This window comes from Physcomitrium patens, chromosome 16 (genome assembly GCF_059467195.1).
Source record: "Physcomitrium patens ecotype Gransden chromosome 16, ASM5946719v1, whole genome shotgun sequence".
Taxonomy (NCBI): domain Eukaryota; kingdom Viridiplantae; phylum Streptophyta; class Bryopsida; order Funariales; family Funariaceae; genus Physcomitrium; species Physcomitrium patens.
The window spans coordinates 14,587,372-14,657,706 of NC_143425.1; the positions used below are offsets into that span (position 1 = coordinate 14,587,372).

The following is a 70,335-nucleotide window of genomic DNA, read 5'->3' on the forward strand; positions in this document are numbered from 1 at the left end:
AGCTGCATCTCCTTCTTTTGGTACAAGATAAGAACGTCTAGATAAGGCATCTAACAAACCTTGTTGTTTTCTTGGCCGATAAGTGATGATGAACTCGAATCTTGATAAAGACATGCTCCAACGAGCTTGGCGACGATTTAATACACGTTTTGACATAAAATATTTGACGTTCTTGTGATCCATATACATGGTGACTAGACTGAAAGCGCCTTCTAGATAATGATGCCATTCTTGAAAAGAATCCAGAATTGCAAGAAGTTCTTTGTCATGGATCTCATAATTGATTTCTGTTGCTGAGAATTTTCTTGAATGAAAGGCTACTGCATGAAGTTTGTCATCTGTTCCCATTTTTGATAAAACCACACCCAGAGCAAAGTCCGATGCATCTGTTCCCTTAAAGAATGCTTTGAAAAAATCAACACAATACAAGATTGGTGTAGAAACAAACGCTATCTTCAAAGATTCAAAAGCAACTTCCGCTTCTTGATTTTATTGGAGTTTGTCTTTACAAGTCAAACGTGTAAGTGGAGCTGCAACTCGAGAGAAGTCTTTAATGAAGATCCGATAGTAGTTGGCAAATCTCAAAAAATATTGGACATCTCTTACCGTTTTTGGGATCTTTCAATCTATAATAGTTTGAACTTTCTTAGGATCCATCATAAGTCCATCATTTGAAATGATGTAACCTAAGAAATCGACTTGAGTAGTGTAGAATACACACTTTTCTATTTTGGCATAGAGTCCTGCATCTCTTAACTTTTGTAACACACAACGAACATGAAGTTTATGTTCTTCTGGATTCTTAGAATAGATCAAGATGTCGTCTAGATAACAGACCACAAAATCGTCCAAAAACTCTCGAAAAACATCATTCATTAGATGTTGAAAAGCTGCCGATGCATTTGTAAGTCTAAAAAGTATGACGTTGTATTCAAAATGTCCATACCTAGTTCGAAACGCAGTCTTCTATTCATCTCCTTCTTAGATGCGTACTAGATTGTATGCTCTCCGAAGATCTATTTTTGTATAGATCTTAGCTTGATTCAGTTGATCAAGAAGTCCAGATATTAAAGGTAGTGGATACTTGTTCTTAATAGTAATCTTATTGAATCCTCGATAATCAACACACATTCGCAATGATCCATCTTTTTTCTTCACAAATAGAATTGGAGCTCTTGCCGGAGATTTAGAATGGCGTATAAAATTCTTGGCTAGATTTTCTTTAATATACTCCTTGAGTTCAGTCAACTCATTTTGTGATAAACTGTAGATTGGTCCAAATGGCAATTGTGCTCCTTCTTGAAGGTCAATTGAACAATCATAGGGACAATGTTTCGGAAGTGTATCCGCATTCTTTTTTTCAAATACATCTTGAAATTCTTCATATTGGCTTGGAATGCTACTTGAAGTCTTTTCACTAGTAGAAACAGGTGTGGCATAAATAATATATGGTGATTCTTTCATAGCAGCATGCAAGAAAGCTTTAGCACCTATAAATACGCGTTTAATTGAACTGAACTTATGACTCTCTACTTGATTAACTACACTGTTAGTTATACTTTTAGAAAAAGTAAGAGTTCGGGAAATCCAATCTATTTGAGGGTTATATTTTTCTAACCACCATAAACCTAAAATGACTGGATTAGAAAGAGATCTAATGATATTAAATACTACAAAACTATTATGACCATTGATTATTACTTCAATAGGAAGGATTTCGTGAGTAATATCTCCAGAAGACAATGGACGACCATCTATGACTTCTACATGAACAGGTTTAGTTTTCTTTACTAAAGATATGCTATGTTTTTTAGTAAATTCTTCATCTAAAAAATATGCTGAGGCTCTTGAATCTAACAAGGCAGAGACTTTGTAATGTTTAGATCCTAAAATAATGTTTAATGTAAAACAAGGAGAGGGCTCTGAGGAGAGAATAGGACCTTTACTAGATGTTGTGCAAGGTTCCAGCTGCATAGTCCCTATTGTAGCTGGACAAACTCGTTTTCTGACATATTATCTTCTTTCACAGCCATACTCCTCATTTTGTGATTGCGTCGTTTCTTTGGACAATGTTGAGCAGTGTACTTTGGTTCTCCACAATATAAAAATAATCCTTCTTGACGACGACGAGTCTTTTCTTGCTCAATAAGAGGTTTGAAACGTACTGCATCAATTTACATATCCTCTACTTCTGAATGTATGTGTTGAAGAGGTGTTGGTGTTGCCATTCAATTATAGTAACGTTGAGGTCCACTTGTACGATTCTTAGATCGAAATTCAAAAAGGCGATTGTCGCACTTCATAAGAAAGTCAATTGCTTGACTCAATGTTTGAGGATCAGGTAAGTTGAGCATTAATTTTTTTACCTCATATTGTAATCCGTAGAGAAATTGACTAATAAGTGCAGCATCATTCCACTTGATATCAGTTGCAAGTTGTCGAAATTATGAAGCATATAACGTTACTGATCGATTGCCTTGTCGTAAAATACGGATTTTTTTGGTTGCAACATGAATTACATCATGTTCTCTATACATGGATTGAAACTCCACCAAAAAAGCCTCTAGATTATCCAATATTGGATCTCGTCGTTCAAGAAAAGATGAAAACCACGATAGTGCTGAACTTGAAAGAAGCGTACCAATGAATCTAACTTGCGATCTTAGAGTTGGGTAGCTTTGGGGTTGAAGTTCAATCACAAGTTGCACTTGATTGATAAATCCTCGAAACTTGGATCTGGTGCCATCAAACTTCTCGGGTAGGGTAATTCTTGGTTCTTTAACATTTGAAGGGCGTTCCACCATAGGATAAAGGACGTGGTTTGGTGCAGATGTTGAAGCAACTCTAATCATTTCTATATCTTCACTTCTTGTCAATCTTGTTGCTCCTTGTGGTGGTAAATTGAGTTGATGCATCGCAAGCATTAACTCCTTCAATTGCTCTTGCATTTGTGCCATTGCACTCTCCATTTCAACAAGTTCTCTCTTAATAACATTTAGAAGAGAGAAGATGTCTAATATCGCTCAAGAAAAATACAAGAGAGGACTTGAGAACAAAGAAAATACTAAGGACAATATCAGTTTAGAAGAGGATAATCCGCAACTTCTAATATGCTTATATCTTATCAAGAAAAAGGGATAATCCACTCTTAATCAAGATTAGACAAAGCTCTGATATTGTAAGTGTATTCTTGTCAATCTGTCAAGGACAAGAACTCGATGAAAAAACAATTCAGACAAGTGAGCCTTCACTCAAAGAAAGGTAACAAAATATAAATAAACAAGTATGTATATTGAAAGAGAAATTGGAATGGCTATTGCCAAAAGACAAAGAAACTAGAGACCCTTGAAACTAGACTGGAAGCAAGAAAGGAGTTGACAATAGTGAAGAAGCCTTCACTCTTGTCTCTATATATACTATCTAACTAGAAACTACGTGGCAACGTTCTATAGGACCTCCAATATGTGTTGACTTTGTAGAACACATGCCTTGACTTAAAAGGCAAGTTTTTCTACGTGTGGGCCAGATAGTTAGCTTGATCTTCAAGCTAATAACATGAGTGGCACATGGCCAACTTGTTGACCATGTTTCTAATCCAAAAAGTCAATTAAAGACACCTATGAAGTCAAAGCAGCGTCTATAAAGCTTCTAAGAAGCTTCCATATTAAATACTATAGAATTAATTTATTTTTACTTACTTTTATTTATTTCCACCTATTTGTATATGTAATTACTAGCTTACATGATTATATCCATGACAATTCCTAATAGATCTTCTTATACTCAAAAGAGGTATTATGAGACATTAGAGGTGATAAAAGAGTGGCTAAGATTAGAAGAGAGGTTTTGATAGTGTATAAGACTTGTGAGAAGTCTTATAAGTGAAGTTGAGAGTGATCAAAGAGTGAAATCACTAGTTTATTCACAAAGAGGATATTTTAGGATTCCAAAGTAACAACACCTTCTTGTTGATTTTAAGAGTTCTATCTTTTCTTTTCTTGATTTTCTTTGATACATCCTTTTTTTAGACATGGCTTCAAATAAGGGTGAGGGTTTGAAAGTGATTGAGAAGTTTAGAAGTGACAACTTCTACTATTGGAAGAAAAAAATAGAACTTTTGTTGGTTCCATTAGATCTTTGGAACATTGTTGATGAAAGTGAAGAGCCTCTTAATAATGATGTTGATGTCAAGGTGAAGAAAGAACTATACAACAGGAAAAGAAGGCTTTTGGCATGATTGCAATTAATCTTGATGATGCCAACTTTTCACATATAATTACTTGCAATGGACCAGCAAAAGCATGGAAGACTCTTTGTAACATCTATGAGAGTAGAAATCTTGCTAATATTCTATGGACAAGATAGAAGAAGAAGATGACCTCATGGCTCATGTCAACAAGGTAAAAGCACTTGCAAACCAACTAGTAGTTGTTGACAAGTCAGTTGATGATAGAGAAATTGCATTGACATTGCTCATGAGCTTTTTCAAGTCCTAAAACTATCAAGGAGTATGAATTATGGAATACATGAGTGGCCCATTCTTGAAATATCCTTGGGCTTGGATTCTTCTTCAAGTATCCAATGAGGGTATGCTTCTCTTCATGTGTGATCTGCTATAGTGTGGTGTTCATGCTGAGGATGGCTTTGTCCCGATGTCCCCGAGGTTAAAGCTCCCATTTGACCCTGATAGTTTTGTGTCCTTAATGCCCTTGAATAAGACTTCGTCTTCGCACTGAAATGGCGTTGGACGGTACTCTCCCTCCGTCGGGAAGTGTAGGGACCGAATCTCAAAGCCTCCTTTGGAATGTCGTTCCTCGGAGTTGAGGCTCACAAAGCTGTCCTCACTCATTTGGCTGCAATGAAGTCGAGAGATGGGGGACTTACCTGTGAGGTCGTGTGTTGAGTTGGTTACTTGTGTAGATCTTTCGTTGGCTCCGCTCGACTCCCGCGTCCTGTCGACGCCTGAATTGATGTCCTGCTGCGTAAAGCGTACGCTGGCTCTCTTGCCGTGGCACTGTATTTGGTCTTGCGTCGTTCGTTGTCTGATTTTCGCTCCATTCTACTATTGCGATCTAGGTAACTACGTTGGGTTCTGTTGGTTCTGGAACCAGAAATTCCTAAACCGCTCTAACCCGGTCAGATACGTACTCGCTCAATGTTTGGATTGTATTGTGAAAATCGGATCTGTGTTTCTAGTTCCAAATATGTTGGCAAGTGGTTGCTTTGCAATCTCCTAGAGTGTTTCAATGCTTCCCTGACTGTAGAAATATAATGCGCACTCAAAGACGTCAAAAATCACTCATTCCGAGAATGTCGGATCTCTAGGGTGCGGCTCCGGAGTTCACGGAGCCCCGCCGCGCTCGCTCTGCTCTCGCTCTACCGCTCTATACTATTTGAGCTACTCCCCCGTGTACGTACAACCTCGAACAACATACAATTATTATAATTTTTCATTATCGCTATATGAATTTCCAGGTAGAGTTATCATGGTGTGTAAGGAAAATAATAGTTAGCTTCAAGTGATACATATATCCCGACGTCAAGAACTAGAGCAAGTGGCCACTATAAACCGGAGAGTTGAAAAAGGAGACTTTGAACATCTATATAAAAATCTACGGACGGGATCCGTATGGAGAAGACGGGCATCGATCCCGTTACCTCCTGAATGCGAATCAGGCGCTCTACCATTTGAGCTACTCCCCCTCATACACTACAACTTGATCTACATTAAATACTTATGGTAAATTGGAAACCGCTGTTAGATCTTTCATATAAAGAAATATGACGCGTAGGAGAATGATTATTTAACTAGGAGAGTGATACGTATTTTTCGACGTCAAAATTGTCGTGACGGTGGCCACTATAAACAGGGGGGTTGTAAAGAGTGAAGATGACGCTCTGACAGGAAGGTGGGCTGTGCTTCGACAGAAGGCTTGAATAGAGAAAGCAGAATTGACATTAGCAGCAGCCAGGAAACTGTTTCATGATTGTGAAATGAATACAATCATTGACATGATTTCAAAGAAATGTGCTCACGTTCCTGACTACGTGAAGATTGCAGCGTTTTCTGCTCAGCTGGTCCTTCCCAGGGAAACCTAGACTCAAATTAGCAAAACTGTATACTCAATCCTCTACTCATAGAGCCACTTCTCGTCATTCTTGGTGTAGCTGACAAGCTCCTCAGGCTTAAACCACAACCCAATTTCGTTAACAGCCGTTTCAGGTCCATCACTGCCATGAATGATATTCCTTGACACTTGAACGCAAAGGTCTCCCCGGATAGTCCCAGGCTCAGAAGCTTGGGGGCTGGTAGCTCCGATCAGCTTTCGCCCGTACTTAATCACACCTTGGCCTTCCCACACCTAAAAATTTCCAGCATATATTTCAGACTCACAGGGGACTAAAATGATCACTAATGCATACACTGATATAAGGGAAATGTGTCCTAAACAGATTCAGAGAATATAAAATGATTGAGTACTTGTATGGTATGAAAGGGAAATTGCAGAACACACCATGGCAACAACTGGGCCGGAGCTCAAGAAATCACAAAGGCCGTTGAAGAAGGGACGAGAGCTCAAGTCATCGTAGTGCTGAGCAGCGAACTCCTTTGTTGGCACGATGAGCTTGATGGCAACAAGCTTGTAACCCTTGCGTTCAAAGCGCCCAATGATCTCCGAGATCAGGCCTCTCTGAACACCATCAGGCTTGATAGCAATGAAAGTCCTCTCCAACTGCACAATTTTGAATCGATTCAGTAAAAAGATAGGAGAGTATATTCAAAGTTACAATTATTCAGATGAAATTGAACATGTCCGGATCAAGGTCAAGTGATGGAATAATCAATACCTCAGCAGCCTCGACTGTTGGGTCCTGGAGCATCAAAGCTGCAAAACAATTCAAATTGGATAAACATGAAAAATGTCTATGCTTCAAAACACACCTGTGTTAGCTTCATGGACGCTTTAAACTGTAGCTGGAGGATCACCTAGCATCAAAAAAACGAGAGCAATTCAGTTCATAATCGAAAATGACAAATACTATGAATTTTAAACATGGTATTTATACCAGCAGCAGGCAGAAAAGCTGCAGCTGGGAGCCATTTGCTGAATCCACCGTTGGTCCTCGCGGAAGTCCAGACAGCAGTGGCGGCAGCAGCTCCGCTTCCTTTGCAGGCGGAGGCGGCTAAAAGTGCTCTTCCCTCTGGACGTGCAGACAGTAACAATCAGAAATCATCCCAAATGGGTGGCTTCCAGTTACACTAATAACGTCCAGCAACATATAATTCTCATAAACCCATGCGGAGCCAGGTTAATTTTCAACAAGACTATCCGGTTCCACAAGAAATCTAGGAAGTTGACTTAAGTATCACATCCACCTAAGTACCCTTACATTAGAGACAATTTTCACAATATACCGGCAACATTTTGCAACATATCATTAGTGTTTTTTAAGGGCACAATGTCGCCAGTTTTCTTAAAATAATGAGGTAACACTACTCCATTAACAAATGAGAACATATTCAGGGTTATAAAAGACCGTAATACACTACAATCTGACATTACACAGCGAATACAAATAAAATTCTAGACCGCTCGGAAAACTAGCGTTTCTGGGCAGAATAACAGCGATAGATCTGGTCGCTACGCGAAATCACATCCATGCACCAACTTAGAATAGGTGCTCAACTCGACTGCAAGCAAATATGACTACACCACGCAAGACTCTGATCCGAAGCCTTCATTCTTAAAACTGAAGGAGCAAAACGACAACAAGCGTACATCTAACCAAACAGCTTACAGAGCCCAATCAAACAAGGGTAGATCGTCACGAAGTACATCTAAAACGAGTGGAATGCATCGACACCCACAACACCAAAGCCTTGGTGCAGCCTATCTCTATCAAGGTCAAGAAAGCTAAACACCACACACAAAGTGCACCGTCAACATGCAACAGAAATGGGGTAAATCAAGACCTGAGGCAAGAGCCGGGCGTGATGCAGCGGCGGCGCGAGCAGCCCGGGCAATGGCGGATGCTAAACGAGCCCTCACCATGGTGGCGACTAACCGAGGCGGCACAGAAACCCAAGTGGGTTACGTGAGTACAAACAAGGCAGGTTTCCAAGGCAGCCTGGTGACTAGAAGAAGAGCCTCCCCAAGAGCAAAACTGTCAACTAGCGCCGCTGAAGGATGTGTGCACCTTGGGGAGAGGGAAGGGATGGCAAGCCCAAATAGGGAAAAAGTACGAGGAAAGAGACCCTGGGGAAACGTGGTGGGCGGAGCTTAAAAGCAGCTGCACATTCACATCGAGCTTCATTCATTCCCCACAAGCTCATCATCCCCCCCTCTCTCTTAGTTCATCATTGATGTTGTCAGGCTCGCGGCCTGGAAATCAGACGCGTTGGGTTGATAGAACTTTTGCAAACGAAAGATATTTGTGGGCAACTTTACACTGATCCAGTTTTTTCAGGAAGTTCAAGGCTTCGTGCGCCATCAAATTTCGGGTCACCATATTGTTGGGTTCACCCGCATTCAGGTCTATCAAGTCGATGGTATGGACTTGCGTTAGGGTGTCTTGTTGCCGATAGGTTGCACTTTGTGGACTGCTCGGTGGATGGATGGGAATCTGTCTCGGAATAATTGAGTAGGGCGCCCAACGTGGTCGATTACATTTTAGTCAAGAAAAACACCTCGAAAACAGTCTTCAGATGAAATGGGATCGCAGATGTAGGATCAACATCTGAGAATTGACTTACAGGCAGAACTGAAAACAAGTGAAAGATACAAGTGATAACCCATCCGCAGCATAGCATATGTAGATATTCTCCAAGCCTCACTATCAAGGAATCGATAGAATATCCGATATAGACGGCGACCATGCAATAGAGCACTGTTACAATTTCAAAAAGAGTTCCAGAAGAAACGAAGGCATTTTTATCCAGATGTTTAGCTATAAAAACTCTCAAACACTCGCGCATCCGATTACAACTCAAGGAAAGATATGAATGGTCTCCAAATGATTAGCAATGCAAGCTGGCTTTGTGCACAAAACACATCCAGAATCTAATGCGGTATTATCCGTGCCACCTTAAATCCAAACGTGTGAAGAACCTGAACTCCAGGTTAATAATGGCCTGTCTACAGACAATAAATGCTACAATATGTGCAACTAGGTCTGGTTCCCATGTCAACTATGCCAATCGTATCAAACCCTACAAATCCAGGCACAAGAACTGATGATCTGTAGTTATGCTTCCCGACTGGTGCTATGATGAGGCTTCGCTGCTTGAGCTCAATCCAAAACACCTCATCCAGGTGTAAATACTCTCGATGTCCTGGTATCAGCTTCATGCTCATGGACCATTAAAAACCGGAAAACAAGGAATCAAAAATCAATCATCCTCCCAACTTCCTTGGGTCATGGCGTATTCTTCAGTCAAAAGATAAAGGTGATGTTAATCATTAGCCTGCACGAGGTCCCAATCAACCCAAATCTGCTGTGTCCACTCCCTAAATACTCTCTTTAAGAGTTCTCTGAACACGGGATGCTTGATAACGTACGCCGCCTCTAGACCGAAGGAACAAACAGAATAAAATAGCAGCAACTGAAATTAAGAGCACCACATAAACTAGACCGAGTTGCATTGTCAACCCAAACCCAGATTCATAATCTGAGTCCAGTCCTTTCGTGGGTGTCTTAGTTAGTTTATAGGTGGCAACATCGATAGGTGGCGTTTTCTCTCCCTGTTCCTCGGCCGGTACTTTCGTAGACTCCTTTTGTTGTTCAGCTGGCGGGATCATGGTTCGAAAGTTTTTCTCATCAAATAGGCCGTGGCCTCTAAGTCGAGCAAAACCAACATTAGAAGGTAATGGATCAAGAATGAAATCCAATGTGACGGCAGAGTTATTGGGAAGAAATACAGAAGTCGTTCGATTGTAGTATCCTGGGATGTTTGCTGTCACTGCATAACTCAAGAGCAGTTCGAAACTGGTTAATTTGTAGCAAATCAAGAATAGATTGTCCATGAAAACTGCTACTAAAGAGATAGAGAAAACAAAAAATACAAAGCAAGATACAAACATAGAAAAGAAGAGTTTTATTTGTTTTCTGAAAAGCAAAAGAAGAAGCTTCCAGATACCAACCTGTATAAACTTGCCCAGGTGCTAGAAGGCGGTGATAATCTCCAAATTCAGCACTTGCATTCATCTGAAAAAGTCAAAAATACAATCATACCCCTTGTCCTCGTTTTCACCATACAAACTGGAGATCAAAACTCACTCTCTGACTTCATTTTCTGATCTGCCATGATGGTACAGGTGCACTGCTTTCCCTGAAAACTGTCTGAAGGCAAAATGTGTTTTTGAAGGTAATTCAGATCTTAATTTGTACCAAGAATTTTCAAGTGAAGGCCACACATGGCCCTACACAAGCCATTATCAATATTTTGCTAAAATAGAGCAAGCACCAAAAATGCACGAAATAGAAACCGGGCAAAAAAATGTACCGAATGGCTTATGCCGCTGACTACAATTGTAGCAGCTAATGGCTCTCCTTGTATTGATGACATGACCCGCCCATGTACTCCTGACTGAAATGCCCACGATCACTCTATTGAGTTACTTTCTAGTAGCATCCCTTCCTCTTTTGATGCATGACATTTATTACCTCTCCTACATCCATGTCAGAATTCCACTCTTCTCAACTTAACCTAAAGGTCCTGTAACTTCACTTCTGAGCCCTCTACTCACTTCGTTGCATTGAAAATGCAGTGTGACCAATCATGTTCTTAGGTTTTGAGTACAGATACAACTTTCTGTCTGGAAGTTAAGAATCCTTAACGCTCACCTTGACTGTGGCTGCCGCAAGTTCTAACATACTCTTACGATGTTCACCCCAGATTCGGGGTACCTGTCAAACAACCAGCATTCGTTCTGCTTAAAACGACTTCACTAGAAAATGAGTACACACATAAGAGCACGAATAAGAGCACAAGAGTATAAGTCAGGAGAAAATAAAAATAACGTATACTTTCTCCTCTGAGTCGAAGAATTGCGAAGAGCTCAATCTTGTTCTGATTGAGGAGAAATGGCACCTGGTCGGGAGGCGGCCACTTATTTTCATTCATTTCCAAAGTAAGTTCCATGCAGTTTCCATGTAGGTAGTTCCAATCCTGCATGCCGCCGTAAAGTGGGTACCTAAAGAAACAGAAAATTCAGTCACTTATGTTCAGTGCAAGAATTTATCCTTTAAGGCAGCCAAATATCTTTGACGTGAAGAGCAATGCAGAGAACATGGACGGATGGTTCACAAAAATTCCCACTAACTTGCTTTTCAAACCCTAAATAGAATTCATTTCGGAATTCAGTAGATAATTAAGGCTCTATCGACACTAACCTACTTCGGTAAACTTTCCGCAAATGACGTTTTTATGCATGAGTAAGAAATCAGGATGCATAGAGAGTAGCAACCGAGCCGGAAGCTGGTCCGGTTAGAGCCGCCTGAGAGCACGGTAAACGTGAACGTTTTGCTCTGCTGACGTTTACCTTGATGTTATGTGGTTACCTCACAGTCGCTTAGAATAAAAGCCAGTCCTGAGGCCTACTACGACTGCTACAAGCATCAGAGTTAAGTGGATTACAAAGCAAATTCTCAGAATGTATAGTAACTTATGTGATCATCCTTCTGATATACTCATGGAAGTCATAAGGTATCTCGAAAAAAAATGTCTTTTCATCTACAAATGGCGAAGTGATGGCAATTCAACTTACCAATGAGCACCATTTGTAATGCCACCAGTAAACTCCTTGCTCTTAAGCATTAAAGGGTGGTTCCCAGCGTATACGCCAGCAAGATATTTGAAAGTACTGTCGTCTGGAGATGGGGCGTACTTTGTACTGCACATCTTACGCAATTATGAGGGGAAACACGATAAACATATTCTAAACACGCGTTTCCAACATCGAAAGACGAGTGCAGCAACTATTACATCAATAGCAGAAGGGCAGGACTGGGCATGAATCTCTTAAAAATCAGCCAATTATTCGTATAAACAATGAGTGTGAGATGTACCTTATGTCAGGAGTGCCATCATACGGGTAATTAGCAACAAGAGCCCCCTGTGATCAAACTAATCATAAGTACACCTGATTTGAGTGAATGAAATCGAAGACCAGTTCCAAAAATTTAGAATAAAACCTCTATTACTTTAAGTGCACCCAATGCAATATCTCACAATCAAACCCAAACCCGAAAATTGGCTTCGTGTCTCACAAAAGGGTGCCAATTGAAAGTACCTCATGGAAGCTAGCTGATGCCGTGAAGCGACTGGAGCGGATCCAGTTCATTACAGAACGCGTTTCAGCCTGCCGCTTTTCTTCATTATTATTTTGAGGAAAAAACTGCATGTGCACAAGCGCTCGTACCGTTAGAACTTTGTCACATCAAAGGTTAAAAGAATTCCTCGAAAACAAAGACTTACTTCTTCTTAAAAGTATAAAGAAATATGACTTGAGAGTCCAGAGTTAATAAACGGCAACAATTTTCCATTTATTAATGTTACTCCATTCTGTAGTCGATAGCAAGCAAAAAGGTCTACATTTAACAGAGAATAAAATGAGGAACCTGGTCAGGGAAGTCACGGTTAAGATCAACATCATGCGCATTATTTCTCGTGGGTCCCGGCTTTTGAGCCGCAAAACCATCCGGATTCATGGTTGGGAGTAGATGTAGATGCAACTTATCCACAATCAGAGTGGCCTGCATCAGATTATACCACAGCCAAGAAATACTCAAATATTGATCAAGACGCACCTTACTGAAGCTGAGCAATCACAGTTCTCCGTCACTTAGCAATAGCTCAAGGTATTGAGACAGAATGCAGAATATTCAGCTTGTAGACGTTCATAGAAACTCAGTGCTTTAGTTATAAACGACCACATCCACTGAGAAAAAGAAGTATACCATAGGATCTTTCTTGTAGTTGTCGCACAGCCAATCTGAAAGCAGAAGTACCAACTCTCGCCCAAGCGGCTCGTCTCCATGCATATTCCCCACATACTGAATCATAAAACACAAGTCCGTAAATCCCTGCATCCGATCTGTTCCTTAATATCTACCGAGGACTGAAACAGTAGATAGTGATAAAGCATACCTTAAAAGCAGGTTCGGGCTCAGAAACTCCAGGCTTATCTGAAATTTCCAACGCCCACTGCACCCACAAACACTAAGCATTGTGAATTGGGACCAAAAGTTTTGTTTGACATCTTCTTCAATCGCTTCTAACAAACATGATGCCCTCTTTCTGCAGCCTAATTCCACAGAAGCGGCAGGAAAAGTTTCAGTACATACGACTGTGTTGGAGGAGTCAATTTCTAATTTCGAAGTTATTATAATGTGATGAGATGAAAGAGTACGTATATGATAGATACTTCAAAGAGAGAACAAAGGTATACAAGTCTAAAAAAAATGGCTTATGCAGTGTCCTTACCAGGGGTACACCAAGAGTACTGTTCCCAATGCTGCACCGAACAGTCAACCAGGACAAATGAGCTTCCAAAGACGGTCTCCTAATATGATAAATGTAAACAGCTATCACACAAGTGGAAACTTCTTCCTCATTTCATTCAAACAAGTTCACATTGTTAAGTGGTGTTTGAGAGGGACAGTAGCGTACGTGTAAAGCCTAGAGATGTGCCTGCAACGTCGAGTGAAGTTCTTAAGAGCTACCTCCAATTCCAAATTACTTTTGTAATGAGCTTCAACAGTGCTATTCGCAGGGGTAGCAGCTTTCATACCTGCAAAGACATGAAAGCTTCAATCATCATCTGTAGGTGACTAGACACGAGGAAATAAAATAGTGACTCAGATTTTTTAAGATCCACTCACAAAACCCTAAAAAACGTAATAGTCTGAAACACAATAATCATATTCGATCCCCACTTCAGCATCAAGAAATTGCATTTAATCATATGGTACTCCACCATTGCTTGCTCATTAAACAAGGGCTTCATGTTTATGGCATTAAAAGGTTACCATTCTGCGAGTTTTAGTGTTTGCTGGCAGTGTTTACTTCCAATCAACAGCATTTGGAATAACGATAGCACAAATGAATGGAAAAAAGAAAAGATTGCGGCAGGGAGAGAACTCCTGCAACCAACCTAGGCCTCGCAATTGAATACACATTTGGATATCCTTCCATCGCAGAGGGGAAATCCGTTGAGGATGAAGAGGATGTACCTTGAGTCGTCAAACTCGCAGAGCTCGCCAAGTCCAAACCCAATAACACCACCAACAAGGATATCGCAGCAGCACCCAATGTCCCGCAGTCGCAGGAGCCCCGATTTCTGAACATCACAAACATTTGCCCTAACTGCTGAAAAAGACTCTTCTTCCTTTCACAAGACACTGTCCTACTAAACCCCAGAAAACCCCTGACACGTCCTCGTACCAATCCTCCTCTCCTCAAACGCAACAATGTCCCCAAAGACCATCCAAATCGTCATACAGGGGTACGAGGGTTTCTGTCACCGGCATTCCCCATATCGTCAAACAACCTGCATAAACACTAGATTGACGACCCTCTCACAGATCGCATAACGAATCCGACTTTATGGAATCTCCCTAACACTCTATGATGTTCAGCGGAAGCTGCTCCTACGTCTTCTGCAACGGATTGCGTCGCAACGTAAATATCTTGAATCCACAGCATCTAACACAATACAAGTGTGTTCATTTTTCCTAACTTAGATGGCGGATAATGCAGAAAAGTCATGAGAAGGTCAGGACTCTGTATTCCTAGTACTATAGCTGATGCAATCGTGAATGATGCGAGGAGCAACTTGCCAGTAAAGCGCACAACCCGAGAGAGCGAACATTGGTTCATCCATCATGGATCGCTGACATCTGAAGGCTGGATGAACAAGGACTTTGTGAAGATGATGCGACAAAGTGACGTCCCCATGTCGTCGGAGTCGTGCATCGTCTGCCTCTGATCTGGAACCTCGTAGGTCAATTTTTGTCCCCAAGTTCCTGAACTCCACGCCTCGTGCCAATTTGCTCGCGCCGTCTTCTCAATTTCTTGATCGCATACACTTCGTCTGCGTTTCCTGGACAGTGGACTGTGTTTGTCACAGATTTTGCTGCGACCAGAATCACAGGAGATGGGTTTGCTTGTTTCTCCGACAATTGATGGGCAGCTTGAGCGATCGATGCGGTACGGTTGAAGAAGACTTCTCCAATCTCGAAACGCTTTCCCAAACTGCACTGGGCTGATTTGACTGCTTGTCGTGGTTTGCGTTTGTTGAAAGGATTGTACATTTTACATTTTTTGAGTTGGCAGCGGAGTGAAGTATAGCATGTGTTTTTAAGTCGAGAACCAGAGTGCCGTATTCAAACATACTGAAGCAGATTTGAACATCTGCCCGGCATGGGAATGAAATAGGTTTTGGGGGTCACATGTGAATTCGGAAAGGAGGTGGTACTGCATTTAGAAGTGACAACGGATGGGCTTCTGATATAACCTGTCGGAAACCTAAGATGGTTGTGATAGTGAAATTTTGCATGAATAGTGTGGCATGTTTGAATTTGCGGTCTCTTGTGTCGCAAATGCAATTTCAGCGCAGACATTCGCCCAGGAGATACGCAAATAATTTGGTTCCATTCCAACGAGAACTCTGGGCGAGATGTCGTGGTCTATCCTTGCGCGTGAACATGGTATGTCTGCAGACCACAGAAAATTCTTCAGCGTCGGGGAGTTATCTCGCGGCAGTAGGTATACGAACGACATTTTGCAGAACATTGTGAAACAGAACCACTGATTGGTTCGCGAGTACGACAAGCTTGTCGGTTCAGTCAATAGCCTGGAGAATCTTACGAGGAGTCCATCAGCTTCTCGTGCCAAGACACCTGAGTTCGAGCACCTCGTCAATACAGGTGAGAGTTCGTAGCATCAAATACTGTCATCAACCGTGCAAATCGTTTAGCAGAATTTATCATCCTGCGAATGATGTATCCCATTAATGAATTTTGTCTGTCATTCTGCGATGTGATCAAAACTTGCGCACTGGTTTTGCAGCTTTTTTGCGTTCAGGTGAGTCACTGGATGACATTCAGGTTGAACCATTCGCAGTAGTCCAAAAAGCCGCTGGACGCACTCTTCGTACGCGAAACTTTGACATTCAGGTAATTGAATCATGTAACACATCTCCCGGTACTCTCTTTTCTTCACTTTTGTTGTTGATTTTACTCCTCCACCTGTTTGCTCTCATTTGGCTCCAACCACAGCACTCTTGTTTACAACTTCAGATTCACTATCAGCACTTGTTAAAAAAACCAAAGTTCCTATGGTTTGTCAAGCTTGCTTCCGTTTTCTCCTGTTGACAGGACGAGGAATGATGTTTAATAAACCCATTCTCAAGAAGCAAACTGGAAAAGTAAAAATAAAAATAAAAATAAAAATAAAACGTTAGCTTCGCCCCTATTAGCTCATCTGATCGATATGACTAGGGAAGGGGTCTATGTCGTAACTGACACCAATGTTGCTGGGATGGACAGTGTTTGGGATAGTCACAGCTTTTACTAGGGATTCCTAAGTTTAGAGCCAGCTGGGAGGAGAGCAATCTTCGCTTGCGACAACTCGAAGTTCGGCTTCAAGTACCTGGATTACAAAGATGATATAGTAACGCAGTGGTCCATTGTGGACTAGCTAGGACCTCTCGGCCTGGTTGATGATCACGGTGAACAATGCGAAAGAATTTTCACGTCCTGCATTTGCGCTGCACATCGTAACTGCTGTGTCAGCTCCAGAATTTGTCAATCTCTGGAATCGTTGCTGCAGCTGTAGGTGCTTGGAGATCTGCCTGAATCCTCCGAGTCTGCTTGATCTTGGCTCTTCCGGTGCGTGCCCTGAGCTACAAGCTGGCAATTCATTGCCGTCATGGGTTCAGGATCTGTGCAGGCCGACGAAGAATAGATTGCTTGGGACCCACCTCCGAATTCTTCAGGTCTTCCTGGCCTTCCTTCAAGGTACCCAGTTGAAGATCTGTTTGTTTGTTTGTTTTTTTTCTTTTCATTGCGTTTATTGTTTTTACAAGTTGCTACCTGGAGCTACAATGATTTAAAGTTTCTTCATGGCAGGGCTGGAAAATAGACGATGATCTAATCCAGCACTTCATGAAAAACTTAGTCCTGCACAACTTTTGTACCCCTAATGAAGTCCTGTAAACAGACACTAAAAGCTTTAGAGAATCAAAACACACACACACTATATATATATATATATATATATATATATAATTATGTGGGTGTGTGTGTATAAATGCTGTATTGCTTTTTGAAGTCATTTGATTAGTTTAACTTGATTATGAATGCTCTTGCTAAAAAGTGAAAAACAAAAGAACAAACAGGTGAGTTGAAACACATGGGTGGACCAATGAAGAAGACAAAGAACATCAGGTGAAAAACCAAAAAGTAAAAAAGCAAATATACACACGTATGCTCTAGCAAAGGTGTATGTTTGGAAGATAAAAGGGACAAACTGACAAGGATGTTGAAAAAGAAAAAGGTGGTGGATGATTATGTGGATCATGTGAAAATCCTTAGACTCTAATCTTTTCCACCCAAATTTCCGAACGATCGGAAGTAAAAACCACTGCCCTTTTTATTACTATAACGGTAACAGGTACTATTACACGGAACTAATTCACATATATATATAGAGAGAGAGAGAGAGAGAGAGATATACACATGTATATGTAAGGCCACTACATGGACCAATGTCAAATGTAAAGCACGAGCTAAATCAACGAGAACCCAAATTAATTTAACCTATTACTCTTCATGTGTTGTATCTGAGTGAACATTACACTGCCATATTCATTCCCTTTCATTTTAAGCTTTGAATATCATCTTTACACAATAAAATATGATGACTGTTTCGGGTTTAACAACAGTAGCACTGTGGGAGGAAAAGGGGATATTTTCAAACTTGTTATTCTTTAAACAGATCCACTCCAAAAATATTGCTGTATAAGCTAACAGGTTGAGATTCTACCGTTCTTCAATGCAATACTGCACTTCAATACGTTTCTGACACAAGTTTTATATTGTACACACCATATTTAAATGGATACAAAGGAATTGCGTCCAGGCAAATAAATGGGTCTGGTTGAGCATCAAGAGTTAACGAATAAATGACCATATATGTCTGCACAACAAATTCAAAGGACAAATATGTCCAGCTTACGTTCGCCGTGTTGTACAGAATCGGTAATACAACTCATACCAGTAATAAGACAAAATTAGTATTATATATGAATATTTATATAGATAAATATATATATATATATATATAGCCTTCCTTGAAGATAATCAGAACTAAACTGCTAATTAACATTAGATTATAAATGATTCATCCAACGGAGAAAAGTGATCCAGTAACCCATTGGCACCACCATCTGTTCATCCGACCCAGCGAACGGTATCATCCAACCAGCCCACGATTACAGAGTCACACCACGGTAACCCACACAGCCGTGACCCATCCAACACCGAGCGATGAAGACCATTCGTCGGCTGAAATTCATTCGTCATACTTCCAGAATAAGTTGTTTTTGTTCATGTCAGACCTAACGCCGCGATTTCACGCATCCACCTGCAAGCTGTGGCATGCAGGAAGGGTCGGTCATGGCAGGCCCTGCACCAGCAAAGCAAAGGGACAGACAGCAAGATTCAAAGCCCCATACAAGTAATTACGCCTCCCATCCCACACCCCCCAAATTCTATTTCCGTCCCCATGTCTTTGCGTAGTGGCAATCGAGCTCCGCCCCAATGTCCAGCTGGGACAATAGCCTTCTCTCCCCCTACCGTAGTCCGCCACGCTTTTCGATCCCGCGCACCGTGGACCTCCGAACCGTTCCGATCCAGATTCGGGTACCGAGTCGGAGTGAGAACCACCAAGAAATAGTTCACCGCAGCACGTAAAATTCTCGAGTCCGAGACAATTCCACGACGGAACAGAAGCGGGCCACGCCCTTTAGGCTCAGAATGATTGCGGGAGGGGTAGTTGAGGAGGAGGAGTTTCAGGTTTTGCCACGGCCCGTCGTCCCGTAGCCAAGATTAGGGTTTCAGAGCTCTGTGGAAGGGCGATTGTTGGTCGGTTATGGGCGAGGAGGTTTGGATTCCCATGACCGCCCATTCGCATGCGGAGTCGTGGAGCCGGAAGAACGTGTGCATTCGAATAAGGGGCGGGTATCAACCGAGGGCAACACGGTTTCGTAATTGCAAACCCCCGTGCCCGTGGCCTGTCTGCCAAAGCATTGTGTCCTTATTGGGATTCACGAGACTGACCCATCATGGTTCCAATGAGTTCATGAGGGTCGTTAATTTTGTTTGTTTTGGTTTTAGGATCCGTCCAATGCATTTAATATTGTTAAGATTATGGATTTAGGGGGCCAAGTTCGAGTTAACACACGAATTACTAATTATCGTTAACTGACGCAATAACGTTCCATGTACCGGAAAAACGAAAAAGACAAAATAAAGAAAAAAGGATCCATAAAGCAACGCCGCTTTGGGTCCTAAACTTGTGGTTGGGAACTTTCTGATCTGACACGTGTCATTTATGAGTTATTGCTCATGAGGTGGCAGGCCATGGTGACAGGAGTCAGTGGATCATTGTAGTCAGTAGTGTGAACGCAGAGCTGGTTTACAAGCTACCAGAGACGGGGTAAGTGGATGTAATATATATTTAATGGCTTGGTATTTAGGGTTGGATAACTCATTGTAATGTAAATTACAGAATGATCCCCATTAAACTTTTATATCCGATTGTAATCCTAGCTTTTTTTTCACTTTCTATCTAGAAAAATAAAGGCTTTATTCTTATTTGAAAATAATGTTTATATGTCTAAACAAACTAATGTTAATAAACATTTTTTTCATCATTTAACTAAAATCTTGAATTTTAGTGATACAATGCTACGGTGGTTAATTTTTAATACATTTTTGTTTGATACTGCGAAAAGATACTAGAGGAATTAATTCTATAATCTTTTTAATTGGACATTGTTTCATGTAACAGCAAAGGAAATTAGTTTTATGCAATTTTAGACCAAAACAAGAAATTTGATTATTACTTCATAGTTGTGGTTGAACTAAAGAAGATTTCAATAAGCTTTGAGTAGTACTTGGGTTCATAAATTTTGGAATGAAATCTCACTTGCATGAAAGCACTTGTGAAATATTATTGTTTTGGAAAAGATGCCCAAATGAGCATCCTAGCATCATATGATAATTTGATAATCTAGATGAATTCTTTGTAGTTTTGGGTCTCATTTTCACACCTTCGATATATTGAGCGTATTGTTACTACTGCTGTTATTTGTGTTTTCAAAAATTAAAAATATCATGTGCTAACATGCCACCAATGTACGTACTTTTCAAAATAAAGCATTTTATTTCTCTTTCCATTAATTACATGTTTAAAGTTATCTTTGACTGCTATGAAAAACATTCTTCATAAAATCAAGTTTTGTGTGAGAATTTTGACTACAATGGACATAAATTTATGTATTTTTCAGTATATTCAAAAGACATGTAAAAATAGAGAAAATAGGCATGAGGGTGTATATGTATGTATATATATAATTTAAATTCCCACACAAAGTTAGGAAATAGATTTAAGAAGAACTACTGTAATGTTGTTGTGTGTTGAAAACTTGTAAATTTGGGCCTCTACAACCATGATACAAGCAAAAAAGATATAATATATATATATATATATATATATATATATATATATTAAAATTCTGTCAACCACTATCAGTATTTGCTATTCATACACTTTAAAAATGTGTTGGTTACAAAACAAATGGTTATCAAAATTTATGTTGTGTCTTCCTAATAATTTTTTGAATCCAATAAAAAACACAAAATAAAACTATAAACATGTGCTTTTGCTGATACCTCAAAAAATAAAACAAAAAACAAAAGACCCCATCAAATATATATTTTAAACAATTTTTATGTACAAAATATGAACTAAACACGGGTAAAGTATATACAAAACAAAGATATATATATATATATATATATATATATTAAGTTTTTAGAAAAACACCATTATCTCGTTTTTACAAATAGATACTTTGATGTGAATCAGCCTATCTATTGAAGAAGTTATGTAAATTACTTTTTACAACAATAATTTCAAAAGACTCATAAAATGCATATGTATGAGATGGTATCAATCAGATCAAATAAGACTGAGAATTTTCAAGGATTTACTGAATAACTTTTGGTCGGATATATAAAATCATGAATGAGTAGTCATATATGTATTCACATAAGAGTATGTGTACATGTATATTTTTGTATATTGAAATAAAAATTTAAAAGTATATAAAATTTTTTATGATTCATTTTTCTATTTTTTTCTCTTCGTTTTTCAATTAAAATATCCTCAACACTTCTATGATTATCAACATAATATATATATATATATATATATAATTTACAAGAAAAATAAAAATAGTGATAAATAACCAAAACCAAGTAAAAAATTAAAATAAAAAATTATAAAAAATGATTACAATAAAATATAATAAAAACATGAACAAACTTAAGAATAATCTTAGTTTAACTTGTATGTACACTTTTTTTTTTTTTTAATTCCATAAGTAAGGTTTGTAAGAACTAATAATCTTGTAACTTAATAAACTAATTTGTGGAATACTTCTACAATAGAATGCTAAATATAAAAAGCTTTTAGATAGATAGTTGATAGCTTCATTTTTCATTTTGAGAGAGTTGTGTATCCAACTCTTATTTAACAAATTATTCACTACTTTAAACCTAACATATTATGTATCTAATGTGTCTCTATTAACATGTATATTTTTTTTTTTGGTCTATTGTGAGAGTAAGTATGTATATATATATATATATGTATGAAGAATGCAAGAATTTAATAAATTCCATTTGCTATAAAGAGTGCAATTCTTCTATTTTTTTAATATTATTTATATAATATTAATTTATAAAACCATTTTAGGGAAATATTCATTTTATCCATATATGCTTTTTATTCAATAAATACTTGTTAAACTTCTATGAACACTTTCTACATTTTTATATCTATCATATATTCAAATAATCAAGTACAATAATTAGTTTGATGTATATTTACTTGAACTTTGAAGACAAATTCAACATATTCTTCAAAATCTACCTTCTATTGAAATTGACATCAAAATAAGCACAATCATGAAATCACAATGTACATCTTGCATAATAATGAGAAATACAACATTCTTCTTCTTTTTTCTTTCATTAGAACATGTATCTTTGTAGATAAAGAATGTATCTAATAAGTGTGAATACTAAAATTTTAGTAGGTTTTGAAAAAATTTAAGCAACTTCTATTACCATTTGAGGTGAAAGTGTATTTTATTAAATATTCACATAACTATATTAATTAAAAATAAATTAAACACGTAATTCCATTACTATTATTTTTATAAGTATACATATACACGCACAGAAATTATCATGTAAAAATAATAGCGAAAACGATTTATTCTTTATTCAAATACTTGACCAATAGATTAGACATATATGTGTTTTATACATGTGGTTTCTTGAGGATGTTGTGTCCTATTATTAGTGATACAATTACTGCAACTTCTTGTATTCACAATTATAGATGTACTTTTTTCGATATTATAACACTGAATATGGTATTCAAATTAACATTATTGACTTAACCATCCCTACAAAAACAAATTAAGTTTTTACTTTTTAGTTATTTATAAAACGCCAATTTCTATTGAATTTTGTATTTCTCTATTATCATCATTTTAGATCATAATTGGAATTTCTTAGTATGATTTAAGTATTTCCAAAATTAAAAAAAAAAAGGTTCAAATTCAAAAGTTATAAATATCAAATATTAAAAGTAAAATGTTTTAAAAAAATCATTTGACCAATGTTCAAATTTTTCTATACCTTACATATGTGTAATATATATAGTCATTGTATGACTTAATGAAATTGTTTAAATGTTATTATTTTTGTGCATTAATAAGTATATATTTATTAAAATATTTCTAAGTAAAGAAAAACATCATTTTTTTGTGAAGTAGTTAGGAGTTTTTATCATTGACATATGATATTTGATTGTTAGTTTCGAAAAAACATACATGCATCATAAATCATGATTTATTTTTACATGTGTATACATATACATACGGACACTCATGTAAATTTGAGTATATCATGCGTATTCAATACACAATCAGTTCACCAATATTTTTTACATGTGGGGGTTGTGAATTTTCAGTTTTACATCCATTATCACATACACACATTTATACGCAAACAAAAACCAAATGTAAATAAAACCCAGTAACATCATAGCACCCCTTTAATTATTTATTTATTTTTGAATATTTATTTATACACACACATGCACGCACATGGTTTGTTTCTTCAGACATAAGCAATAATTTCATCTTTACTATTTGTGTGATTTATAAATTATTATTACTTTTACTATATATTATTACCTCACAAGTTTCATGATCTCTTTACCTACATAAAAGCTACCCGAAATATTAATGTAGTAAAAACCTCCACCGAAAAGTGAAAGAGTGACACCGAATCTGCAGTTTTACGTGCATGGTTGCACCAATTAGTGTGGTTCAGACTTTTAGAACTGCAGGAGAACATTCCAGCATCGCAGTTTAGTTGAGGGGCGAAGATTCTCTCAGTAAATAGTGGGTCGAGGGTGGATGTGGCCCAGCCCGGCCCTGTTCGACCGGCCCAAAACCCGCTCTGCTGAATCCACCCATCGTTCCCCGTCCTCCGCTCACCTCGTGTCCCTTCTCCACGGTTTCGATCGCAGAATGGGCGTCCAGACGGGGGACAATTCCGACCAAAACCGTCTTCCAAGGCACGCATCAGACAATTCCAGCTTTTCCACCTGGATTCGGTTTGGTCAAAGTGGATGGGGTGGGGAACGCGGGGTTCCATTCGACACGTTCCCATGCCTCTTCGGACCCATCAGGGAGAGAGGGAGGGAGCGAGCGAGACTGGCTTTTTGATTCCCCACAGGCGTTGTCATTCGTTCTCAATATTTTACTCCGGGACTAATCTAAACAAGGATGACCAGTTCAGTACTGTCGTGAAGGACAATGATTTAATTCAGTATATCGCATCACCTCAAAAAAAGCACATAATATCTAGTATTCTTTAGCTTTGAATCAAGTTATACTCAAAGGTGCAGAGCAGTATTATGACTAAAAATAGATGATATTTAATAAGCCATTATTTACACGAAGAGATCCATTCAACAGACTCTGTATCATTTTTAGCTTTTTTAAAAGTAGCGTTGGCGTTAGTTTTACTTTAATCAACCAGGGTTTTAAGGCTTCGACGGCATCGATCGTCGAGCTGCTACAGAGTCGTCCGCGGAAAATAGGGCTAAGCTAGAATTTCGTGACAATGGAGATCGGTGCTCATGGACAGTCGTCGACAGACGCGATTTGCTGCCGTGCCGAACAGCAGAGAGCCCCGTCGTCGCTGACCTGCGCAAGTTTCTAGGGGAAAGCAACGGAGAGCAAGCATCCACCGCCGATCGCTGAGCGCTGTCAAAGGCTCTTCTGAAACGCAATCAAGCTCCCAGCCAATAATCATTCACCAGCATCTTCCTTTGCGCAACCCGCAGCGAGATTCCAGGGTTCAAGGAAGGCAGCCCAATCCCATGATGGAAAAGGTTAGTACGCCGTGGCACCACCACCACCGAGCCGACGCTACAGCTTCCTCACCAATTCCAGGTGCAAACGCTCCAGCGCGCAAAAACTCTAAAAGCAGCGTAGGAAAAAGAAAAGAGGAAAGCGGCACATCCAACCTGGATTTTCGTCGAGTCAGCGTACAAGCAGCAGCAGCCAGTGCGCCGTCTTTGCTCCTTCCTTCCTTCCTCCAGGCTTCCTCCGGGCATGAGTAAGTCCTGAGCTCCAGAGCGAAAGGGACTGCAGCCCTACCCTTCTGGCCTCCACTGTGTCGAACGCGACAAAAGTGATTTGTCAACACAGACCAGCCGTGGTGCCCCCTTCGCAACCACTCTCTCGCAATGCCCTACTGCAGCAGCAGCCATCGTCTCCACGACGACGACGAGTTGAGCTCTTCGACTCCGTCGTCGTGGCTCATCCGACTTGGTGGCACGGAGTTAGGGTCGGATGAACAAAGACGCACTGAATTCCGTGGACTCCGTGACCTAGCCCTAAATCCGACCTTGCCACCGTGGATTCCTCTCCTCCCCCGATTGTTGTTGTTGACTTTCCGGCGTGGGGTTCCCGTCTGAGTGGGCACGTGATGAGCTGGCGTTCGAAATGGATCCCATGACGAAGAATGCCTTCTATTGCCATGTCAGCAAACATGATTAATTTTGTATATTTTTAGCCACCTTTTTAATTGGATGATTGTTCCTCTTGGAATAGTTTAAGAATAGAGTCTAGTTAATAATTGTGATTACGTGCATTAGTTAATGATTTCTATTTTTTTTTGTTGCTGTGATTGATTGATTGTGGTTTTGAAGAAGTGATTATTTGAGCCACATGGATGCCATATTGGGGACTGATTTGGTGATTGTCAACGTTGTCATTCAAGGAATTGGTAAAATTGCACTTTTCATGGTCTTTCTAGTCCACAACATTATTGTATTTTAACATGTGTCGTTGTCAATTCACTCTAAATTGTGGAATAATGCAGAGCTTTATTTGCAATTATTGGTGTTTACGGTGCACAATAATTTTGATTTTTAATTTTTAATTTTTTTTAAGAATAAATCATGACTGGATGATTTAAATATTATGATTATCTTTTAACGAATTCTTTTAAATAATAAAATAAATTAATAAAGAGCATGAAAAATTTGTGCGGTGAACACTAATTGTTTTAATGGTATTTGGTACCAATTAATCATAGAATCGTTCAATGAAAAAAAATGTTTGTAAATAATTTTATTTCATCCTCAATGGTCTGTTTGAAAAAATGTATGTATGTTGGGTAAAAAAATGAGGTGTTGAATTAGAAATATAATTAAACATGATATTATACACTTTTGGAAAAAATAATTCAACTAAAATAAAAATAAAAATAAATGTGTTTAGTGAAGTTGGGATGCTTATCAAAGTGCAAAACATGATGGTAATAAAAAAAGAAAAATGATAAAATAATAATAACAATAATAATAATAAAGCATGTAATGATAGTAAACGTGAAAGTGTAATGCACTGGCAATCCTAACCCTTAATACATGTGTGAAGGATGTGTGCTGTTTATCCCTAAATATACACTAATCCACAAAAATTTAGGATTATAAGATTTAGGATTGTATGCAATTCCTCAAAGTTCATTTCATCTCTTTTATGGCACCCTACTTGGTGACATAAACCCATAAAGATTTAGGAACTTTAGGAGTGTTTCAAAGTAAACTTACAAGACCAATTTTTTTGTAATGTTAATGAGAATTAATTGTGGACTAAATAATCACAAGATAGATTGTTATGGGTAGTGTGGTAATGCTATGTTAAGGTATAATGAATAGAAGACCAATCTATGCATATTAAATGGTAAGTGGTAAAGAAGTGGGGACTTCATCATAATTATTTTGTTGTTGGTATTTGGTAAGATTGAAGAGAAGAGTTTGTGTAAATTTTTGCACAATTTTTTGTACAAATCAAGAATTTTTGCTATTTTTTTTAGACAATAAAATGGAAAGAATTAGACATCTCATTGATTATGTGTTCATTGATCAATTTTTCTTTTACAGATAATTTTAACTCTAATTTTTTCCCTTATGTTTAGATATGATTTTGATGTTTATTAAATAAAAGAGAGTTTGATTAATTAAATATAAATAATTCATTTTGCTAAAAGCCATAATATCACTGATTAAAAAAAGATATCAGTCATTAAATTTCATGGAAATCGAATACATATATATATATATATATATATATATATAGAATTAAAAAATAATAAATTGTTTACAATAAACATCGGTAAACTCTTTGATAAATGATAATACTTCTATTTTAAAATATTGAAAATATTCATAATTGAAATAGAAACCATACATGGAAAACCATCCACTTTCCAATGATTTACAAACACATATATTAGTTTTTCAATTTCCTTTATTAAAAACTTAGAAATTATATTTTATTACTTTTTTTGTTTGCCATGTATAGTTTCTATGGTTTTCTGAATTTATTTGTTTGATTCATATTACATTCTTGGTAATGCAAAGCATAGATGAATGTCTACAATATGGCTATCCTTGAAATGTAAACAAATGAATTAGGCATTGGAAGTAGGCAAAACTTGACCCTTATCAGAAAGGATGTATCATGGTCATGTAAAATTATCACTTCTCATATCTAATTTTAATTTTTTAACATGACGTCAATTTAAACAATAACAATCAGCATAATGTTCATCATGATAAAATGTTTGCAAATTTTAACTTTATATTTACCAAAAGTTGTAAGTTCTTTTCTTTCATCACTTCAATGTTTACAAGTATTACAAGAACTATGTGAGAGTTTATAATATAAATACCAAACATCACTTACACAAGTATATTGTGAAGATGATACTCAGATAATTATTGGAGAAAGGATGTAGAACAACAATGCAACATAAATTTTAAGTGCAAAAATGCAAAAAATCAAAATAAAACAATAGTGAAAAAAAACATAAAGACAAAAAATCATGTAGAACCGAATCATCTTTATTTGCTATTTTTTTATTTAAAAAATTACATTGGTCTTCAACACAACGTTGCAATGATTGTGAATCTGCAAAAACACGGTAAAAAACACAATGAAAAAAATAATTGTTTATATTAATTTTATTCAATATTAACAGTGAAGCAAGCATGGCTTGCACTATCAAATAAATTGTAAACAAAGCTATAATGCTGAGAATGTGTTGCACTTTTCAATTATATATTTATTTCACAATATACAGCGCAAAGTATTCAAGATAATAGTGTAAACAAATAATAGCTGGTAGTATGAAAAAGTCATCAAAATGATTGAATAAATGCTACAAAAATATCAACAAGAGTTACTCAATTATTAAATTTTAAAGCACTATTTAAATCGATTTCCATGTTTGTCTTAGTAATTTGTATATTATCATTTTTTTTTGTAATTATTTTGAAAGAGCCTATCAAGGTGCCTATTAAAATGATTACTAAAAAAAAAGTGTGGTGATACTTAAAACACCGAAATTAACAAATAATAATGAATTAGGTTTTTACATATTTATAAGTTTTGTCTAAAACGAAGCAGTAGGTATTATTCTAAATCATATGGTTATAAACTCTTGTCATGCAATAGTCAAATAATTATGCTTATATATATATATATATATATATATGTATATTCCCACATTTGTAAATTGGTTGATTGATTGATTTGAAGTTAAAGTTCTCTTTTTTTTTTTTTTTATCTTCATGAAAATCTACTATGAATGTTTTAAAACGTTAGTGATGCCACCAAAATTATTATTATTACACGATTGTTTGAGTGATCCTACAAAATCACAACTAGTTTTACCATCATAATTGATGGTAAATGAATAAATAAACAGCTAATTATTGTGAAATATTACTGCATGAATGCTTGTGTGTTTTTTGGAAAAGAATATGTTATTTTTTCAAAATTTATTAATTAATGGAAATTTGAGTACTTTCGATGAACAAAATAAACCAGTTACAATAGAAAAAATCATTGTGTTGTATCTGCATCTTAAAATTAAATGTATTCCACAAATCTGGGTCTTCCTTATCATAATAAAGACATTTGATTTTTACATGTCACCAGTTTTTTTTTATTTTATATATATATATATATATATATGTATATATTTTTTGACATATGTCCTACCAGTGTCTTCGTGCATTACACTGTTAGTTCTAATACATTATTGCACAAGTAGCTCATTAAAAATTTGCTTTCAAGGAAATTTTGACATATTTGAATTTTTCAAAAGTGTTTCTCACAAATAAGTGTGTAAAAATATATAAATATATGTATATATATATATATATATATGTATAGATAATAAAGTGGAATATGGCGTTGACTTGTGTTTTCATTATGGGAACAATGAGATGGATACCCTCCCTTTAATTGCATGGACATCGTTTATTCCACGCATCCCCACATACAGACAATAAATGTTTTATGTACCCAAAACAGTTTTAGGGTAAATTGACAATAGAAGATTCTATTAACGAATTTAATATGCTTTTTAAAGTGAATGAATAAATTACGTAAAATGTGGTATAAATTTTTTTATCAGAAAACGAAAAATTAATAATGAAAAAAGTGTAACATAAATATTTTATTGTAAATTTACTATAATTTGTTTTTAGTGTAAATAAGGATTTTAATGTGTGTATGACATAGAGGTGAGCATACAATTCCCTTCTTTATTTCATGGAATAATCATGCCTTAAATGATTTCATATTCTTCTTCTTCTTCTTTTTTATTCCCTTTTTCTTTCTTTCTTTCTTTCTTTCCTTTTTTTTTTTTTTTTTTTTTTTTGTAGTAGAAAAATCTCCATGAATATTTTTATTTCAGATTTTATAATTATAAAATTGTAAGAGTTCACGTTGTGTGTAAGAAACGTTTTTTTGAGAAAGTATCAGACAATGTACTTTTTGAACTGTGTTGGCATCTAAAACTATTGGGTATTGCTGTTGGCTAGCATACCCAATTCTCATTAAACCCTAAAACTTGCAAGGAAAAAAATATTTACAAGTAAAAAATGGATACTACCTGTTGTTATAAAGTTGAATGAGATTTAAAATTGTATTGTTATTAAATATAGAATTTGGCACAACTCTCAAAGGAGGAGATGTTAGATGCATGAAAGGCAATTTGAAGTAAGTTTATGGGGTGGGTGAGGGCCAATGTCAAATTAACTTTATCTAATTCATTCAAAATTATGTTAAAAAAAAATTGAATGCATAACTCTCCGATCTCTCTTATCTTTTTATAGATTTTGATTTCCAATTGTTAATAAAAAGACTTTTCATCTAGAACTTCTTTATGATTAATTTTTCTGGATGGTTTTCATGTTAGAACTCACACACACACACACATATATATATATATATATATATATATATTAAAAAAAAAGGAGAATGTTAAATAGTCCAAGATTTTACTAGATTGACCCATCCATCATGAAAAGGAAGAAAAACAAAATAATGACCTCTAGATTTATTTCTCCACTATTGGATCCAATGAAAAATCAATCACATCCATTATAAAGAATACAACTGTGCATTCTTTGTCTTGCATGTTGAATACCATTTTATTTATTTGTAGAAACACAAATTATTTATTTATTGATATTTATTTTTTGATAGGAATGAACATCAAACAAACAAACAAACAAACAACAACAAGGAGAGTGTTCAAGGAGAGCTCCAAGTGGCGCTGGGAGTGTTCTTGTTCGTGATGCGGGTCTTCCCATCCAAGACCAGGAGTCCACATCAGCAATATACAAATAAATAAATTAAAATATATAAATATGTATAAGTCTGACTTGGCAGAAGGGCACCACGAATATTCCCCCACCCCACACACACCATTCCCCTCCGTTCATTGCTGCATTCGATGAATGAACCAATTGATGAATGAATGGAACCAGGGCTCTCTCGAGGGGGTCCGGTGCCCGCGGATTAGATCTGGGAGACAAGGGGGGATAGGGGGCGGGATCCGGTGGCCGTGGGATCGGGAGAGAGAGCTTTGTGCCAAGAGAGAGAGAGAGAGAGAGAGAGAGAGAGAGAGAGGGGGGGAGGGAGTTGTGGTGTGTGTGAGCTGTGCTAAGTGAGTGCCGTGCTGCTGCTGTGGACGTGGCCCCTCCTTCCCCCCGTTTCTTTGTGCACTCACTCACTCCCTCCCTCCCTCCCTCCCTCCCTTTCCTTTTCCTTTTCCCCCTTTCTTCTTCTTCTTCTTCGTCTGCTGCTTGTACTCTTCTTACTTCGCCATCGCCAGCGAGGTAGTCTCCTTCCCGGACAAGCACTTGGGAGTTCCAGCTGCGTCGCCTGGCCTGCCTGGCTGCCTAGAGAGGAGGAGGGCCAATAATACCAGGAGGAGAGAGTGGGAGAGAGAGCGAGAGAGAGTGAGAGAGAGTGAGAGAGGAAAGGGCAGTCGAAGCAGGAGAGCAGTGGAAGCGTCGGAGGTAGGGGTGGGTGGGTTTGTCATTTCTCCATGTTGGATTGAGTGTGTGGGGGCGGGTATTGAGCTTGCTGTATTGAGGATGAGATGGGATGGGATGGGATGGCTGGGTGGATTGATTCGCAAGCAGAGCTCCAGCACCATCAGCAGCTGAGAGTCACGAGTTTTGTGGGTTTTGTAACATGGGTTGTGTTGGGGTAGATTTTATCTATTCATTTCTCTTTTGTGAACGTCTCTTTGACGTTGAATGGATTTTGAGTCGAGGGTGTTGTGAAAGGAGTTTTGGTTGGAGGAATGTGAGGAGATGAGCTGCTGGGTTGAGTGTTAGTAGTGGGGCTTGGTGGGTTGGGATGTGATGGGTTGAGACGAGTGATTTGAGTTTTTTGTGTTTCAATTTATGTTGTTGAATTTGGGAGGATGTCGTGTGATTTGTCGTGGAGTGTCGGCATTGAGTCAGTTCAAATCTGGGCGTTCGATTTGGGATGCGTTTTCATGCACAAATCTGTTTCTTGCATTGTGTTGTCGCTCTGCCGTGCGGGTGAAGTCGGAAGTTGACAGACCTACGTGTGGAAATGCATCTGTGAAACGTATTTTTCTTACGCATGCCTTCGCAGACTTTGAGATTAGTGATCTCTGAGGATGTGTTCGGTCATTGGTAGATTTGGTTGAGGAGTTTGACAAGAGAGTGCGCAGTGGCAGTGAGTTATTTCGGGATCCTGATTGTGAGCGAACACTCTTTGTGATTCTAGCTTTGTCCGCACATTGGTGCTTAACTCTCTTTCGTCGTCGAGCTTCCGCTGTTGTTTACTCATTTTCGTTTTGGGCTTTGTTGAGGACTTTCAGCAGGTGGGATGCGGAGGAGAGTAGTTGGCTGTGGGGGGGGATTCATTGATATTCTTTTGACATTCTCGCGTCTCTCTATTTTCGACCGAGACGGTGCATTTTTTGCTTTGGGGATCTCGGCATGGTGCTGTGTCAGTGGCTGATCCTGTGCTATGCAACCTGACGCATTGTTCTCTCTCTCTCTCTCTCTCTCTCTCTCTGGTTAGGACAAGTTACTCGTTCTTGGATCTGACTCTTTTGAGGTCGCCGTCTGTCTGTTTCAACGTTGCCGCGGTTTGTCATGTTACAGGCACCTGATTTGCTCGTTCTGTAGTTCTTGGTTCCACAGTAGGCATGCACGAAGCATATCTTTACACATTCTGAGTTGCAAGGAAAGACAATATCAGGTTGGGTGCTTGGGAATGCCCGGTGGTTCTTGACCTCCGTTGGCGAGCTCCCACCTGGTTATCTCCTGTGAAACGTCTGTTCCAACTGTTCACCCTTAAATCCTCTAGTTCTTGTCAGTTCATTGGATCGGATTCTGCTTTTATTCAGAATCCCGACATCGAACTAGTTGTTGCTCTGATTGCGCGTGCATTCATTGTCGTTTGGAGCTGAGACTTTGCGGTGTTGTATTTCTCTATGTAGACTCCTTCTCAAGAACTCTTTCGGTATTTAGGAGTTTGTGGATATATATATACATATAGAATTTTGTTGCGGTTGCACCTATTTCGTGGGCATTTGTTCCTCATAGGTGGCGTCTGTTATGCTCTTGGTTGACCGGTAATGTACAAGTATCGCTAGGTTTGGTTGATCATGAGAAGGTTTCCGCTGTAATCAGTAACCGCTCTTGCAGTCGAGGGTCTTTCTTTTACCTGTTTTGCGTGTATCTCATTTGAAGTCATTATTGTGTTTGAACAGGTTGACAGGATGGCAAACTTAGGGTATATCTTTGGGGTGTGATCTGTGCCTTCTCAAAGTTTATTCTAGAGGTGATGAGAAGTATTGCATCGAAACTTCCTGAAGTTTCATGTCCTTAATCCTCTAGTACTGGAAGGCATCGGCAGTCCCAGGAATTAAAAATAATGGCTCCCCGATTTGACTTTGGTGATTGGTGGTCCAAGGAGGAGCATCAGGGAACACCAGTTGTAGTGAAAATGGAAAATCCGAATTGGGATCTGTTAGAAATCGATGGCCCTAACCAAGGTGGTGAGATTGGCAAAGGGAGGAACAAGAACGCAAAACAGCTCACGTGGGTATTGCTACTGAAGGCACATCGAGCTGCAGGGTGTGTTGCATACCTTGCAACGGGATTGTGGACGCTGCTGGCTGCTATACAGAACCGTCTAATTGCTCCGAAAGCTTCTGGCGTGAAGCTTGACAAACCTGTGAAGGGGAAATTGTACAGGTTCATCAGGGCATTTTTGATCACTGCTCTAGTGATGTTGGGCATTGATTACGGTGCGCACATGCTCGGGTGGCACTTTGCTGCCCCAACTGGTATCAATCTGTGGAACTTGCCTCATGCAGTTTACATGGCTTGGATGGTCATTCGATTGCAGTATATTGGTCCGGCTCTGCAACTAGCTGCCGACAGCTGCATCGTGCTTTTTCTTGTTCAATCAGCAGACAGAATAACTCAGTTCATGGGGTGTATGTACGTTAAGCTGAGGGGGATCAAGCCAATTCCGGTGGATCCATCATTCGAGTCCGATGACCCCGAGCAGCCCGACAAAGGATACCCTATGGTTCTGATTCAAATACCCATGTGTAATGAACGAGAGGTCAGCGGATTGTTTAACCTTCAAAATTTTCTTGTTTCTTAAAGTTGCAGCTGTGGATGCGTTTCAATGCCTTTTGAGGTTCTTGATGTTGTAGTTTTGTTGTCATTCGGCTGTTTCCGGATTTAGGTTAAATATGGAGGTCTGATTCTTTTTTGAGAGCTCTCCCTTGTTGTGTCCAGACGTGCAGAGATAGGAAAGCATTGTCGAAATTGTGCATCAAGCAGTTGTTTGAAATCGGGATTCACGAAAAGAATTTATGATCTAACTGCATTGCTTCTATTGGTGGCGACAGGTGTACGAGCAGTCGATTTCTGCAGTGTGCCAAATAGATTGGCCTAAGAATCGCATGCTAGTACAGGTTCTTGATGACTCGGACGATGTAGAGACGCAGGAGCTGATTGCGGCTGAGGTTCACAAATGGCATCTCAAGGGCGTTAATATTATCTACAGACATCGCGAAAACCGAACGGGGTACAAGGCGGGTAACCTGAGGTCAGCCATGGAGTGTGAATATGTGAAAGACTACGAGTTTGTGGCAATTTTCGATGCCGATTTTCAGCCCAAGTCAGATTTCCTGAAGCGTTCCATGCCCCACTTCAAGGTGCTGTTTGGTGTCACTGTGTGTGGTATGAGTTCCTGTTTGATGTTATGCGAATGTTGCCTGTTCAGTATCTATCGCGTACTGTAGGGACCACTGAACTGATGCCTAGGTGTGCCTGGTTGGTTTTGATTACAGGGCCAGCCGGAGCTGTGTCTGGTGCAAACACGATGGGCATTTGTGAACAAGGATGAGAACTTGTTGACGAGGCTACAGAACATCAACTTGTGCTTTCACTTTGAGGTGGAGCAACAGGTGAATGGGCACTTTTTGAACTTCTTCGGATTTAACGGCACAGCCGGTGTCTGGAGAATTAGCGCTTTGGAAGATTGTGGAGGATGGATGGATCGGACAACTGTGGAGGATATGGATATTGCAGTTCGTGCCCACCTTTGTGGTTGGAAGTTTATCTTCCTGAACGATGTTCGGGTACGACTTCGACCTGGCACTTTTCTGCTTATACCTGTGCTACAGTTAATGAAAAATATATGCTGCAGTTAACGTATGTGCATTTGCCATAATGAGCTGGTTGCCATCACTGCATATCTGATAAGGTTGTGCGTGGCTTGCAGTGTTTGTGTGAGCTTCCGGAGTCCTACGAGGCTTACAGGAAGCAACAACACCGGTGGCATTCGGGTCCCATGCAACTGTTCCGTCTATGTCTACCAGATATTATTAAGTCCAAAGTAAGTATTCGTGGTGCACTTGTCGTTTCGATTTGGTGCAGTATCTCATTTGGTGCTCAATTTGCATGGTGTGTTTACTCCAGTGGGTATTAATGTATGTGCATGTTGCATGGTGTCGCAGAAAGTGACGGCTCTTCAGAAGTCAAACCTGATATTCCTGTTTTTCTTGCTAAGGAAGCTGATTCTGCCGTTCTACTCGTTCACCCTCTTTTGCGTAATTTTGCCGTTGACTATGTTTGTGCCGGAAGCACAGCTACCGGTGTGGGTGGTGTGCTACATTCCAGCAGTTATGTCTTTCATGAATATTCTGCCGTCACCGAAGTCGTTCCCATTTTTGATCCCCTATCTACTGTTTGAGAACACTATGTCGGTGACCAAGTTTCAAGCTATGATATCTGGGCTATTTCAGCTGAGCAGTTCATTGGAGTGGGTTGTGACGAAGAAGTCTGGCAGGGCGTCCGAAGCGGACCTGTTGGCCGGTGTACAAGATTCGAAGCCTCAAGACCAGCTTCAGAAGTTAAATCGAGTGACTTCGGAATCCGCACTCGAATCTTTGAGGAAGGAGAACAAGGACAGCCCTGTAGCTGTCCCAAATCCAGCTCCGTCGCTGAAAAAGAAGAAAAAAAATCGTTTGTACTGGAACGAGCTTGCTTTGGCATGTTTGCTCCTCACAGCGGCCATGAGGAGCCTGCTCACAGAGCATGGGCTTCACTTCTACTTCTTGCTTTTCCAGGGAATCTCGTTCCTGGTAGTTGGGCTAGACCTGATCGGGGAGCAAGTGAGCTAATCTGTGTAAATCATTGAAAGAAGAGGAGTGGCGGGCCCCTATTGAAATCTCGTGTGTCTACCCCAAATCATGAGTTGCTTACGTAATAAAGCGACCTCGGGGCGCTGAAAAACCCTGTATTTGGTGCAGCCACATTGAAGGAATGCGAAAGGATTCGATTGTGCGATTGCAGGTGCAGTCGTAGTTGATGCTCCAGCGAGGTCCTGAAGTGTCAAGTTTTTGGATAGACATTGGGTAGGACCCCAATGCCTTCAATACCTCCTCAAGGTCCTATCAATGTCTATCTGAAGTTTTTGGATAGACAAACCATTGGGGTATACCAGCCTGCACTGGGTACGCTCGTCATTGCTAAGCACCCTAATAGTATTTGTTTCAACATCAGATCATTCTTTTGAGCCAACACATTTATTCAGTTGCCTTCTATGATAGGCGCTAGCATTTGACAATATGTATTAAAGATTGCGCCTTGGGCTTATGTGAATAAACCATTAGTTGGTGTCAGTACTGCACACCAGTGATGTATGTTTCTACATGCAGCAGTGATACATCTTTTCAACACGTCGAGCTGCTCAACCTAAGAAATAAATGCGGTGATTCAATCGGCATCTGTGCAACGTTTTCCTCTAGTTGCTGTTCTTTCTGTTGAGAGTTTCCCCCAGACATTTGTGGCTAGTGATTGGAATCTTAGAGTCTATTAATTACAGATTTTTTTTGTCCATAACGATTGAATACCAGAAGTTCTTTATTAAGCACTCTCCCAGTGACCATTCGTGGCAGAAAAAATATATTCTGCTTGCGAACCCTGGTGGTTGCAATACTCAGTGTACACCAATTCAGCAATCGCCCAATTCAATCCGCAGTAGATATCAACCAGCTTTGTAGACCAGAAAGTTGTGCTAGCAAATGGTATAGGGTAGAATCGCACATGTTGTTCACTCTGTCCTTAGTTCTACAATCAGGATTAGATTTTTTTATTTTAGTTTGCTTAATAATCTGAACAAGCGATGTAAATGTATTGGTAAAGCTTTATTTTTTCATACTATTCCTTACGAAATGTTTTTAATGAAATATGTTCAATTCACTTCTCTACTTAATACAGATCTTTAAAAGGACAGTTCTCAATACTTTTATTTACGTTAGAATGCGTTACAATCAAATCAATATATACTAAAATTTGAAGAACTGTTGACGAAACAAGTTGAATTCACGATTTGTATGAACAAGAGTTGAGGAAATGAATCAGTTCAAGTTGACATTGCGCAATCGAACATAAATTCAACCGCCATCCATTTTATTAATAGATCTAGTCAAACAAATGTGCAATTGGTTCAGGGGGCTTTTCAAGCAACAAACTCATGCTACACAAAATGTTAGATTCCTTCCGTCCTATCATCAGCACTTATTTTCTAAAGAAGAAAAATTGCTGTGATGTGAAAAGCTTTTTCGAAATTCTCTTCATGGAACCCTCCCGTTCGAGATGTGATTATCTACCTGAACTCCTCTCTCGTAGCACTTTCACAGGTCATCTGCCAATTCATGATGTTGGGATATCGTGTGATCACCTACCAGAAGATCTCAGGACACTCTGTGGTCGCACACTACACCAACCTTCTCTAAGATCACACGCTCACAAAGCTCGATGTTCACCAACATTATTATTTTTTAAAATTCTTGAAGCATACTGTTGCCAAAAGAATGTTGATGTAGAAATTCACCCATGTTCTGAAAAAGATATTCTAGAGAATAATATGCATCGGAACGTACTCGACACCATTGTACATGACGGTAGTCGGTAGCGTTATGTTTCAAACTACTACCAGGCTGCTCCTAAGACAGATTACTTCACTGCTAGTCTAACTTTACTGAAAACTGGGTTATTAGCACGTAGAACGGGTATCACTGCAGGGATCGTGTGCTTCAAAGCAACATTCTCCAGTCTACGTATAATCCAAGCCCATTTGTCGCGCTTTCGCTTAGTGCACCTATCACCATAGAAATCATGAGCATTTCGTTGGGTTCAACCGATCGTGATCAAAACACTTATCTGGTAATCCAACAAACGCTACGCTTACTCCGACTTTCGCTCTGATTTCTCCGCCTGAAGTTTCGCATTGTACTCTTTGTCGCTGTCGAGGTGCCGCTTATGGTGATGGCTGCGCTGATGATATTCTTTCTTGCGCTTTCTGCTGTGACTCCTTTCATCATCAGAGAGGTCACTGTCGTCCGACATACTACCCTTTTGTTCCTCCTTCCGCCAAGCAGAAAGTCTCAAGGGCTCATCGTCTTCAGAGTCTGTACAAAATGAGAATTTAATTCACGCAGTGTCAAACGCCTCGGTCCAGTACTAATCGTGCACTCAAATTTCCTCAACATCACCAAACCGTCAAGAACGTATTTATTAAAAAACAAGTCAACAAGAACTAAAAGAAATCACATAGTAATAGTTGGAGAGGAAGTCGCGCGCGATGTAGATGGGGAACTGAGTGCAGTATGGTCATACCTGAAAGTTGTCTGTGATGCTTGCTACTCCGTTTTCTGGAGGAGCGTTTTTCTTTACTCTCGCCTGATCTGCTATCATCACTGTTCTCTTCCGACTCAGACTTAGAGCCATGTCGATGCTTGATAAGATTTTTACTCCGTTTGTGTTTCCTATGCCTCCTTCTCTTCCTTCTCTCGTCGCTATCCTCGTCAGAATCACTCTCAGAACTCCTTCGCTTCTTCCTTCTCTTTTTCTTTTCCCCACTACTCTGGTCAGAGTCACTGTCAGAGCTCTTACTGCGCTTTCTGTGCTTCTTATGCGACTTGCGGTCTTTCACATTAGCTTCAATGACGGCATTTGCTGACGCTTCCAGTCTCTGCTGCCACTTCAAGGGAGCTTCTTTCTTTTCCAAAGCTTTCCTCTTCTTTTCCTCAATCAGTTTGAAGAACTGCTTTCGACTATCCATAGGGTAAGCTGTAAATCAGCCCGTCTTGTCCACACCAATCCAAAACTATCTGCATGATTGGAGTCGAGAGGAGATGCCGGAGCATCTCATAGACGAAACACACCTATGTTAGCGAATTAATCTCACAATGACGTCGCCAAAAGTCTCCAGTTCTACAACCGACACTATCTAGATAATACACTTAACCTCTCAACACATACCATAGCAAATGAAAACGTCTAACAACCACGAAATGGCTTCACTCCCCATCAGGATTCAGAAGAGATCACCTCGACCACATGACTTCACTCCGACATCAAACCCAAAAAAAACCCACGAACAACATCACGCATTCAACTCGAAAAGAACCTAACCCATAACACAGTCCTCAAACAAAAATCCCCCATAACAGCTCTCCTAACAAATCCCGACAACCCAAACCACCAACCCCCCCCCAAAAAACCCTAAATCGGTCCATCTCACCCCACCGCCGCAATCTCCGACATTCACTAACTCGCAGCCCACATAAAAAATCTAACAACCCAGCTCAGAAAACACAACATAATCTTCAACCCAAAACGAATCCCACAACTTACTACGAAATAAACGAAAATTCCTCACAGCACCCACGACTAAACACGCAAAACTGAATTACCTGTCACAGTTCAATCCATCCACCCGCAGAGAGAGAGAGAGAGAGAGAGAGAGAGAGAGAGAGAAAACCCAAGAGGGGATCCCAGCTAGGCAAGACTAACCAGAAACCCTACCTCAAAAGAATAGTATTCCGACGTCGCAAATCGATGGGTGGGATGGGGGTGGGGTGGTGTATGGTGGGTGAGTGGGTCAAGCAGCAGCAGCAGCAACAGCACCGCAGGTGACGACGGAGTACTACACTTCAGTCCTGTTGGGGCTCTCTCTCGCTCGCTCTCTATCTCTCTCTCCTTCCTTCCTTTTCATTCATGCTCTTCCTTCTTCTGATTCTTCTGCTTCTACTACTTTCCTCCTTCTTCGTCCCCACCCCCAGACACACTTGGTCTGCGTGCCTCGAGCATTGAGCTCCAGTCTGGTGCTCCTGCCTCTTCCACTCTAAACCATCACCATCCTCACCGTCCGTTCCTTCGAATGCCAGATCGTGCCAGCGTGGCGTGATGCTGGGGATGGCGCGCCTTGAGAAAGGGGGAGGGGGCTCCCTCGAGGGTCCGAAAGCCACACCCTCGCGTGCAACGGACGGACGGACTGCAAGTTGGGCCCTCCCCTCCCTTGTGTGCAGCCTTGCGCACGAAGCTTCCTGGATTCTGCCGACAGTTGAACCCGCTGCCCGATCCAGGAGTAGGAGGAATCTTTTTTCTGTGGCTGCCCTATTTTAAAATATTAACCGACTGCCCGAGTCTCCTTCACCGATTCATCTGCAGAACTGATCTCTCTCTCTCTCTCTCTCTCTACTTCTGTTCTGTTGTTCTTCCAGAAGTTTCGAATCTTTTTTTATGTTGGGAACAACGTATGAATTTTGTCTCACATTTGGGCTATTTATGTGTTTAAATATATCTATAAACTCTTTTTTAAGCACATTTATGTTAAAAATAAGTATTGGGGTTTAGTTCTCAAGTGTTCCTTTAAATTTTTAAGTTTTATTTCTATTTATTATTATTTTTTTTATAAATCTACTTAACCAATTTGGAACTTTAGATGGAGTAATTTTTAGTAATTGCAATGTTCTATTTGAAGACAATCAATAAAAAATGTGGTATGACATGAATAAAAGAATCATTTATTGTGAATGGATTTTTAAAAGAAATTCTTAGTAAGATTATTTTGTGATGGATTCTGATACTATTTAACCATAGCATAATCTTGCAAAGTTGATACATTTGTGTTTGCAATACCTTTAATAACAAAACCCATTTTCAGGTTGTGCATATTCATTACTTGTTTTGAAAATCTCACACAACCTTTGCTTCAAACTACAACCAAGTTCCATGTGTTTAACATTGGCTGTAATAAAAACCTGATCAAATCCCATAAAATTTACTGCAAAATATAAATCATTAGCAAGCGTGGTGATTAATAAAATCACCATGAAATATTAAAATGGGTACTGTAATTGGAATGTGCAGTAGGATTTAAAACCACACCATTCAAGCGCACACATGCATTTGTAACACCAGTGATGGCCAGTTGCATTCCTCTAATGCTCTCCCCATAACCCAGGATTTAGTGACCTAATTTTCTGTTTTGTTTTAGTTTTTGAAACAATCTAGTGCTATCCCATTAACTTGCACCAGGGTTGCAGAAACAAAAGGAGGTTTCAAACCATGACACACATGACATTTGTTGAGTTCCACTCAAGGACTGGATTTCTATGCACAGACAGAAGCACTAGTTGAAACATTGCTCAAAGAATCTTCACTAGCTTTATTCAATTTAATCAGGGGAGTGAAATACCTGCAAAGTTGAATACATGAGGCTTGCATTGGAAGCACTGATGTAGTGGTTCCCTACTTTAGGTTGTGAATTATAGTCATGCTTACATGACTCATGATACTACTTCACGAACTTAGCAGCACACTAGTGTACTAATCCAGAATCCTTCTTGCTTACAAGATCACAAGCAGAGCATGCCAACCCATACCGATCGAAAAGTAGAGAGAAAAAGTGAGTGCAACAAGTCTCAGGTCAGTTCACATCCACTGAATTAACCATCAAACCACACATCTTCCTAATTGAAGTCAAGGCTGGAACAGGCGAGAATTAACTAGACAACCTAGCAAGCAAGAATGTAATGCATCCAGGATGACATGCGGAATAGGAAGCAAGCAAAATGCGACGAACTTTTACTTCAAACTCTCACAACGCTACGGGAGAGCCCGAACAAATTACATGGTCAATCTATCAGGTTGTATTTCTTTAGGCACAGAAAGCTCACAGAAGCATATCCTCAATTACATGTGTAGAAAATGGATGGAAAATAACTATTGAGGGTAAGTAGTGCCCAACTAGATGATTAGAACTGAACATAAACAGCAGTAATTAATTTCGACTCGGCTGTAGTTATCCGAAACAAATTTATAAGATGATGCAAGAACAAAACCTGTCCCAATGCTGAGAGGACTTGCACCGAATTCAATCAGAGTCCATGGCAAAAGCGTAGAGTGACCACCCAAGCAGATTCACATGATTCTAGAAAATTTGATGCTATTTGATGAAAGATAACCTTATTGCAAAGGAACGAAACGAAGTGTCTTAACAAGGGCATTTGAAAAGCGACAAAAAATAAAAAAATCTATCAGCCGGGCTCATCCCTTCTGCCATATGTCTTCATGCTTTAATCAACAATGGTTATTATACAGACCTAAATTGATACCTCTCGGTAATATACAGATGTTGATTGATTGATTGATTAATTAATTGAATCTAAGTTAACTCTGCTCAGCCCCAGTTCGTGTTTCACTAAAGAACAAAAATGTGTAAAATCACCTGCTGTAGATCCAAAATCACTAGAACCCAATGTTGTGAAACAGGCTCTGAAGACTTCTAGGGGTTTGATCATCTCCCTGAAGGAACCATCGGCTACCGCTCTTGCTCTCATCGGGCAACGAAGCACCTCCCATGACGGTCGAAATCCTATTTTGAACCCTTACCAAATCAGCCATTTCATGGACCACTTCCAAGGACTCGGACAACCTGGAAAGAAGGTTCACGAGAGCTATCACCTCATTACGTTGAAGATCAAGCCCGTTCTCTCCATCCACGGAGAAGAGAATTTTCAAAGCTGTTCCTAGACCTGAGATTTGGAGCTTGCCCCAAAGCCGGCACTTCTCGCAGCCGACGCAATCCATCAACGCAGTAATGTTACGAAAATGCTTCTGCAACTGTTGCTTCAAATCATCGGCATCTGGTCCTCGCCACATTTTGGCCTCATCGAAAGGGATGGGACACGCGGTGCGGAGACGCTCGCTGCCAACTAACGCTACCATCAGCTTGTGAGTAAGATGATCCTCGGCGTCGTTGCCGGTAGAATACTCAGCTTCAGACAAGTATTTCTCGGCCTTCAGCAGGGCTCTCAAAACGAATAGGTACGTGAAGTAGAGGTTCTGCACACGCTCAGGATGTCGAAGCACGCGATCATGCATCAGAGAGGTATTCCTCCCCCACAAATTCGTGGACTCGTCCATCAGGTAATCCGCAGCAATGTGGGTGGAGATGGACGTGTGAAGCCCTGAAATGAGTCTGTAAAACACACGTCTCTCGGTGCACGAGTCCTTTTCCCCATTCTCGAAACAATTTTGAGAATAAATGGCCTCCCAAATCCGACGAGCAGACTCCCCTTTGTACCCAGTGTACTTCTCTGGATTCAAGAGCAGGTTCACGTAGGTCAAGTCCCCACTCTCGGTCTCGTCATCGATAGTCCAGGGATTGTCCTTATCAACCCAACCATGAAAAGCTGTGGCATCCAGGGTGCGATCGACAACCCCCTCAGGTCTTCCTTCTTGACAACTCGCGTCCTCCGAGGATCTAAAAGCAGCCGGAAACTCACTCTCCGGGCACTCACACACGCTACAATCCCGCAGCTGGCACATACCATCGTCAGGCCAGAACGGACAATCACACCACAGCTTCACCTTGTAATAACGGAAAAACGGCGTCTTAACAAGCTCCTGGAGCACGAGATGCAACACTTCTTTGTTCAGAGCATCCACGGTGCTATAATCGCAGCAACAATCTTCCACCACACCCTCAAACGCCTGCCCACTCTGACACCCACATGAACTCGGGCTGTGACCCAGCAAACCAGGCTCAACACCCGCCCGAGGCAACAACGAACTCAACACCACAGCCATCAACACAGCGAGCAAAGCCGTCCACACAACTGATCGCCTCCAGCTACTCTTCCTCGTGCTGCTGTTCTCCTCCGCCATCGCCACCACCTCCTTCACCTCCACACTCCTGGTCTCGTCTTCTCCTTCCAAACCCATCTCGCCCAATGCCTTCTCTCTCTCTCTCTCTCTCTCTCTCTCTCTCGCCCTCTCGCTAATGTCACTGCAACTCCATATCTACATCCACAAAGACAACGCCATTTGCTTTATACGGGATCAATCTCTAACCAACGCAGCTCTGTCTTACTGTGTCTCTCTCTCCCTCTCGAGAAAGTAAAAACACCGATCGTGGGCGCGAGATTGAGTGGAGGAAACGCCGGATGGCGACTCAGCGAATCGCACACCGCTATAAAATTCATTGCCAGAGATTTGATCCCCATTATCATATTCTTCCGAGCATGGGATCCTTCTTCGCAGCGAGGTCATCGACGACGCCCGCAGCGAAATTCAACCCTAAGCCCATTGCTCAGTTGTCCCTCTCCTATTCGTCCACGTGTTATTTATTGCTTGGTGGGAATACATAAGAAGTGACGTGGTTGACACATCATCGGTTTGCGTTTGGCGCGGTACACGTGGACGTGACGGACGAGGTGGGTGTTGACCTGGTGGCATTGCCAGGTGGAGGGTTGAATCCGATGTGGCGGTGGGTAGTTGGGTGGAGTGAGTTCTTTGATGGTTCCGATTGGCTTCGAAGGTTGGTTGTGAGGTGCTGCTGTGCCCCGGGTTGGTTTCATCCGTGTTTTGGATGAATGTTCCAGGCCGTTCGTGACGAGGATAAGTTGAGCAGGTGTGTATTTAGTTTTAATTTTTTACATTTTTAAATTTTTTTAAACACAACATGGAGTACACATAAATGTGTTTGGTAGATTTGAAAGATATACAAAGATTTGGAAAATGTACTAAGCTTCTTGTGCCATATACCTCAAAAAAACCAAGATGCAACTGAGAATAGATGAGCCTACCTTTTTTAGAATAGATATGATAAAATAATCTATTGCATCTTTTAGGTATCCATAACTTCATGCATTGTTAGACCATATTGTATAAATCTGAATACTATGTAATATTCATGTCTATTCTTTTTTGGAGTAATTTCTTGGCCATCTAAGTCTTAATCCAATTTTTTAAAAATATATGATTATTATTATTTGATTGTTTTTTCACTTGTTACATGTGACTTTCTACATGATTTTATCATACTCTATTAAATTATCATGTATTAACTTCCTCATATGAATGTCACTTCACAAATGACCTTTAAAAGTAAAGATGTTACATTAAGTCTAAATAGTTGATTAATACAATTGCTTCAGAAGGAAACAAATTATATTGGAACTTACATCATTGTGTACTTACTTTGTAAATTTTAAAATTTGTAACTATAGATATATGAAACCATACGTTTTATTAAGACCTTTATATTAATTATGAAGTTGGAATACACAAGTAAGAATATGGTTTTTCTACTATTTTATATAAACCTATTTAGTCTTTGGTATTAGGAGGTGAAATCTTTTCTTCAACCAAATATTACCAATTTTAAAATAAAAATGTTAGATATGTTTCTAAAATTTTTCATCTTATATTATGAATTAAAAATATTTTTAAACATCATACTAATTCTTTAGACAAATTTTAGAATCATGAAAAAAAAATCTTTTTATATATGCAAATCATTTGTATGAAGTTTGATTATTTTAAGATAATGTATATATCAACCAGTAGAAAATTTAGATCTTACCACACGAATATATTCCAGAATTTTTAGTAAATTTTAGTTTCTTTTAAGTAAAAAAAAGACACCATGTTAGTCCAAACTTTTCTAGTTTTATTTCAACTTTTGGATTCAAAATTCTAATTGTATTATTCATTAAGGAACAAAAGGGGAATTTGACCAATTTGATTTTAGTGCTCTTATTTTAATTAGCATTAGTATATGTTTTGATATTTTATTGAATATTAGAGTGTCTATAATAAAAATAAAAACAAAAAACCAACAATCTATTATGCTAATAAGGTTTGCAAGTGTAAGTTAATTGTGTCATTGTGTAAGATTTTCTCAAGTCATTGTATGATTGATAATAAGGTTGTCAAGTATATGTTTTCTAAAATAATTAGAATTTGGTCTAATACATATCTTTATTGTAAGAATGCGTGTGTTTATTTATTTATTTATTTATTTATTTTTATTTTTTCTTTTGGACATTTATTTTCATAAGTATTGCTTCCTTCACAAGGTTTTAAGATAAATTTTATGGAACCAATTTAAAAAGATTATGAGCCTTCAATTGCTAAGAATGACTCTATTTCTATTTTAAAATTTAAAAAATATTTTCTTTAGTAATAATTTGAAGGAAGAAACTAATGTATAAAGCATGATTAATCATTTTAAATTAACTCTTTCTAATAACATCTTAAACAGCTCCACAAAAATTTGACTTCTACCTTTTTTTTATACCAAGTGCTTATTTAATGATTATATCCTTTATTGCATTATTTAATTCATATTTAGAAAGTACCTTAATTAGTTTAATATTTATATATGACATAACATTGTTTTGAATTACTTGTGTTAAAATTATTGACATCTAATTATTCTTGAAGTTTACATTGATTTTTTGTAAAAATAAATAAAATTCAAGATTTTTTTATTTGTTCACTTAAAACTATTATTGATTATCCATAATTGAATCTTTTTTATTTTTTGGTCTATAAATAATTATCTTTAAAATTCTTTTCCTCAAAGAATTCTTTAGTACATCTATTTCTATAAGTTTTTAATTTAATTTTTCCTTGAACTCATTGTCTTTTTATTTCATATATATATATATATATAGGGGAATGTTAAATAGACCTATGCTTTGATGAAGAATATTGTAATCATGATGAATGTGGTTGGTTTTTATTGGTTGCAAATCCAATAATGGAAAATGAATCTATTAATCATTCTTTTTTTCATGATGATTAGGATGGGTAGGTCAATTTAGTAAAAACTTGGGTCTATTTAACATTCCCCCCCTCTCTCTATACATAACCATTATGTCATTAAAAATATATATTTTTAAATTTTATGAAAGCTATTTAAGCATCATCATCTTGTAGATTGAATTCTAATTTTTATAGATCTCATAAACTTTCTTTTTCATTTTTACTTTTTGTTTGATTACGTTGTAATTTCAAAAATATTTATAACATAAAATAAATTTCTTGCTTTAATATAAAAAGAGCTTCTCAACCTTTCTTTGATTTATGCTAAATATAAATATCTGATAATCCTATAATTTATACATTAAAAATAGTTCATTTTAAATATAGAATTTTTCAATGATATTTTAATCTAAATTTAATAAAATTTTGATAGGAAGGTAGTTTGATTAGGTTGTATTTTCTACAAAAACATTATCTGAATATATTTTGTCTTAAAAAATACTTGTATTTGTATTTGTAATTTTTTTCTTTAATTTTTTTAATTCAAAAAAAAAAACTCAAGTTCCTATTATGTAAAAAAAAATAATCTAGTTAATATTTAGCTTTAAAACATTATTCATGTATTGATATCATTATTTGCAATTGATATGCCTTAAGATTTTTTCATGTTCTAATTATTCACAAGAATCTAAAGCGGATTGTTTGTTAAGAGGTCTATCAAATCTATCTATAATATATATATATATATATATATATATATATATAAAATTTGGTTCCAATTTCTCAATTTGCATAACAATTGATAATACATGTAATGATCTACTATTTATAATTACTTTTATGTTGTCTATCAAATGCTTGATATGAGGAGCAATAAGTATTAGAAGCAAATCTAGATTATATTTTAGATCCAAATAGAACAAACCACTCACATCTTTGCTCTATTTGGATCTAATACACAATCTAAACTTGATTCAAATATAAAGAAACCTTCATCATATCAAAGTGGGTTTTCATGTTGTTGGATTCCATTTCTACAGAGCTTGTGTTCCTAAAACATTAGTTTGACACATTCAATTCTACTGGATTGAACACAACCATGTAACCAAATTCTTTTGGATGTATTAGTTTACCTCCAACATTACATGAAGCAAGTTAAGTATTTGTGTCTGATAATTCTTTCCACCTTCAGCAGCATTTTGATCATGAGCAATATTCTCTTGATTAATGCTCGGAATAGCCATCCTATGAGAATAATTAGTTTTTTAATTAAGTTTTTTTGGGTTCATAACTCTGGTGAAAACCTTTTGCATTTGAAGAAGCACCTTTCCAGATAGCATCTTGATTGTGAGGTTAAGTCTCAGTATTATGTTTTGTTATCAGTGCATCAATGTTTTGTAGTCACAAGTTCTATGATGTGTTATCAGACAAAATTCTGATAGGTTGTTTGTTACAATCAATCCAAATGAATTTTTTGTTTATTGGTAACAATACTGGTGACTATCAGTTCTGATTCCCATTCTACACCGGATTCTAAGGCCATGCAAAAGCAAGGGTCATTTTTTTTTTGTTATTTTTGGTTTTGTGCTTAGATTCTCTCACAAGCAGATCCATCTCAAAAGCCTTTAGGTCAAAAGTAGGATTCTACAATTAAAATGTACTTGTTTGTTTGTTTGTTTTCTTGTTTTTTTTCTTTTTTTTTTTCTTCTAAATTTTGGTGTAATAATAATATTAGTATTTCCAACATGCTTTTGATAGACTGTGCTCTAAGAGAAAAATATATCTTCTTAAGAGTCCTCTCCCAAATGATTTTTTTATTGACCATGCTTAGTAATTGGTTCAGTCATATAAAACTAGTCAAGAGGAGAAGAAGGGGGCAAAGAAGGGGGGGAGGCAGAAATGAATTTCTTCTTAATGAAACATGCAATATTTATATGTTTTTCTTAAGAACCAGTTTTTTAAAAATTCATGTATATATATATATATATATATATATATTTATATATACTTTTCTACAAATTATTACTTTAAGGTTTTAATTTGTGCCACAAGTAAAATGATTCTACATTATCACCAAAATATGAATTTTAGCATTGTATTGATTCAGTAACACAACAATCTCTAAGATTATATTTAAGATGTTTTTAGAATGTATATATATATATATATATATATATATATATACATGTTAAAATGGATTTGATACAAAATAGACTGTTTTTATAACTTTCATGTCATTTATTATTTTTTATAAGAAACAAGAAGATATACTTTCAGGACATTTAAAATGAAAAAAAAAATACAAATTTAATAATCTTAACAACGAATTTTTACATTTATCACATTTAAGAAATAAAGTTTGATCATACATATTTATTAAAGTGAAATAAAAAATAATATGAATGAGAACAGAATAAACATAAAGACATGAATAAGTGTGTTTTAAATACATCAATTTTTAAAAATTGTGTTTTATATATATATATATATATATATATATATATATAAAATCAATCTACTATATGTCTTTTGATGTAATTTTATGTCTTAACATTTGGTGCAGTATATATTGAATGTTGAGGATATACATGGAAATTATGTATTCATATTCAACATTAAGGTTTGCAATGTGTCAACGTTTTAAATCAAACAACATATTGTTATGTTATAACATATCTATTTGATAAAGGAAAAAAATTAACATAAAAAGAATTTAATTGAAAATATAATAGTAATTTATTTTAGAAACATGTGTAAAAGTCAGAAAGATATTAAAACAATTTAGTGTTATTGCTTCCTTTTGTAAAAATATACTCTTCTTACTTTGTAAAGTTATAAACAATATAAAATAATATAGGTTAGCAAAAATAATATTATTGGAATACTTAGGTAAAAATGAAGAATAAATTTTGATAATAATTACCTAGAAAAACCTTAGGTTGATACTTGAAATTGATCAATTGTAAACTAAGGCTGAAAACTGGACCCTAAGGCACAAAACAACATGCTTACAATAAATCTGAGAACTTTTTTTTGATTAGGGAGAAAAATTTGGAATTAGACTTATATAGTTCTTTTATGAATTGGTTTTATGTGATTTGATTTGATAATAACTTTGTAAAAGCTTTGCAATGTCAAGGCAATTTTGGATGACTTTGTTTTTTTTTTGTAGAATTAAAAAAAAAATTACATTCTAGTAAATTATGTGAGCTTTGTAGCAAATTTATAAGTAAGTATTTTTTATATTTGTGGATGTAATTGTTTTAGATGTGTATTGTGAAATTGAGCTCTTTGGATAGTTAGATAAAATGTTATGGAAATTCAAATGAGTTAGGATCTTAGAAATTGGTTTTTAAGGATTAGTGAGGGTTTCTATGATTTTGAGTAAATGTAAGTTGGATTGAAATGAATACATATAAGTTGATAGTTAACTTAATTTCTAATATTTTTATAAATTTTTAAAGCAAGTAAAATATATAAAAGAAAACTATTGATGCTAGAAGATTGATAATGAGGTTGTAAAAGAAGGATAGTTGACAATCAAGCAAATTAGGATTTTTTAATTTTTTTTTTGAAAGTTTGATCTTTTTCAAATTTTGTGTATTTGTAGCTAACTAGTAGATTGAAAATTTTAATTTTTTTAATCATTATCAATAGTCAAATTAATAATATTGAGGTTTTATATTTGCTATAGAATATATATTTGAATTTGACTAAAGTTTGATTAGAGTTCAATTAAAATTTACTTAGAATGTCTTTAGAACTAGTTAAAATTTGCTTTAGATTTTTATAAGGTATTTTTATATGTTTTTTTATTTATTTGGGATTTCTATAAATTTTTTAAAGATTTTTTAAAAAAATTATTAATTTTTTATAGGTTTATTTTATAAGTTTTTTTTAGAATTTTTTAGGATTTAATTAAGGATTTAATTAAGAATTTTAAGATTATTCAAGATTTATTTGGAGTTGATTAGAGTTTTATAAGGTATTTTTGGAATTTTTTCTAAGGTTGATAAAAATTACTTAGCATAATTAAAAGTTTATTTAAGTTTTTTGAGATTTTTGATTTTTGATTTTTGATTTTTTTTTTTTTTTAAACCCTCTATATATTGTTTTTGGATTATAAATCCATCTTCAAGATAATATCAAATCCTTTCACTCTTAAATGCTCAATGCATTTGAATGTTGATTTTTACATAACATGAAAACATTGGCATAGCTGCCAATGACTCAAAGCTCTTCATGACTAGTCTTAGATTTTATTCAATTGAGATTTTTTTTAACCTATGTGACTTTTATATTAATTAAGGGAAACAATGTTAGACATTACTTTACTAGATATTTACACACATACAATGTCTAGTATATATTACACAACATTCTAATAGATAGAATTCCACTAGAAGTTGCATAGTGGAACTATTTAATATATTTTTACATATATTAAAAGAAAATATGAGAACAAACAAGAAATACTTTTAGAATAAAATCAAAACATGTTTTATATAAGGAAGTATAGAATTTTTGTAAGAAAACATAAATAAAAAATTCAACATCTTTAACTTCTTCAAATTTATTTTATGATTTTTTATTTATTTTTTTAACTAATTGGTTTTATTTTATTTTACTTTTTTATTTTATAAATATTTTTACAAGTAGAATACAATTGAAGTGTTTAATCTAGATTTTCATATTTTCTTTCTTACATTGAAATTATTTTATATGATTGTATTAAATATTCTTGATTATGTTAATGTTTTATTTTAATCATTTCTTTAGAATTCTATTTGTAATAATATTAATTTTAAAATAAAATCTAATTTTTTAATATTATTAAATTATGTATGTGAGTACTTATATGTGTATATATATATATATTGTTGCAAAATATAATTCTTGATATGATGTGATTGCCATATAATAATAATTTAAAATATATATGATGTATTATTTAGAAATACTAATATGCACCATTTAATTAAATCGGGTTTCTGAGAAGAAGATGATTGAATTATTTGGGCTTGCTACAATACCGAAAATAAGAGAATATATTTCATTAATTATGAAGAATTATAAGAATTCATGGGAGAATTTTTTACATGCATTAAAAGACAAATATTTCTTAAAGGATACCGATCATGTTATTAAGAAATTATTTCTAGAATGGATTGAGTGGCCTTCTAAGAATTTACAAGCAATGAAGCTATTAAAAGAATTTAAAAAGTAATATTTTCAATTGTCAAAGATGGAAAAATTGACATTGGAGCCAATCAAGGTTGAATTATTTCTTCAAGCTACTGATGGAGAATTATAAGAAAAATTGGAGTTGCTTCTTGAAGACAAAGAAGAAGTTGAAGGATTAACAAGAAAGTGGAAAAATATTAAAGATGCGATGGCATTGCTTGCAAAACAAGAAAGGATGAAGGATAGGGTTAATATTCTAAGAGTAATATAAGTACTTAAAATTCAAGTAAATACAATACGACCAACAATGCCTACTATTCAACCTCCAACATCTTTAACAAAGAAAGAAGATGTGGGAATTAAAGAAATTGTACATGGAATGTGGGATCTTCAAATCAAAGTGGTAAGACTTGAAGAAAAGACTTCTACAAATAATTTGAAGATTGTTTTTAAGTAAGGATATATATAAAGGTGCATTTGGTGTTATGATACTTCTCATACTAGAAAGGATTGCAATGAATTTAATGATATGATGCAGTAAGGGATTTTTTATTGAAAAGATGGAAAGATAGCATTAAAAGATACATAGGATCTCTTTTAAACCAATTTTAGCAACGAATGTATGAGAGCATTCATTCAAGACTATTTAGTAAAACATGGAATAAGAACACAAGACAGTACAAGTTATAGTACCAAGGTAGTTGATGACTTTGATGGAAGTATAGAAACAAGTGGGTTTTGGACTTCTACAGAAAAAATATCTTGAAAAGCATTGTTGAGAATTGTAGCTAGAATACGAGGTACAATAGGTTGGGAAGCTCTTGTAGACACTCTTTTACTTCATGCATATATTGCTAAGAGTGAATATGAAGCTTTGATGGAAGAAAAGAGATGAAAATTTTTTGATGATGTAAGAGAAGGAAATTCTTCAAAGAGGCAAAATCTAGGAAATAAGGCTTATAAAGCAGCTTCACAAGAATTGCATATAAAGGACACTTCAACAACATTGGAAGAAAAAACAAAAGAGACAAAAGATAAAAGTAAATCAATAGCTTATAAGCTATTTTTTAATATTGAAGCAGCAACAGATTTAAAAGGAGTATTGAAAGAATGTATATTAAATGCTGAGGTAGAATTCACATTGAAAGAAATTTTAGAAATTGCAAAGAAGAAATTTCATAATATGATCATTGACAGTATTAAAAAAATGAGACAATTAATGGGTGAAGCTAGGATGAATCATGCTATTGATGCAAGATTATATAAAGATGAAGTAAAAAGTGATAAAGGTTACAAGCAATCAATAAATGAAAAGAATAGTTATACTCAACGAGTGTATTTTGAAGAGTATAGTGACAAAGAAATAGAAACTTCAAACCATTATGCTCCAAAGCATTGAACAAGGGCAATTACAAAAGTATTGGTGAAAGTAAGTGATAGAGAAGAACCGATTGTTGTTTTAGTTGACCATGGTTATCAAATAAATCTTATATCTAGGGATCTTTATAAAAAGTGGAGGTGGCCAATTGATATGGAACATAGATGGGTAATACGAGCGGCTAGTAATATACAAGGTAAATTATATGGAGCTTATCCAAATGTTAAAATCCAAATTAGAGATGTTGCAATAGAACAATATTTTTTTGTTTAAGATACAACATCATATTTATTGATTTTAGGACAACCTTATATTCCAATAATAAAAATAGAAATAAAAGTTTTTGATGATGGTTCAACTTATATACAAATACGGAGTGAAGATGGAAAGAAAGCAATATAATTTCTAACCATGCCTCTTAATTATGAACAAAATTGAGATAGATTGAGGGAGAAGCCATTACCAAGAGTTATTGGAGAAATTAAGGATTTTTAAGAAGTACCATTGTAAAGCGAGCTTATAGAGGTACAAAAGAAGATATACTTTTGTAAGATGTAGGTGCCTTTGATATAAGTTTTATTGATATTTTTAAAATAGAAGTATTATATATAAAAAAATTAAAGATTTAAAAAAAATAAAAAAAAGAATATATAATATTAAAAAGAAATTATATAGATTAGAAACTTTAAAAGATAATGAGAGGATTTTAGGAATTTATGAAAAAAATGGATTAGAAGATCTTTTGGAGTTAATTACATCTATTGGATTAGAAGATGATGATAAGATTGTAGAAATAAATTCAAGGGAGGTTTATATCATTTTTGAATCTTTTCAAGTATTAGAAGTTATTATAGAGATAAAATATAAAATAATAGATAAGAAGGTAAAACCTATTGCTGAACCTTTACCAAAAGATTCTATAAAATAAATGAAAGAAGTATCAAAGAAAAAAAGTTTAAGAGATCCAAAGAATATTAGACATCAATTTATAAAGGAGAATTTTGAAGAATTAAAGATTAGATGTGATGGTTCTTTGTTACTAATAGATATTGAATATTTTAAAGAAATACTTAAAAAATGAGATAAATCATTTTTTTTTGGATCTCATGAAATAAAATGTGTCGATCCTAATATTTTTGCTCCTATGATTATCTTTACAATACCACATGTGCCTTGGAACTTAAGGCCAATTCCTATGTCAAGGGCACATTTATCTAAATTGATGAAATTATTGAAGGAAAAAATACAAATGAAGATTTTGGAGCCTTCTTTTGTTCTATATTTTAATTCTTGGTTTACGATGCCTAAGAAAAAGGGATCATTATGCTTTATTCAAGATATGCACCTTGTAAATGCAATAACTATTAGAAATGCAAGTATAGGACCTTTAGTAGATGACTTTACAGAAGCGTTTGCAGAAAGGATAATTTATTCAATGAGTGATTTATATTCGTTTTATGATCAATTTCAACTTATACATGGAAGTAGAGATTTAACAACAATAAGAATGCCACTCGGACTACTTAAAATGTGTACTCTTCCACAAGGTGCTACTAATTCAATTGCACATATGATGAATGATATGAATAATATATTGAGACACTTCATTCTTGAAAAAACTATGCCTTTTCTAGATGATGTTCATATCAAAGGATATAAAGAAGAAAAAAAATGATGAGACCTTAGATGAGAGGAGATGTTGTAAGTATGTTGTAGATCATATACAAGACTGTGAGAAGATTTTAATTCGAATTGAAGAACTTCATCTTACACTTTCAAGAACAAAATCTACATTTGGAGTACAAGAAGTTATCATTGTTGGACACTTCTATGGATTTTATGGAAGAAAATCAGATCCAAGTAAAGTTGATGCAATTGGAAGGATGAAAGATATATGTGATTCTTTAACAAAAGTACTCAGGTTTTTAGGAGCTTGTATATTTTATTATATTTGGATTCTTTATTATGCTCATATAACAAATTCATTGTATGAATTATTACGTAAAGATTATTAATTTAAATAAAAAAAAACATACTAAAATAATACAAAAACTAAAGGTGTTATTATTGACACCTCTAATATTAAGAAGAATTGATCTATAGTATAATAGACAAGTAATTCTTACTTGGATATGAGTCCGATTGCTATTGGATGGGCTGTGAGTTAAGATGATTCAAGTAGAAACAAATTTGCAATTCAATTTGGAGCTAAAGTTTTAAGTACTTACCAATGTGCATATTTGCAAGTTAGAAGAGAACTATGGAGAGTTGTTTCGGCTCTGAAAGCTAAAAAGGATTATTTGATTGGTATTGTGGTAGTAATTGAAACAGTTTGTTTGCCATTACTTAGAATGATTATTAATTGTTCGACACCGGATATTACAATGCTAAGATAGATTGCTAATATTAAGTCATTAAATCCAAAATTTAAGCATGTTGCTAGAAAAGATAATTTGGTAGCGAACCTGTTATCTTGAACAAGATATGAAAGAGAAGATGAGATGGTTGAAGACATTGATGATGTTGAAAAAAAATTCTATTCAGTATCAAATCTTAATAAAGAAGAGAAGATATTTTTTAAAGTACTTTATGAAGGAAAATTATTAGAAACTGGTCTTTATTTGACTACCTTGACTATACAAAAAAATTGGTCAATAGAAAAATTTAATCAAATAAAAAAAAAGGCTGATGGATTTTTGCTTTGAGAAGGGTTCTTATAGAAGACACCAAAAAAAAGAATTAGAATGCCACAACAAGTGATAGGCAATAAAGAAGAGCAATAAAATTTATTGAAAGGCTTTCATGATAGTTTATGGATAGGACATAGGATAATTTGGACTACTTTTGTTAAACTTAAAGAATCATATTGGTAGAAAAATATGTATCAAGATGTGCTTTTATTTACAAAAATGTGTGAAATTTGTCAAACATATTCTAATATACGATATTGAGATGGTCTACATCCTACTTACTTTTTGGCTATTCATTTTAAATAGATTATTGATTTGGTTATTATGCCGATTGGATTATGACAAATGAGATATTTGGTCTTGACTCATGAAGATTTATTAAACCAAGTAAAAGGCAAGATACTAATAATAAAGTCCACAGAAGGAATTTATAGGTTTTTAATTGAAGATGTTATTTGTCACTATAGATGTGTGAAAAAGATCACTATAGTTTGTAGAGGATTGGATATACATGAAGCTTGTGAATTTCTTTAGAGATGTGGAATTAAATTATCATTGACTATTGCTTATAATGCGGAGGAAAATGCAAAGAATGAGCATAGACATCCACCAATTGTAAAAGCCTTAATTAAAGCTTACAATGGAAGAATGAGAGAATGGCTTCAACTTCTATCTTATGTATTATGGGTTGATTAAACAACACATAGTTCAGTGACAAGTTATATGCTACTAGAACTTATGACAAGTCAAAAACCAATTATGCTAATTGAAGAATATGTGCCAACTTAGAGTATGCTACCACAGAAAGATGGGTTGGCAAGGGATGAATTGTTACGTATTAGAATTTGGCAACTTGAACCAAGATTGGAAGATGTAGAACTAGCATTAGAAAGGATATAAAAGGCAAGGTTAGGGAATAAGACTCGATTTGATAAGCAACATCAATTAAGGCCTAGAACAATTGAAGAAGGTGATTGGATACTTGTTTATGATGGTAGTCTAGATAACCAACATAGTGCTTTGCAGAAGTTTTTGAAATATTGGTTTGGACCATATGTAGTAATAATTATTCATGATAATGCAACTTATTCATTACAAGAGCTAGATGGATCAAGGTTAAAAATACCAATTACAAGGAAGCGAGTGAAGATATTCAAACAAAGATAGACATGAATAAATATAAAAGACCTTATTAACAACATAAATCTTCTAAGACAAGAAGATGAACTTGACTTGGATAGCAAAAATGATGAAGATGATTTGGATGAAGATGTAGACAATATAGTATGAATCAAACAATTATGGATTATTTGGTGCATATCAGAGGATGCACATGTTCAAAGGGAATGGATGTCATGTTGTAATATGACTATATGGTGAAAGATAATAATATGGATCTTATTATAGAAAAGTTGAATTAAAAGGTAAAATAAAAAAATATGGATAAAAGATAGGAAGGTAATAAAACTTTCCATAGTAATGCTGTCTTTTTTAGAAAGTGGCTTCTATCTACTTTTTAAGACCATAAATAAAGAAAAGCAAGGTAAATTAGAAAAATAAAAGATATAAGCATATGTAGGAAGGAGTTAGGAGTTGATTTTAGTAGAATTTACCTCAAATGGGACAAAAATTGATACCCGGAGAAGACCGTTTACCAACTAGGATCAAAATCAGAACCCAAGGCACATAACCAAGCCTCAACAATGATTTTGGAGTTTTTTTTAGAGATCAAAGAATAGGATCTAAGAGTTGACTTGATGGAGTTTCTTTGAGCATTGATTTAGAGTGATTTGAGTATGTATTGACTTTGTAAGAGCTTTATAAAGTTTGGATTTGTTTTGGATGACTCTTGATTTTTAAAATAAAATAGATGATACTGTTTGGAGAATTTTGTAAGTTTGGCAGTAGATCTACAAGTGAAAATTTTTAGGTTTGCGGATGTAGTTGTGCTTGATATGTATTGTGAATTTGGATTTGATCAAACTATTAGATTAAAAGGCATGAAGGTTTTTGTGGATTATGGTCTCCAAATTCAAGGTTTTAAAGACCAGTGAGGTTTTCTTAGATATTTATCAATCTATTAGTTAGATTTAGGTAAATATTTTTTATAGATATAATTAGCTTGATTTCTAATAAGCATATAAAGTTAAGAAGCAACGTAACAATTCAATCAAGAGTAATTTGCTCTAAGATATTGACATCAAGGTTAGAAAAGGAGGCCGATGTCACGGACATACTTATATAAGTTAGTAATTACATATACAAATAGGTGGAAGTAAATAAAATTAAGTAAAAGTAAATTAATTCTCTAGTATTTAATATGGAAGCTTTCTAGAAGCTTCATAGATGCTGCTTTGACTTCATAGGTGTGTTTCATTGACTTTTTGGATTAGAAACGTGGTCAACAAGTTAGCCATGTGCCACACATGTTGTTAGCTTGAAGATCAAGCTAACTATGTGGCCCACACATAGAAAAACTTGCCTTGTAAGTCAAGGCATGTATCCTACAAGGTCAACATATATTAGAGGTCCTATAGAACGTCGCCACATAGTCCCTAGTTAGATAGTATATATAGAGACAAGAGTGAAGCCTTCTTCACTTTTGTCAACTCCTTTCTTGCTTCTAGTCTAGTTTGAAGGGTCTATAGTTTTCTTGTCTTTTGGCAATAGCCATTCTAGTTTCTCTTTCAATATACATACTTGTTTATTTATATTTTGTTACCTTTCTTTGAGTGAAGGCTCACTTGTCTGAATTATTTTTTTATCGAGTTCTTGTCCTAGACAAATTGACAAGAGTACACCTATAATATCAGAGCTTTGTCTAATCTTGATTAAGAGTGGATTACCCCTTTTTCTTAATAAGATATAAGCATATTAGAAGTTGCGCATTATCCTCTTCTAAATTGATATTGTCTTTAGTATTTTCTTTGTTCTTAAGTCCTCTCTTCTATTTGTCTTCAGCAATATTAGACATCTTCTCTTTTTTAAGTGTTATCATGGCAGAACTTGTTGAAATGAAGAATGCAATGGCACAAATGCAAGAACAATTGAGGGAGTTAATGCTTACGATGCATCAACTCAATTTACGACCACAAAGAGCAACAAGATTGGCAGGAAGTGAAGATATAGAAATGGTTGGAGCTGCTTCAACATCTGTACCAAACCATGTCCTTTCTCCTATGGTAGAACGCCCTTCCAGTGTTAGAGATCCAAGAATTGTCCTACCCGAGAAGTTTGATGGCACCAAATCCAAGTTTTGAGGATTTATCAATCAAGTACAATTTGTGATTGAACTTCAACCCCAAAGCTACCCAACTCTAAGATCGCAAGTTAGATTCATTAGTACGCTTCTTTCAGGTTCAGCACTCTCATGGTTTTCATCTTTTCTTGAATGACAAGATCCAATATTGGATAATCTAGAGGCTTTTCTGACGGAGTTTTGATCCATGTATGGAGAACATGATGCAATTCGTATTGCAATCAATAAGATTCATATTTTACGACAAGGCAATCGATCAGTAACGTTATATGCTTCACAATTTCAACAACTTGCAACTCATATCAAGTGAGATGATGCTACACTTATTAGCCAATTTTTCTATGGATTACAATATGAGGTAAAAAAATTAATGCTCAACTTACCTGATCCTCAAACATTGAGTCCAGCAATTGACTTTGTTGTGAAGTGCGACAATCACCTTTTTGAATTTCGATCTGAGAACCATACAAGTGGACCTCAACGTTACTATAATTGAATGGCAACACCAACACCTCTTCAACACATACATTCGAAAGTAGAGGATATGCAAATTGAAGCAGTATGTTTCAAACCTCTTACTGAGCAAGAAAAGACTCGTCGTTGTCAAGAAGAATTATGTTTATATTATGGAGAACCAAAGCACACTGCTCAACATTGTCCAAAGAAATGATGCAATCACAAAATGAGGAGTATGGCTGTGAAAGAAGATAATATGTCAGAAAACGAGTTTGTCCAGCTACAACAGGGACCATGCAGTTGGAACCTTACACAACATCTAGTAAAGGTCCTATTCTCTCCTCAGAGCCTTCTCCTTGTTTTACATTAAATGTTATTTTAGGACCTAAACATTACAAAGTCTCTGCCTTGTTAGATTCAAGAGCCTCAGCGTATTTTTTAGATGAAGAATTTACTGAAAGACATGGTATATCTTTAATAAAGAAAAATAAACTTGTTCATGTAGAAGTCATAGATGGTCGTCCATTGTCTTCTAGAGATATTACTCACAAAATCCTTCCTATTGAAGTAATAATCAATGGTCATAATAGTTTTGTAGTATTTAATATCATTAGATCTCCCTCTAATCTAGTCATTTTAGGTTTATCGTGGTTAAAAAAATACAACTCTCAAATAGATTGGATTTCCCGAACTCTTACTTTTTCTAAAAGTATAATTAACAGTGTAATTAATCAAATAGAGAGTCATAAGTCTAGTTCAATTAAACCCATATTTATAGGTACAAAAGCTTTCTTGCATGCTGCTATGAAAGAATCACCATATATTATTTATGCCACACCTGTTTTTACTGGTGAAAAGACTTCAAGTGACATTCCAAGCCAATATGAAGAATTTTAAGATGTATTCAAAAAAAAGAATGCGGATACACTCCCGGAACATCGTCCCTATGATTGCTCAATTGACCTTCAAGAAGGAGCACAACTGCCATTCGGACCAATCTACAGTTTATCACAAATGAGTTGACTGAACTCAAGGAGTATATTGAAGAAAATCTAGTCAAGAATTTCATACGCCATTCTAAATCTCCAGGAGGAGCTCCAATTCTATTTGTGAAGAAAAAAGATGGATCATTACGGATGTGTGTTGATTATCGAGGACTCAACAAGATTACTATCAAGAATAGATATCCACTACCTTTAATATCTGGACTTCTTGATCAGCTGAATCAAGCTAAGATCTATACAAAAATAGATCTTTGGGGAGCATAAAATCTAGTATGCATCAAAGAAGGGGATGAATGGAAGACTGCGTTTCGAACTAGGTATGGACATTTTGAATACAACGTCATACCTTTTGGACTTACAAATGCACCAGCAGCTTTTCAACATCTAATGAATGATATTTTTCGAGAGTTTTTTGACGATTTTGTCGTCTGTTATCTAGACGACATCTTGATCTATTCTAAGAATCCAGAAGAACATGAACTTCATGTTTGTTGTGTGTTACAAAAGTTAAGAGATGCAGGACTCTATGCCAAGATAGAAAAGTGTGTATTCCACACTACTCAAGTTAATTTCTTAGGTTACATCATTTCAAATGATGGACTTATGATGGATCCTAAGAAAGTTTAAACTATTATAGATTGGAAGATCCCAATAACGGTAAGAGATGTCCAATGTTTTTTGGGATTTGTTAACTACTATCGAATCTTCATCAAGGACTTCTTTCGAGTTGCAGCTCCACTTATACGTTTGACTTGTAAAGATAAACTTCAATGGAATCAAGAAGCGGAAGTTTCTTTTGAATCTTTGAAGATAGCGTTTGTTTCTACACCAATCTTGTATTGTGTTGATTTTTCCAAAGCATTCTTTATGGAAACAGATGCATCAGACTTTGCTGTGGATGCGGTTTTATCACAAATGGGAACAGATGACAAACTTCATCTAGTAGCCTTTCATTCAAGAAAATTCCCAGCAGTAGAAATCAATTATGAGATCCACGACAAAGAACTTCTTGCAATCATGGATTCTTTTTAAGAATGGCATCATTATCTAGAAGGCGCTTCCAGTCTAGTCACCATGTATACGAATCACAAGAACCTCGAGTATTTTATATCAGCACGTGTATTAAATCGTCGTCAAGTTTGTTGGAGCATGTCTTTATCAAGATTCGAGTTCATCATCACTTATCGGCCAGAAAAACAACAAGGTTTGTCCGATGCTTTGTCTAGACGTTCTTATCTTGCACCAAAAGAAGGAGATGTAGTTTTTAAGCAACGAAGAACGGTTTTCTTGAAGCCGGAGCAATTTCATCTTCGAGCAATAAAATCAACATTGACTGTTGATTTAACTTTTCTTAAGCAAGTCCAATTAAGTATATCTTCAGACCCTCTTATTCATGATATTAAGAATAATTCTTCTAAATCTCATGATTCTTCTAAATTTGAATTCAGGAACAACCTACTCTATTTCGAAGGATGCCTATATGTTCCAGAAGGAGAAGTACGTTTACGTATCCTTCAAGCTCGTCACGACTTTCCAACAGCAGGACATTTTGGATATAATAAGACTTTGGAGCTGATATCTAGGGATTTATGGTAGCCTCAAATGTGGAAGACAGTCAAAAATTTTGTACAATCATGTGATGTTTGCTCAACATCAAAAACTCCTCGTCATCGACCTTTTGGACTTCTTCAGCCACTACCCATTCCTGAACAACTATGGTCTTTTGTTTCTATGGACTTCATCACGGATCTTCCAATCTCAGGTTCTTATGACTCTATATTCGTGATAGTAGATCGTTTTACCAAGATGGCACATTTTGTATGATGTACAAAATCTATCACAGGTGAAGAAATAGCTAAGCTCTTTCTTGACAATATCTATCGCTATCATGGATTATCCAAGGATATTATATCAGATAGGGGAACACCATTTGTATCAAGATTTTGGCGGACTCTTTTCAAGATTCTTAAAGTGGATACAAAACTATCTTCGACATTTCATCTTCAAACTGATGGACAAACAGAGCATGTTAATCAAGTTTTGGAGCAATATTTAAGATGTACCATTAATTACCAACAAGATGATTGGACAACTCTTTTGCCATTGACAGAGTTTGCTTACAATAATACGGTACATTCTTCTATAAAACAAACACCCTTCTTTGCTAATTATGGTTACCATCCACGACTTGATACTTTTGGCTTTTCAAAAGTTGATAATCCTGTTGTGAAAGATTTGGTGATTCATTCATCAGAGCTACATGCAACGATGAAGGCGCAGTTAAAAGAGGCTCAAAAACAACAAAAGGTCAATGCGGATGTCTATCGAAAGGAACAACCACCATTTCTCTTGGATGATAAGGAATGGCTACTTCATCACAATATCAAGACTACTTGTCCTTGTGACAAATTGGACTATCGAAGACTTGGACCATTTTCTATTTCTACTCAAATCAATCCAGTTGCATATCGTTTACATCTATCGGAGTCAATGAAAATCCATCCTATATTCCACGTGTCTCTTCTTGAACCATATAAGACAGTGGACATACTAAGAAGACGACAAGCTCCACCTCCTCTTATAGAAGTGGACAATAATGAAGAGTTTGAAGTAGAAGAAGTCTTAGATTCAAGGTGGCACCGAAATAAATTGGAATATCTTGTCCATTAGCATGGATTTGATATTAATGAACGCACATGGGAGCCAATAAAGAATCTTGCAAACATAGCAAAGGCGATGGAGGCTTTTCATTGACGACATCCATCAAAATTAAGATGAAAACCTTCTTTATAAAAGAAACAACATCTAGGCAAGATAACATTCTACTTTCAATCCTTGTTCGTAGCTTCTTTGTAGTAGTGACGTTCATGAGATGGAGAACCAATAATCAGTGGATTCGACTCAAGAGCCTTCATTTGCTAACCTATCGGACGAGACATTATGATTGTCACAACCTTCAAGACGACGCAATCGAGATGAAGATCTTCAAGAACGACATGTTCTTCCTCGAATAGATGGCGAGATATAACGCGTTTGATATCACGATTTGGAAAGGGACTCCCGATGTTTGGTGATTGTGCTAGAGGTAGGAACAACTCTTGATGGTGTTCCAAATGTTCTATTCGAAGGAAGTTATGAAGGCCTCAACAATGATCAAATAACTGGGTGGTTTTTTCGCCCTGGTATGGGATACTACCAATGGTTGAGAGGCCCTATCAATCATCCTCAAAGAGAACAAAGATCAGAGTATGTGATAAATATAATTCGTCGCATCATAGATTTCCTCAACATATGATGACCGCTCCTCATGGAACTCGTCCCTAGAAGGGGGAATAATATCACGGACATACTTATATAAGTTAGTAATTACATATACAAATAGGTGGAAGTAAGTAAAAGTAGGTAAAAGTAAATTAATTCTATAGTATTTAATATGGAAGCTTCTTAGAAGCTTTTAGACGCTGCTTTGACTTCATAGGTGTCTTTAATTGACTTTTTGGATTACAAACGTAGTCAACAAGTTGGCCATGTGCCACACATGTTGTTAGCTTGAAGATCAAGCTAACTATGTGGCCCACACATAGAAAAACTTGCCTTGTAAGTCAAGGCATGTGTCTTACAAAGTCAACACATATTGGAGGTCCTATAGAACGTCGCTACGTAGTCCCTAGTTGGATAGTATATATAGAGACAAGAGTGAAGCCTTCTTCACTTTTGTCAATTTCTTTCTTGCTTCTAGTCTAGTTTGAAGGGTCTCTAGTTTTCTTGTCTTTTGGCAATAGCCATTCTAGTTTCTCTTTCAATATACATACTTTTTTATTTATATTTTGTTACCTTTCTTTGAGTGAAGGCTCACTTGTCTGAATTATTTTTTCATCAAGTTCTTGTCCTTGAAAACCGACCAATAATGAAGCTTATTTTTGAGGTTATCGTCTATTTTCTAATTTTGATTTTATTTAATTATTTTTGTACTTGTTGTCAACTTAGTTGTTAAGAAGTGTGTAAAATTTGAATTAAAATCAATGGTTCATTCATTAGTTATTGACGTTTAAATTTGCAATTGGAATTACATGGGATTGGTTAGGATTCGGTTTAGGATTTGATTTAGGATTAGGATTTGGTTTAGGACTTGATTTAAGATTAGAATTAGGATTTTGGATTGATTTAAGATTTGATTGGAATTAAGAGTTTTTTAGAATTTGATTAGGATTTGACTAAGATTTAATTAAGACTTATTTAGGATTTCATTAGAATTTGGTTAGAATTAAGATTTGGTTAGGTTTTAGGATTTAGTTAAGATTAGGATTTGATTAGGATTAGGATTTGATTAGGATTAGGATTTGATTAAGAATAGGATTTGGTTTGATTTAGGATTTGGTTTGGATTTCTTTAGGATTTCTTTAGGATTTCTTTAGGTTTCTTTAGGATTTCATTGTATTTTTTTATAATTTATTTTAAAAATAAAAAAATTAAAATTAAATTAAAATAAAATAATAATAATTAAACTTAATTGATACTTGATTATGGTTGTTAAGCTTCTACAATAATTTTTATATGATTTTATTAGAGTAGTTAGCTCTTGTTGTTGCAAATTCTTTTTATCTTCCATAGCCAAGTGCCTAGCGCATTGTCAAGCAAGATTTCATGTAACATGACAACGGCTAGGATTTTAAGGTGGTCACTAGGTTAAGTTGAATTTAGGTTTAGTTAGAAGGGTGAAGATGTATCTGGATGAAGTCCATGTACTTTGGATATAAATTCCACCTATAAGTAAAAGGTGTTGGAAGTAAGAGACATATTACTCCACAATTCTCTTTGTATGCAAACCTTATTGATGCTAAGTGTTTGTAGCTTTTAGACTTCTTTTCTTCAATAAAGACTACAAAAGATCCAATCTATTTTAGGATTATATTTTTCTAGTCATGATAAACTTAAAATGACTAGATTAGAAAGAGATTTAATAATATTAAATGTTATAAAAGCTACTATGACTATTAATTGTTACTTCTATAAGAAATTTTTTATGAATAATATCTCTTGAAGATAATGGATGACCATCTATGACTTCTACATGAACATGTTTAGTTTTCTTTATTAAATATTTGATATGTCTTTTAGCAATTTTTTTATCTAAGAGACATATTAAGACTCTTGAATCTAACAAAGTAAAGACTTTGTAATATTTAGGTTCTAAACTAATATTTACTATAAAATAAGGAAAATATTTTGAAGAAAGAATAGGACCTTCACTAGATGTTGTACAAGATTTTAAGTGCATGGTTCCTATTATAGCAAAAAAAACTTGTTTTTCAACATACTATCTTATTTGACAATTGTACTCTTCATTTTGTAGTTGCATTGCTTCTTTAGAGAATATTGAATACTGTGCTTAGATTCTCCTCAATACAAGCACAATCCTTCCTGATGATAATAAGACTTTTTTTGCTAAGTAAGAAGTTTGAAACATATCACATTAATTTCATATCTTCTACTTTCAAATGTATGTGTTGAAGAAACATTGGTATTGCCATTAAATTATAGTAATGCTGAGGCACACTTGTGCGACTCTTAGATTGAAATTCAAAAAGTCAATTATCATACCTCATAGCAAAGTCAATTGTTGAACTTAATGTTTGAGGATCAAATAAGTTGAGAATCAATTTGTTTTACCTCATATTATAATTTGTAGAAAAATTGGCTAACAAGTGCAATATCATCTCACTTGATATCAATTGTAAGTTGTCAAAATTATGAAGTATATAATATTATTGATTGATTAGCTTGTTGTAAAATACATATCTTATTAGTTGCAACAAAAATAGCATTATGTTTTCTATATATGAATCAAAACTCTACCAAAAGAGCATCCAAATTATCCAATATTGGATCTCATCATTCAAAAAAAGATAAAAACTATGATAATGTTGAACTTAAAAGAAGTATACCAATGAATTTAAGTTGTAATCTTAAAATTGGATAGCTTTGAGATTGAAGTTCAATCATAAGTTGTACTTCATTAATAAATCTTTGAAACTTGGATCTTATACTATCAAACTTTTTGGACAATATAATCCTTGGTTCTCTTATACTAAAATAGTGTTCTACCATAAGAAAAGAAACATGATTTGGTACAAATGTTGAAGCAGCTACAACCATCTCTGTATCTTTGCTTCGTGCTATTCTTATTGATCATATGGTGGTAAATTGAATTGATGCATTACAAGTATTAACTCCTTGAATTACTTTTATATTTGTACCATTACACTCTTCATTTCAAGGAGCTTTACCATGATAATACTTAGAAAAGAAGAAATGTCTAATATCACTCAAGAAAAGTAAAAAAAAAGATTTAAGAAAAAAAAAAATGCTAAGAACAATATTAGTTTAGAAGAAGATAATCGACAACTTTTAATATATTTATATCTTATTAAGAAAAAAGAATAATCCACTCTTAATTATAAAAAGATAAAGCTCTAATATTATAAGTGTATTCTTATCAATTTATTAAGCTAAAGAACTTAATGAAGGAAAATAAATAAATATTTTTTTTTTTCAAAAAAAGAGGAAAAAAATAAGAAATTATGTGTATTTAAAAATAAACTAGAATGGCTATTGCCAAAAGAAAAACATACTAAAAATCTTTAAAATTAGATTAAAAGAAAAAAAAAGAATTGACAAGAGTGAAAAAGGCATCATTCTTATCTCTATACATATTATCTAACTACAAGCTCTATGGCAACATTCTATAGGATTCCAACACATGTCTAATTTGCATGACATATGTCTTGATATAGAAGTCAAGCTTCTTATATGTTTGCCACATTGTTAGCTTGTACCAAAAGTTATCAACACGTACAAAACATAGCTAACTTGTTGGCCAAGTATTTAACCTATCAATCACCTATGGACATGTATAAAGATGAAACTACATTTATGAAGCTTTTAAAAAGCTTTTGTATAAGATATTATTAAATTAATCTACTTTTATTTACTTCTATCTATTTATATTATCTAAATAATTATTAAAGTAAATATATATATCTATAAAAATATTTATATATGTATGATTGTATGTATGTATGTAAATATATATAAAAAAACCAAAGAAGGATATTAAGTGAATGGTTTTATTGTGCTATGTAAAAATTAACTTGCAAATGTATTGGGCATTTGATTGTAAAAGAATTTGATCTTACAAATTGAAAAAAAATAATCCTAATCTACATAGGTATTAGCCATCTTCCTTCTCCAACCTTAATGTAATCCTTCAAACACCAATATCTCATTGAATTATTAACTTATTTTCAATTTTTATTTTTATTTTTATTTTATTTTTATTTTTTTGTTTTTTTTGCATATATATCAAAGATTTACTTAACTATCAGTATGCAAAAAAAATTATTCTAGTCTAATTGGAAAATTTCTTAAAATTATAAAACCCTCATTGACCTTCAAAACCTAATTTTTAAAACCCTACTTCACTAGAATCTCAATTATTTTTGACCTAAGCATCTAATTAAGCTCAATTTCACAACAATTATGTTAATAAATCCATAGTGTTGTAAAATTACGCTTAATTGGAGAATTCGATCAATACAACTACATTGACTAATCTACAAAACTGCACCTATAGATCTACTATCAAACTTATAAAATTTACCAAAATGCAATCTCTTTTTTATTTAATACAAAGCAGTATCATCAAAAACAACCTTGACTTTGCAAAGCTCTCACAGAGTCATTGTGCACTCAAATCTCTCAAATATAACTCTTAAAAGAACCATAGCAAGTCTTTTTTCAAACAAAACTTTTTGATGAATAAAAGAACCTTACATTTGTTGCAAGTGCATGTTTTTTGCTTTAGGATCTGGTTTTAACCTTGGTTCTTAACTAGCTCTCTTTAGGTATCAATCCAGTTTTTCTACATAATTTTTTGCTAAAAGATGATTAAAATTTAAAATCTTTGTAAAATGCAAAAGACCACTTTGGATTTTTCTACTTTACAAAACTATAATTTGAGATGTAGTGCACTTTAAAGTTTATCATGAAATTTTGGGTAGTATTTGTTGTACTACAATCTGTACAAAATTTAATATTTTTTAAACTTCATAAAAACATTACTGTAATCCAAATATTCTTAAAGTGGTTTAATTTTATACATTATAAATTTTACCCTGACAATTATTCCTATGATTGTTTGGTAATTTTCCTGCTTGAATTGCAACATTTCTTTAATTAAATTATAAATTTTTCATCATAAATGTGATAAGATCAATTCTTCTTCAACATAAATGAAAAGAAAAGATTCAACCATCAGTTTTTCCTTTATTTCTCAGCTTCTAAATCTCTCATGCACTCAAATCTCTTTAATCAAAATGCAAGCAACTGTTTCATCACATTCAGTTAATTTTACTAGTAATCGCTGCTTCTGCGAGCTCTCAAGTTTCCCCCCTTAACAAAATGTACATATATATACACATCAACATAGAAATGGTAAGATCTTATTGTGGTATACATCCTGTATCATTTTGCAAGGGCTCCATAACATGACTGCAGTAACAACAGTGTCCATGTCACGTAAACTGGGGTAACAGCGAAGAAGCAGAACAAAATAAGGCATCAAAAGACGTAAACATTACACCAACATTAGCTATGTTTAAGTCGGAAATTGCAATATGTCGTTGAACAAACAGCTTCACCGAAAAAGTGCTTTCCAATTGTCATCAATAAATTCAGTAACTGATATAATGTCATCTGCTGGTATTTACTAACGTGCGAGATTAATTTCCCACACACAAGCGCGATCTCTACTATAATAACAGCACATACTTGTACAACGTGGAGGTAGACGAGGGTTTTCTAGCACTTGTAACAAGCCCTACAGAAACTCTAGTGTAGACAATTCTATGTTAGATTCCATCTGACAGGTAAGATTGCTCACAACTGCCCTTTGCAATACGTATCTTTACCTCCTCCTCCTCCTCCCCAAGGTTTCTGAATTATCATAAGATGCTTCATTTCTTAGCTTTAGAAAACCTTAAACAACGATACTTTTCCCCACTGACGGTAATCTCCAGCGCACCATCCTGATTATCCAAGCTGGATGCTGTTCCCATGAGCACACTCTTTTCCTTCTCCAGATTCTCTCGCTCAAATCGTAGCCGCGTCTCTTGCTTTATGACCTCAGCCTGAAACCATAAAAGCGTTGCATAAGCATATCTTTCAGTTCACAAAATTCTGTAAACAAGATGGCTTGGCTGAGCTAGTCAGAAACGTGGTAATCAACTCAAATTGCATACCAGCAAACAATTGGTCAGATCACATAAAAGTCTTCCTGAAACTGGCACCAGAGTCAGGACTGATGAACATACCTCTCTTCTACTAAGTTCCGCTTTCCAGGCAGATTCTCTTTCCGCGACATCTCGCTCCCTCTCCTCCAAATAGCTGTTCATCTCCCTTTCTTTCATGATGCGGTCCTGGATGTCAATCTCTAACGCTGCCTTCAAATCCCGTACAAAAGTTTCTACAACAGCCTTGATTCGCAACATTTCAATAGCAGTACTCTCGCTGGCGATGCCTTAAGTTGCTTCTTTTAACTAAGCCACATAAAAAATCTTCATTTGTAAAAGTAGTAGTTGCTCGCACGAAATTAGTGCAACATACACAGCTTCATAAGGGCAGCATACAATAGAATACCATGG

At 35.8% G+C, this 70,335-nt stretch overlaps 7 protein-coding genes, 2 long non-coding RNA genes and 1 other non-coding gene across 29 annotated transcripts in view; 2 read left to right on the forward strand and 8 right to left on the reverse strand.

The window, feature by feature from the left end:
- Positions 1-5,630: 5,630 nt before the first annotated feature.
- TRNAA-CGC (transfer RNA alanine (anticodon CGC)) lies at positions 5,631-5,703 on the reverse strand. The gene has a single exon. It is a non-coding gene; the product is annotated as a tRNA-Ala (tRNA).
- A 235-nt stretch (positions 5,704-5,938) lies between these two features.
- On the reverse strand, positions 5,939-8,190 carry LOC112293416 (nucleoside diphosphate kinase 4, chloroplastic). 2 transcript variants are annotated; one of them, XM_024542784.3, is made up of 5 exons: positions 7,976-8,190; positions 7,069-7,203; positions 6,850-6,887; positions 6,516-6,734; positions 5,939-6,362 (listed from the first exon to the last, which is right to left on the reverse strand). In XM_024542784.3, the coding sequence occupies exons 1-5, from the start codon at positions 8,052-8,054 to the stop codon at positions 6,132-6,134; spliced, it is 702 nt and encodes a 233-aa protein (XP_024398552.1). In that variant the 5' UTR covers positions 8,055-8,190; the 3' UTR covers positions 5,939-6,131. The 2 variants fall into 2 exon arrangements, with proteins under 2 accessions (XP_024398552.1, XP_024398553.1); XM_024542785.3 differs by lacking the exon at positions 6,850-6,887 and having other exon boundaries at positions 6,944-7,203.
- Positions 8,191-8,956: 766 nt separating this feature from the next.
- On the reverse strand, positions 8,957-15,474 carry LOC112293415 (carboxypeptidase SOL1). Of its 2 annotated transcripts, XM_073539886.2 has the most exons (15): positions 14,842-15,474; positions 14,236-14,342; positions 13,673-13,793; positions 13,487-13,517; positions 13,151-13,207; positions 12,961-13,056; positions 12,622-12,756; positions 12,294-12,398; positions 12,070-12,116; positions 11,769-11,894; positions 11,093-11,195; positions 10,846-10,908; positions 10,505-10,588; positions 10,143-10,206; positions 8,957-9,961 (listed from the first exon to the last, which is right to left on the reverse strand). In XM_073539886.2, the coding sequence occupies exons 3-15, from the start codon at positions 13,789-13,791 to the stop codon at positions 9,510-9,512; spliced, it is 1,482 nt and encodes a 493-aa protein (XP_073395987.1). In that variant the 5' UTR covers positions 13,792-13,793; positions 14,236-14,342; positions 14,842-15,474; the 3' UTR covers positions 8,957-9,509. The 2 variants fall into 2 exon arrangements, with proteins under 2 accessions (XP_073395987.1, XP_024398551.1); XM_024542783.3 differs by lacking the exon at positions 14,842-15,474 and having other exon boundaries at positions 14,236-14,839.
- Positions 15,475-16,688: 1,214 nt separating this feature from the next.
- Positions 16,689-17,601, forward strand: LOC149987671 (uncharacterized). The gene is made up of 2 exons (XM_090257132.1): positions 16,689-17,022; positions 17,403-17,601. Exons 1-2 carry the CDS (start codon positions 16,725-16,727, stop codon positions 17,453-17,455), a joined length of 351 nt encoding a protein of 116 aa, XP_090113258.1. The 5' UTR covers positions 16,689-16,724; the 3' UTR covers positions 17,456-17,601.
- Positions 17,602-24,287: 6,686 nt separating this feature from the next.
- LOC149987672 (uncharacterized) lies at positions 24,288-25,165 on the reverse strand. Its single transcript, XR_016507186.1, has 2 exons — positions 24,905-25,165; positions 24,288-24,700 (listed from the first exon to the last, which is right to left on the reverse strand). It is a non-coding gene; the product is annotated as an uncharacterized LOC149987672 (long non-coding RNA).
- Positions 25,166-27,772: 2,607 nt separating this feature from the next.
- On the reverse strand, positions 27,773-29,535 carry LOC149987673 (uncharacterized). The gene is made up of 2 exons (XR_016507188.1): positions 28,456-29,535; positions 27,773-27,857 (listed from the first exon to the last, which is right to left on the reverse strand). It is a non-coding gene; the product is annotated as an uncharacterized LOC149987673 (long non-coding RNA).
- Positions 29,536-30,873: 1,338 nt separating this feature from the next.
- LOC112293383 (putative xyloglucan glycosyltransferase 9) lies at positions 30,874-36,540 on the forward strand. 2 transcript variants are annotated; one of them, XM_090257133.1, is made up of 6 exons: positions 30,874-31,270; positions 33,004-33,866; positions 34,159-34,467; positions 34,603-34,893; positions 35,037-35,150; positions 35,272-36,540. In XM_090257133.1, the coding sequence occupies exons 2-6, from the start codon at positions 33,168-33,170 to the stop codon at positions 35,935-35,937; spliced, it is 2,079 nt and encodes a 692-aa protein (XP_090113259.1). In that variant the 5' UTR covers positions 30,874-31,270; positions 33,004-33,167; the 3' UTR covers positions 35,938-36,540. The 2 variants fall into 2 exon arrangements, with proteins under 2 accessions (XP_090113259.1, XP_024398467.1); XM_024542699.3 differs by having other exon boundaries at positions 30,876-31,264.
- A 667-nt stretch (positions 36,541-37,207) lies between these two features.
- Positions 37,208-39,902, reverse strand: LOC112293386 (uncharacterized). 4 transcript variants are annotated; one of them, XM_024542706.3, is made up of 3 exons: positions 39,629-39,902; positions 38,438-38,931; positions 37,208-38,229 (listed from the first exon to the last, which is right to left on the reverse strand). In XM_024542706.3, exons 2-3 carry the CDS (start codon positions 38,880-38,882, stop codon positions 38,006-38,008), a joined length of 669 nt encoding a protein of 222 aa, XP_024398474.1. In that variant the 5' UTR covers positions 38,883-38,931; positions 39,629-39,902; the 3' UTR covers positions 37,208-38,005. The 4 variants fall into 4 exon arrangements, with proteins under 4 accessions (XP_024398474.1, XP_024398470.1, XP_024398473.1 ...); XM_024542702.3 differs by having other exon boundaries at positions 38,438-38,967; XM_024542705.3 differs by having other exon boundaries at positions 39,517-39,816.
- Positions 39,903-41,664: 1,762 nt separating this feature from the next.
- On the reverse strand, positions 41,665-44,096 carry LOC112293385 (endoplasmic reticulum oxidoreductin-1). The gene has a single exon (XM_024542700.3). The coding sequence runs from the start codon at positions 43,832-43,834 to the stop codon at positions 42,356-42,358; it is 1,479 nt and encodes a 492-aa protein (XP_024398468.1). The 5' UTR covers positions 43,835-44,096; the 3' UTR covers positions 41,665-42,355.
- Positions 44,097-69,315: 25,219 nt separating this feature from the next.
- The window catches only part of LOC112293905 (uncharacterized), a 5,528-nt gene continuing 4,508 nt past the window's right edge, over positions 69,316-70,335 (reverse strand). For 8 of the 14 annotated variants that reach the window (XM_090257148.1, XM_090257144.1, XM_090257139.1 and 5 more), the window contains 2 exons: positions 70,006-70,335; positions 69,316-69,822 (listed from right to left, as the gene is read on the reverse strand). The exon at positions 70,006-70,335 is cut by the window's right edge. In XM_090257148.1, coding sequence (XP_090113274.1) covers positions 69,649-69,822; positions 70,006-70,182 — 351 coding nt within the window. In that variant the 5' untranslated portion in view covers positions 70,183-70,335 and the 3' untranslated portion in view covers positions 69,316-69,648. Of the gene's footprint in view, positions 69,823-70,005 lie in introns of those variants that run through there. The other 6 variants (XM_073539935.2, XM_090257150.1, XM_090257145.1 and 3 more) reach the window with 2 other exon arrangements.

Bases quoted from the DNA above. Each gene is read 5' to 3' on its own strand.
- LOC112293416 (XM_024542784.3), bottom strand. From the start codon at position 8,054: ATGGTGAGGGCTCGTTTAGCATCCGCCATTGCCCGGGCTGCTCGCGCC. The intron at 7,204-7,975 runs GTCTTGATTTAC...CTGCACGTCCAG, and splicing joins ACGCCCGGCTCTTGCCTCAG to AGGGAAGAGCACTTTTAGCC. The intron at 6,363-6,515 runs GTGTGTTCTGCA...GGAAATTTTTAG, and splicing joins CCGGCCCAGTTGTTGCCATG to GTGTGGGAAGGCCAAGGTGT.
- LOC112293415 (XM_024542783.3), bottom strand. From the start codon at position 14,359: ATGTTTGTGATGTTCAGAAATCGGGGCTCCTGCGACTGCGGGACATTG. The intron at 13,794-14,235 runs GTACATCCTCTT...ATGTCTTTGCAG, and splicing joins TGCGAGTTTGACGACTCAAG to GTATGAAAGCTGCTACCCCT. The intron at 10,589-10,845 runs GTGAGCGTTAAG...TGGGCATTTCAG, and splicing joins TTGCGGCAGCCACAGTCAAG to TCAGGAGTACATGGGCGGGT.
- LOC149987671 (XM_090257132.1), top strand. From the start codon at position 16,725: ATGATCACGGTGAACAATGCGAAAGAATTTTCACGTCCTGCATTTGCG. The intron at 17,023-17,402 runs GTACCCAGTTGA...AAGAACAAACAG, and splicing joins CTTCCTGGCCTTCCTTCAAG to GTGAGTTGAAACACATGGGT.
- LOC112293383 (XM_090257133.1), top strand. From the start codon at position 33,168: ATGGCTCCCCGATTTGACTTTGGTGATTGGTGGTCCAAGGAGGAGCAT. The intron at 34,468-34,602 runs GTGCTGTTTGGT...TTTTGATTACAG, and splicing joins GTTCCATGCCCCACTTCAAG to GGCCAGCCGGAGCTGTGTCT. The intron at 35,151-35,271 runs GTAAGTATTCGT...ATGGTGTCGCAG, and splicing joins CAGATATTATTAAGTCCAAA to AAAGTGACGGCTCTTCAGAA.
- LOC112293386 (XM_024542706.3), bottom strand. From the start codon at position 38,882: ATGGATAGTCGAAAGCAGTTCTTCAAACTGATTGAGGAAAAGAAGAGG. The intron at 38,230-38,437 runs GTATGACCATAC...CATTTTGTACAG, and splicing joins GCATCACAGACAACTTTCAG to ACTCTGAAGACGATGAGCCC.
- LOC112293385 (XM_024542700.3), bottom strand. From the start codon at position 43,834: ATGGGTTTGGAAGGAGAAGACGAGACCAGGAGTGTGGAGGTGAAGGAG.